Source organism: Arachis stenosperma, chromosome 9, assembly GCF_014773155.1.
Source record: "Arachis stenosperma cultivar V10309 chromosome 9, arast.V10309.gnm1.PFL2, whole genome shotgun sequence".
NCBI lineage: Eukaryota > Viridiplantae > Streptophyta > Magnoliopsida > Fabales > Fabaceae > Arachis > Arachis stenosperma.
Genome location: NC_080385.1, coordinates 152,921,359 through 152,973,352, shown reverse-complemented (window position 1 = coordinate 152,973,352; position 51,994 = coordinate 152,921,359). Strand labels below are relative to the sequence as shown.

Sequence of the window (51,994 nt, the reverse complement as noted above, 5' to 3'; positions counted from 1 at the left end):
ATACGTCAGTTATTTGTATATGCATGGCTTAGTTATAAACATTAAACAATTTTGGGCGCTATTATGTATTATCTTGATATAATAGAAAAATAAAAAAAAATTTAAAAAATTATAATTTATATCTTTTTTAAAAGATTTTTTTTTAAAAAATTATATATTAAATAAACAAAAAAATATTTTTATATTGTTATATCTAAACATAATTGATAAATAAAAAAAATTTTTTACATAAGATATCCAAACATAAAATTACTTTTATTTATCTATAAAATCTTTTAAAAAAAATACCTCGAAAAAAATTATTTTAAAAGCTCATCCAAACCAATCCTAAATGTTGTCTGATATTATACTTTTATATTTTAATTAATATTTTTTACATGATAGCACGTGGGTTTTTGTTTTAAAGTTATATAAATATAATAAACCGAAAATTGAAGTGGGGAAATAGAAGATGAAGAAGTTATCGATTACCGTTGACCTTCATTTTGGGGGGGGGGGGGGGGGGTTGTTACATAAAGGTAATGCTAACTCTCATATCACCACTCATCAGTCATCACTGTTTGCTTGTGTCATGCTTCTTTCTGATACTGCAACTACATCCTTTTCAAGCCGCTATTGGATTCCAACTGCCGTGGATAAATCGTCAGTTTCAATCCCATCTTTATATTCATTGTTTCTGGTGTCTTTCTGAACTCATCCTTATGTTCCTTTTAGACAGGTGAGTTTTCTGTCCTATGACGACTACTTAGAGAGAGGGGTTTATTGTTGTTTATGTATGCTGAGTTCGAAAAAACTCAATGCAGATTTATTTCCATCCCATAATTCGTGATGCACATGAAGGTGTACATAGTAATTTAGATCCCAAGGAACTAGGTGTTGCAAATTAAAAGAGGGCCAGAAGAAGGACTTTCCAAATGACATTGAGGAATGTGATTTTGACAGAGATATCACACATACAGCACATATCAACGTATTCTTCAATGATGCTGTTTATTTAGAGCTTCGAGGAACAAGAAGTTCTGGTGAAGCAGAGCAAGGAAAGATGAAGAAGATAGAGGAGCTCGATTCCTTAAATTAAAGGAGCGTCTACTGCTTCAGGAAACAGCTGGCCTTAATATATACCTTCAAAGTAGTCATGCTTCATTCATGCTTACTCTTTTATTTTATTTTCTTAGTATTTTTATAGCCTAACGTTTTGGTCGTTATACATCCTTCTTTTCCTTTGTTAAATTATTAGTGCAATTTTGGTAATCCTTTGTTACATATTTCTCTTATGTTGAAACTACTAATACTTTATGTGAAGCTAAGAAAATACAAATTTAACTTTGAGTATGTATAATAATATAGTTACAAATTGTTACTACTATAAAAAACCATATCAATAAGTAGATTATTAATCCTTATATTATATATACATATATGATTGATTTTATTTTTAATTATACACAATCTGAAGAAATAAATTCCATGTAGCCTTTTTAATCAAATTTTCTATATTTCTATTCTCCATCACTTTCTGTGGCATCATCCGTACTAGTGTAAAAAAAACCTAGGAGTACGGACACTTTAGCTCAGAAAGGTCAAAACGTCTAATACTATATAAACAATCTCTTTATTCCTAAAAATAGTTTCTAAATAAATAAATAATGAATGAATGAATGACTTGTATTTTTTGCCTCCTTAAATTAAATTGAATAACTCCACAAGGATACTTCGGCATCATCAAATTCCACGTCATCAACGCCATACTCACTCGCACAGTAATGCGTTGGAGACATCAACGCCATGGTCCTCCAAATCTCCGGCACCCCTTCTTCTTCTTCTTGCTCTTCCGCCGCCTCTGCCACCATGGTCGTCTCTGACGCGCCCTTTACCCCCACAGCACCCTCCCGCCTCACTTCACCAGTCTCCGATTCCGTCACGGGGCGGAATGCCTCCGCAGCTTCCGCTGCAGCTTTCTGGATGTCTCTTGCGTCTGTCGTCTCCGGCACCGGAAGGCGCCACGCCGAGTCTGCGAAGTTGAGGCAGGCAGACCTCCCCCTGAGAGCGATAGCGGCCACGTCGTGCGCACGCGCTGCCATCTCCGCAGTGGCGAACGTCCCGAGCCATATCCTCGTCTTCTTGTTTGGCTCCCTCACCTCGCAAACCCACTTGCCGGAGTTCCTCCGCCGCACGCCGCGGTAGACAGGGTGGCGCGTCTCCCTGAACTTTTTCCTCCCCGCTCTCTTCTTGGGGTGGCTAGCCGCCAGCACTACCTCCCCCTCCGACAACGGCGATGACAAGACAGTGTTCTCCGAGGAGCTACTCGCAAGCTGGTTATTGACAATATGATTGATGGGAAACATGCTAATGGATGTAAAGTTTATAACTTTGAAATTATTTGAGTGAATGGAATAGTTTGTTGAAAAGGGTGAGTTTATGGCTTTTGATGTCTTTGTTTCTGGTCTTGACTTGTTGTTGTGTGTGTTTTTGGGAGGGAAATAGAGAATTGAAATTGATGAGTTATATATAGTGTGTGCGGGAAGTGAGACTGTGTTTGAAAGGAAAGTGGCAACGCGGACTCTATGTAGAGGAGACAGCTAAGTAATTTAATGTTTCTAGTATTTAGGGCTTAGTTTATTTGAGGAATTTGATTGGGAGTTATGGGTTGCAGTTTGTCTTTGTCTTCCCACGGTATGGACTATGGTTAAGGAATTGTAAGAACTAATAAGAACTAGCAGAGTGGGCTTCGCCTTTGCATTTAACAAGTTGGAGTGTGGATTATGACACGTGTGACTTTGTCTCCCCACATCTAGTTTCTACTTTCTAGATTTTAAAACTGGATAAGGGGGGGCTTGACTGAAAGGGATAGGAGAAGGTGAAGAGAAAGGAGGGGGTGTGTGTCTCTTGAATTGTGATAAGCCATCCATCACCTGGAAAGAGAGATACAAGAATTCGTGAACTGAACTGGGTGTCCTTGTCATGGTCAAACGAATTGAATCTTTAACCTTATTATTAATATTTTATATTTTATTATCTTCTTTTAAGATTTAAAAATCTTATTTATATATTAAAATTAATTATTATATATTTATGTATAAAATATATAATTTAATTTAATATATTTTTAATATTTATTTTATATTTTAATGTGTATTTTATTTTAATATAATTTATTTTAATGTATATTTTATATGATTGTTTAAGATTAAAAATTCATTTTGTTCTTTTTTTTTGTATTTAATTCAACTAATTAAAGGGAGTTAGCGGTGTCCATGGATCGGATGGTATCCGTAGATCCGCGGTAAATATTCACATCCGATCCGAAAATTGCGGATACGATCCGATCCGTAAATTGATCGGATTGGATCGCGAATATCAGCTCTACATTCGCGTATCCGATCCGCGGATCCGCAGATTCGCACAATAATAATTAATAAATAAATATATATGTTTAGTATTATATTTACTTGTATGTTTTAGTTAGTAATTATTATTCATATATCATATTATTTTATTTTTATTATTTAAAAAGAGTTTGATTAAAAATATTTTAGCAATAAATAAGTTTAAAAGTATGAAAGAAATATTTTTATTAAATTTTTTACATTGAAATATGATTAAAAAGAGAAGATTTAATTATGCCGATAGAAATTATGTGGATCGGATCGAATTTTCGGCCATATCCGATCCTATCCGCAGACACCCCTAAAGGGAGCGATTGGGCTTAGATCCTTTGGATTTTGTGGGTGGGAGTTGCCTCCGGTCTTGGCTTCGTCAGTGTGACGAAAAGGTTAGAAAGCAAGAGGAGACAACGCACCGCACTTGACCCTTAGATTGAATTATTTAATAGTATAGTTAAGACTTAATTAAAGTGATTTCACAAAGCTGGATTTGCGTAGGGAAATGATACTGTGGACTTGGATCATGGACAGACAACTCACAAAACCAGGGTTCATACTTACATAACCACATGCCAAAAATATGTGTGCGTACTGCGTAGGCATAGCGTTATTTTTCTTCTCTTATTTGCTAGCTTTTTGTCCCAACTTGCCAATAAAATACCATTAACTTCAAGTTTAATGAGTGTACCAAATCAAAGAAGTTTGATCAATGTAAACAAAAAAATTAAAAGAATAAAAAGGAGGGGGTGGAGTGGTTTATCGGTAGACAATTATGTTTTCTATAACAAAATAGAATAAATTATTATGAATTTTGACAAATAGATGATGAGAGATTAAAAGAATTTGACAATTGACTCGCATATTCTTTTTAGTTTACCTTAATAAATTAATGAAATATTATTAACAATTTTTAGTGTTATGATTCTTTGTTTATTTATTTATTTGGTCATGCTCCATGGAAGTTTCTGAGTTTCCTATTTCTTTTTGTTATTAGAGTCCTTTTTTATTTATTTTGGTAATGTGGAAGGTTATTCCGAGTTTAATGGACTGGTTTGGGTTTGCTCTGAGCCCAATAAAAGCCCAACAAATGGAAGCTTCTTCCATTGGAGAAATAGGAACAGTAGTTGACCCAAAACAAACACGAGAATAGAAAAGGAGGGAAGGGTGACCCAAAGAAACAAGAAAAAATTAGAGCACGACAAAAAGATAAGAAGAAGGAAAAGGAGAAAATAGTTAAAAAGAAAAGAAGTAGGGCCAGTCTGAAATTTCTAGAGTGTGAGGCCTCAACCAATTACTAAACTCAACTGAGCACATAGTCAGAGATGCCTTTTCTGTGAGGTGACATCCATCACACTTTCCCAAACGCGGTTGACAGTTATTAACTGCCTTTTTCCATCCGTACTTTACTATTACTGTTGCCTTATCCCTTCATACCTAATATAGAGTAATCTAAAATCACAAATCTTAAGGGCTATCTTTCTTTCTATTTGACTTCAACTTTTGTTGTAAAATCTAGTAGATCATCCTAGATAGTGAATATTTTAAGAATAATTATAGGTAAATAATAAAAATATTAAACGAAGTAAATAATGAATATATTGAATGTTTAATTTATTAAGTGTATAGATAATTATTTTAATATTAAAATTTAAGTGAGTAATTTAGAATATAGTATTGTTTTATTTAAATTGGATCAATTTTAAAACTCGTTATTCATATTATTTAAAAAAAGTTATTGATTACTTAATATGATTCATGTTTTAAATGCTCTAGTTAATAAATATATTAACAAACACTTGTCAAATATATTATGAAATAAAAAATTTAAGTTTTTAGTTATTGTGAAAATAATTTTAATCTTATTTTTATATTTTTCATATATTGATAAATGAAGCCCATCGATATTGTACATCCAGAATATTTTACTGGTGAATTATAGTGACGGTGCGGGACCCAGGTTATTCAAATTGAATGACTGATGAAGAAAACGACGAAAAGGGTGCTATTTACTGAGATAACAAAAAGGTTGGTATTCCTTTGTTCATTTTACGCGGAACCGAGTAGAATACGTGGATTCCCACAATTATTTTGTACCGTTTTTTTTTTTTTCAATTTTCTATCTGAAGCAAACAATTAAATATATATGTTGTTACTATTTTGACCTTAGACTCTTTAGAGAGTTAATCAATGTTAGTATTCAATTTGTCAATGAACTTGTATATAGAATGCATGATTTTCTGGGGAAACAAACATAGGTCACATAATGTGATAGTGACTGGCTATAAGGTAGATTAAAGGGATGCAAAGTTTGGGCCCAGAGACACCATTTAATTTCGGCTTTTTCTTTCCATCCTTATGAAGGCAGTGCCTAAGTTCTTCTATTATTATTCATCCACAATCAAGACAAACCAACACACAGAGAAAAAAAGTGGGCCATTCTTTATGGAATGATCAGCTAGTAAAATCCATAGACTCAGTTACACACAAGGTAAAAAGATAAAGGGGCAACAGAATTAGATGTTTAAACGTGGTTCCAATAAATTAAGCATTTACAACAAGTTTTTTGTTATTTTTATATTTACAAGAAATTTTTACTGTACATCTCTGATTCTCCAGTGAAATTATATAGTCACAAGAAAGTTTTTCAAAGGGGTGAAATTATATAGTCACACAAAAGGGATTTTGAGTGACACAATTTGTGCATAAATCTAGCCTTCACCTTAAGAAGGGGCTTAAACATACGGTGTTACATGTTATGAATTATCTTTTATGAAAACTAAATTAGTTAGATAAAGATATATAAATAATTTTATATTTAATATATTTTTTCTTTTTGAATTTGAAATATGAAGAATTTTAAGTCTATTTCCTTTTTTTTTTTACAAAACAAAGATATATATGAACGAGTTAAATCAAATTAGTGGCACAAATGTTTCTTTTGACTATTAATTATCAGCCGTATCCTATTTTATTATCTTTAACTTGACATTTTACACTTTTTATTACAAGTTTTATTTTTTTTGAAAGAGAGAAGCTCAACACAACAAGTGGAGCGAAACAACATAAGAATCAGTGAATATCATAAAGCAATCTAGGTAACTCCTATCAACACTAATGCTTATCCCCTTGTCATCTCCGGCATTGCCATCAACAACAAAAAGGATCTACACCTAACCACTCCTTATAGTTCATGAAAGACATATGAATGATCTCGTCAACCCCTTTTCCTTTATTCTGAAAAATTCTTCGGTTCCTTTCTAGCCAGATGTTCCATGTAATCGCACAAAATCCCATCAACCACCTCTTGCGCTCCACCTTGCTAGCTGATATCCCAGTCCAACTTATGAAATGTTCTTTTAACGTTCCCGGGCAAGACCATAGCCTCCCAACAAATGATAACCAAGTACACCAAACCTGCCAAGAGAAATCACAACCAAGGAACAAGTGGTGACTATATTCAATGTTCTTGTTACAAAACACACATACAACATCTTCGTGGTGAATAACTCCCAACCGACTCAGTCTCTCCTTCGTATTGACCCTACCAGTCAACACAAACCAGACAAACAGTTCAACTCTTGGTGGAACTAAACCTTTCCAGATTGTCTTTGTAAAGTTGTAGCTTGTTATGTCCTCCGGAATGATGTCCTCCTGTAGTACCTGCAAAAAAGAGTTAGTAGAAAAGACCCCTTGTTTATCAAATTTCCATACAACTCTATCCTCACTGCCATAATCCAATTTGACCAGCCTTAATACATCATGCAATTGGTTCACTAGATTCAACTCCCATTGGAATAGCTCTCGCCTCCATTGGAAGTTCCATATCCACTCAGCCCCATCCCAAAACCCGCAATCCCCTATAACAGATCCTCTTTGGTTTGAAACTGAGAAAAGTCTCGGAAACTGATCTTTCAGAGCACCACCACGTAACCAAACATCCTCCCAGAATCGAGTCCCTCTTCCATCACCCACCTCCATAGCTAACCCAGTAATCATCTTTTGTCTTACTTGCTATTTCTTGAACTGTATCTGGCAGATATCCTTCCAAGGACCCCCCTTAATGGATAAAACCTGAGAGGACAACAGCACACTTGGGTCCAGGTTATTACACGAACAAACCACCTTTTTCCACAGCGGACAATCCTCCTTTGAAAAGCGCCACCACCACTTAAAAAGAAGGGATGTGTTTCGCAACATGGCATCCCCAACACCCAACCCACCAAGCTTTTTAGGCGCCTGCACCACCTCCCACTTTACCAGAGCCATACCATTCCTACCATCCTCCTTACTCCATAGAAATCTTCTCTGTAAGGAAATAAGTTTCTCTGCAACAGCCTTCGGCATCTTATACAGGCTTAAATAATATACAGGGAGGCTATTTAGTACAGATTTAATGAGCACCAACTTACCGGCTTTGTTAAGGACTTTGGCTTTCCAAAGGCTGAGTTTTTCCTCCACTTTGTCAATGATTGGCTTCCAAGTCTTCACCAACCTTGGATTAGCTCCTAACGAGATCCCCAAGTATTTTACTGGAAGGGAGGCTTCCTTGCAACCCAGCACGCAACACATATGCTGAACCCACTGAGCATCACAGTTAATAGGAATCAAGCTAGATTTATCAAAGTTGATGCTTAACCCCGACATCAGCTCAAAACATCGAAGAATCCTCCTGTAGTTCTTAATTGTCTCTTCCTCTGGAGGACAGAACAGAATGGTATCATCCGCGAACTGAAGATGCGACAGCTCAACCTGATCTCTACCTATCAGTAGTGGAGATATGCGTCTGTTTCTAACCGCCTCCCCAAGCATCCTATGTAACACATCAACGACAAGGACAAACAAAAAAGGAGACAGTGGGTCACCTTGTCGTAGACCTCTTTCCATCTTAAACGGCTTGGAAGGTGAACCGTTTATCAAGACTGACATAGAGCAAGTACTGACGCACTCCATAACCCACCCCCTCCACCTTCTTCCAAACCCCATTTTCTGTAAAACAAAATCCACGAAGCTCCACTTTACTCTATCGTATGCCTTCTGGAAGCCTAACTTTATTATCACCGCTTCCTTTCTTCTCAGTTTAAGCCATTGAACAATTTCGCAAGCAATAAGAGCCCCGTCATGAATTTTCCTGCCCTTAACAAAAGCACTCTGTGTCTCACCTACAAGCCGTGGCATTATTGTTCGCATTCTCCTAACCAGCATCTTAGAGATGACTTTGTATACACACCCGACCATACTGATAGGCCTAAGGTCCTTGATTTCCTTTGCTCCAGTAAACTTAGGAGCCAAAGCAACCCAAGTGAGATTAGTACCCGCCGGTAACCTGGAGGACTGGAAAAAGTCCAACACCGCTCCCGTGAACTCAGAACCAATTTCATCCCAACACTTCTTTATGAAGTTCATGTTATAGCCGTCACAACCAGGAGCCTTTGATGATTCACAATCCCACACTGCTTCTCTAACCTCCTCAGGGGTCAGCTATATCTCCAAAGCCAAAGCATCAGCCTCACTGATCTTCTCCACCAGACCGTCTCTAAACCCCACCAATGGTGACTTCTCCTGGTGGTACAAGTCTTTGTAGAAGTCCCTTATTGCAATCTTGATTCTAGCTTGATTCCTAATCAATCTTCCATTAATAACCAATGCATCAACCCTGTTGTTTCTCCTTCTCGCCGAAGCTATGTTGTGGAAGTACCTTGTGTTTTTATCTATGTCCCTGGCATGTCTTGAGCGCGACATCTGCTTCCAATGTAACTCTTTTCTAACATACCACTTCGAACAACATGTCACAAGCGCTTTCCTTCTTGCCTCCACCGTTTCATCATAAGCCCCATCACCCACCATGTCATCAATCTTCTTGATCTCTTCCTCCAACAGCAAAATTTTGTTGTCCATGTCTCCAAACTTGTCTTTATGCCATCTTCTCAAAGGACTTGCCAAAGCCTTCAGCTTATCCATGAATTGCATCTCTTGTAACCCTCTCCATTCCTCCTTTACCATTCTTAAGAAACCTTCATGTGTAAACCACGAGTCAAGGCTTCTGAATGGTCTAGGGCCATCTCTCAATCTCTTATCTTCCACTATAAGAGGACAATGGTCTGACAGTCCCCTTGGACCACCTCGTAATCGAGTCTCCGGGAACTTTTCTACCCACTCCAAACTAACCAAGGCCCTGTCAATACGGCTACAAGAACGTCCTCTGAACCAGGTGAACTTACGGTCAGTAATCGGCAAATCCACTAAACCCATGTCTTGTATCCAGTTCTTGAAATCCTCCGCCGACAAAGATAAGCTATCAGTACCTCTCCTTTCTTCAACATGTAAAATCTCATTAAAGTCCCCTATGAAACAACAGGGAACCTGGCATAGACCAGCTATGTAACTCAGCTCCTCCCACACAACAAGCTTCTCATCTCTAGCATGTGCACCATAAACTAATATAAAAGCACAATTAAAATTATTCTACAACAGAGTTCCTTCAACACACAACCATCTCTCACTTTTATAGCAATTTCTAACATCAAAAAAACCCTCATCCCATATTAGCAACAATCCGCCAGACGCACCAGTAGCCTCAACATATTCCCAACCAACACAACTATCCCCCCATATTCTTGAAATATCAAATCTAGTCACTGACGGTCTTTTAGTCTCTACCAAACCTAGCATGTTTAATCTATATTTTCTTTTTAGGTCCTTCACCATTCTCAGTTTTCCGTCACCCCTCAACCCCCTAACATTCCAAGAACTAATAATCATTTTAAATAAATACTGCACACCTTTTTTTGTGTTTTGGGCCTGCTTCGTCTAGCTTTTGCCTTCTGTTTTGTCAGTCTTTTCTTCCGAGCTATTTCTTCATTCTGTTGTTGAAGTACTGCCATAATATCCTCTTCTTCATCATATAGTTCAGCCCCTGACTCCTTTGCCGATTCCCAAACCCTTTTGTTTTCTATCAGCTGCTCCTTCAATTTTGAACTCTCACTGTCACTGACTTCATTGTCATTTGCAATCTTTCTGTCCTCCTTACTATCCTTATCATCACTGAGTTCATTTTGGTCCTGAAGCTCTGGTAAAGTTCGGTGGCAAGTCGCTTCAAATTCAGGCGCTTTACAGTCATTTCGTTGCACTCCGTCACTGTTCTCATAAGAAGCATCGTTACAGTGTCCATTATTCTGTCCCTCATCTCTATCGTTAGACCCTCGGGCCCGTTCAGGCACCCCAACAACTATTAGTTTACTGCATCCTACCTCCATTACCAGATCTCCTCTGCTCCTAAGCTTCCTTCGCCTATCATCAGAATCCAAGTCGGAGTCCCCAGCTGATTCACATGGTTCGGCTTCCATGGGGAGCGTCGGAATCGTCATCAGCCCATCACCGCCGCCTTCCATCCCGGTTCCTCGCCGCTGCATCGGACCTGCCCTACCTGCCGACACGTCGCAACCTCCAACTTCAGGGCATGGCCGTAGCCTGGGTTCCATGCCTCCCACAATACGGAGCACCTCGTGCGCGGCTGCAGCAGGGCACAACGCGTCTCCACGCTGCGAAGCAATTCCAACCTGACCCGTTCCCATGCAACCCGGCCCAGTAGCAGTTCCCGTGCCTCCATCATATTGCAATGAATTGAATTTTGGTTCGTGGCCCAACAAGGGCCTGCTGCTGATTGTATCTTCGCTGGGCCCATGGCTGGATTTTTGGCTAGAGGCCTTGTACATTCCTTTGCTAGCCCAATAGTCTTGCAGCAATAATTCCATGATACCGTTACTTCTGAATCCCCTTTTGTACTCTCCTCATATCCCAGTAAATCAGCTGAACCATGAATGCCAGAATTATGAGGATAATATGTTACTAATTTCATTTGATCGGGACTTAAATATTCATAATTCCATTCGTTCGAAATTTTTTCTGAAATTACCAATCTGTCCTTGTCTTCAACCTCCTCATGCTGTCTCTCCATTATCACTTCTGCAGCCTGATCTGTACAGTTCGTCGAATTTATTGAGTTTTCCGACCACCTAACTGCGTCACCACAAGCTCTTGCACATATATTCTCCTGTTGTTCACAACTGACTGCTTCGCCTTCCACAGTTCCTGCCTGACAATTCATCCCAAAAATTTCACGTCCCACTTCTTTTACCAACACGTCAAAGCCACTTATTACAAGTTTTATATCTTCTAAAATTACACACAATCTTCATAATACCTAATGTTTAACACGTTTCACACACAAAAGGGCATCCCAAATCCCCAATTCTTATGATAATTTGTTTTTGGATGTAGAAATTGATACCTTACAACTGATAAAGAGACAGTGAACCACGGAGTCCATGATAAGACCGTACAACAGGCTATGTGATTTTCACTTTTATGCCTATATATATTCAATTGCTAAGGACAAATCCCCGCTTAGCCCAAAATGGGATATCATAAACGACAAATCTTTTTCTTTTTTTATTCACATAAACAGTACACTACTGTATGTCAAATACAAAACTCTTTTTCTAAAACATCTTTATATTGAATCAGAAAAATTAAAATATAAATTAGGATTTATATTTTTTATTATGCCCTAAACACAGTCATATTAACTAATACTTACTAAATATATTTAATTATAATAAATGATTTCAACATTATAACTCAGTTAAACGATTAATTTTCAGTTTCTCTTTTGTAATTCATGTGGAATTTTAACATTTTTTCTTCTTTTATTCGGTAACTAACAATTCTTCTCAATGGCTAAATAAAATAGGTATAAAATAAAGAATAAGTACAAGGAATTTTTTTTTGAGATAACTATACTATATAAATTTTGTTTATCAGAATTAAGTGTCTGAATATTTTTTATAAGTACTACATTTATACCACTCGAAATATTTTTTATTTGAATAGAAAAGTTATGATGTAATCTCGTGTTCAACATATTTTACATAAAAAGAACAATCATATAGTTCCAAGACAGTAAATGGAAATTTAATTAAGATAATAAACTTTTTAGAAAGAAGGGTATAGGATTAGGGATAATGTGAGATCAGAGAAATTGTTTTGGTGCAACCGCTTTTGGAACAATAGTTTTGAAGAGCACAGTGGCATTTAATTTGTGGTAGTTTTCTTATCAATGGAAAGAACCATATGTGAGAAATGGAAATTTAGGTTTGATGAGGGTAAAGATATTTAGGGATTTAGTTATATTGATCGGTTTGGTTTGATTTGATTCATCTTTTTTCTATTAATTAAAACTGAAAATTAAAATGAACCAATAAAAAATTGCAAAAAATTATTTTTTTTAATTTTCGATTTATTTGGTTATCAATTTTTTTATTCAGTTGATCGATTTTGTTTGAGTTGAATCGATTTTAAATACTCCTAACTACTACTATCCAAAATTTTTATCTATTATACTACCACCTATTTTTCTCTTCTACTATCATTCATAACCAAAAATAATTAAATAATTCAAATAACAGAAAACTCTAATAGTTTCAATAACAAATTTAACTATTAATGGCAGCAAGAATTATATTTTAATAATTAATTCAACAATTATTATATTCAAAAAAAAAACTGAAACAAAGAGCAACATATTCTTCATGATGAATAAATCCATCAGACTCAAAATCTGGCTCAACCGGAGAAAATGGATATATTCTGACTCTCTAAGTATATTTATATATTATTAAGTCCATCAAAAATTTATATCTTACTATAATATTCATATATTTTGATAATTAATAGTTAAATTCATTTCTGAAAGGTCACTCATTTTTTAAATTAGTCCTTAAATGATTTTTTTAGTTATATTAGTCTTTGAAAGATAAAACGTAAGTCAAATTGGTCTTTCTATTAGTTAGATGATGACGTGTCACATTAAGTGCCATGTGTCACCAGATAATTGATTGACGTGTCAAGTCAGTTACACCTAGCATCCCACATATCACTTGACATGTAAAAAAGTTATTTATAATCAAAATAGTCTTTGAAAGTTTAAACAGTATGTCATTTTCATCTTTAAAATTTTAAAAATTAATCAAATTAGTCTTTATATAATTTTTTTTTCATAATATTAAATTTAAAATTTTTTTTATAGTACTAATTTTAATATTACTTTTAGACCTTAATAAACAAAATTCTCTTTACATAAAATAATAAAAATAATTAAATTATTATAAAATTATATTGTCATTTGTTTTTTAAAATTTTACCTTTTCTAATTGTAATTTTGTATAGTGACATTTTTTTATTTAAACGAATTTATTAAATTATTGTGAATTATATATTTAAAAATTTAATATTTTAAATTTCACTAATAATATAGTAGTTATTTTAAAATTTAAATCTTTAAAATTATAACTTTTATTATTTTTTAATTTATATGGTAGAACTTAATAATTAAAAAACTGATTTATCGAATCACTTGTTGAATCTTAATATTTTAATATAAATATTTATATGATAGAACTCAAATTATTGTTGAATCTTAATAACTAGTATATAACTAGTACATACTAAAAGTTTTAATATTTTGGATTTCACTAAATAATATAGTAGTTATTTTAAATATTTTAATCTTCTATTCGACAAGTGATCCCATAAATCGGTTTTTAAATTATTGAGTTCTATCATATAAATTAAACAATAATATAAATTATAATTTTAAAAAATTTAAAAGATTTAAATTTAAAAATAACTACAATATTATTTAGTGAGATTTAAAATATTAAATTTTTAAATATATAATCAACAATAATTTAATAAACTCATTTAAATAAAAAAATTTCACTATAGAAAAATCTTACAATTTAAAAATGAAAAACTTTAAAATATAAATGACAAAATAATTTTATAATAATTTAATTATTTTTATTATTTTATGTAAAGAGAATTTTGTTTATTAAAGTCTAAAAATAATATTAAAAGTAGTACTATAAAAAATTATTTTAAATTTAATATTATGAAAAAATAAAAAAATTTATATAAGGACTAATTTGATTAATTTTAAAAATTTTAGAGATGAAAATGATTTATTTTTAAATTTTTAGAGACTATTTTAATTATAAATAACTTTTTTACATATCAAATAATACGTTATCATGTTACGTAATATTTAACGTGTACGTAATACTTTATCATCTAATTAGCAAAAAAATCAATTTAATTTACGTTTTATTTTTTAAAAATTAATATGACTAAAAAATTATTTAATAATTAATTTAAGAGTAGTGCTAGGGAGCCAATGACCTAAACGTACAATGTGTACAATGGACTAAATCTTTGATTTATGAATAAAATGAACATCACCTATACTATTCCAAGGTTCAAACTCTTGACCTTTCGGATCTGGAACTCTAATACCATGTCCTGAAACCACTCATCTTAAAAGCGTAACCTGATAGGATAATGTAACACTAATAATCATATTTCTAATACTTTCTAAATCTTCATTGTACACATTGTACGCTTAGGTCATTGGCTCTCTATACTTTCTCTTTAATTTAAAAAATAAACTATCTTTTCAGAACAAATTTAATTATTAACCCATATTTTGGGTGAACATGGACACTATCCATACAGGATGTAACGGTAGGATTAAGGATAATATGAGAGAATTGTTTTGGTGCAGCCGCTTTTGGAACAGTAGTTTTGAGGAGCACAGTGGCATTTAATTTGTGGTAGTTTTGTTATGAATGCAAAGAGCCAAATGTGGGCATGGCCGATATAGGAGCAGCAGCCCCTGTCTACATCTTTTCTTGGGTTGTGCATCAAACAAGTCGGCCAACCCTCTCCAATTAATTAATTAATTAATTATATATGATTATATTTAATCATTCTCATTCACTCATTCATGTGAAGAATAATAATGTAGTCCCCATGTAACGATAATATTACCTGTGTGTAGTCTATTTTACACTTGTCGATCATCGTTAAAGTTGGGAGCTAGGATTCAAGAACCATCTGCCATCTGCCATCTGGTCTTGTCATGAATAAGAGGAATCTGAATTTTCAATCTAGGGACTTTATATGAAATGGAAACCCTTCATCACAATAACCCAATTGCAAGGCGACATCAACTACCCTACATCATTTAATTATCACATAAATATATTTAATAATATAAAATTCTTTAAAACTGAAATTTGTATATATATATGATTGCGATACGTGGACGTAAAAAGTTACTATGGATGTGTGGCAAAAGAAATTCATTGTGGGAGTGCAATTTCACAAGTACATATCTCATTTCATTATCATTTATTCTTCTTTAATTTACATTATTATTTTATTCTTTATTTATATATATAATGTGTAGTACCATCAATTTTAATCAAATACGAATAAAAATATAATGATATATAATGATTTTTTTTCATAAAAAAATAATCATATTATTGTGAAAATATTTAATTATGCTACTATAAAAAACTTAATTATTTTTATAGTTGTTCAGTTTGTTTAAAAAAGGTAAAATAATACATATATAAATATATGCTCACTAATTTAATAGTTAATATTTAAAATTTAATATTTATGAAACATTCCTGTGTTCCTTTTCTTTTTCTTTAGCTTATTGTTTGATGTTATATATTATTGACGTTTTTTTTGTAACTCTGTTATGTAAAGTTTTGAATCCTTTCAATGTTTAATGTGCTATTTCAATTAAGCTTGCCTGTAATATAAGCACATCTTTTGGAGTTTTAATTTGGTGATCGATCCTTTGTACTGTATCATTTAATAAAAAGAAGTAATAGGTTTGCTCATCCAATTTCTTATTCAGAATAGTCTGCTAACCACCACAGTCCATGCAGATTGACATTTAGCTATAATTTCATTTAGATTAGATCGTATTGCTCTCTTTTGCCGACTTCCTTTAGGTAATATTTATATAAGAAATTTATTATTTTCACTTTTTTCTTCCATTTCACCTCTTTAGATTATTATTATTATTATTATTATTATTATTGTTATTGTTATTATTATTATTATTGGAAGGAACGCTTTAAAATTAAGTTAAATGTTAGGAAGGTTTTTGTGTGCAAAAAAATTAAAATAAAAACGAAAAAATTTTCAACCTATATTTTAAGGATTAAAATCATATTAGTCACGTTAACAGAATATTAATAACGTAAATAGTCCGATGTTACACTAAATTCTGTTATTTTAGTTTCGACACTCAAATGACCCAAACACAATATTATTAGTATTTATTGAATTTTTTTTTACAAAATAAATGATACAACATTATTTTTAAATTATTTAAACACTAAAATTAAAATTACATTTTATAAATTACAACATAATATTTGACTATCTATATCGACGTTTTATTAATATTTGTACGACAAAATAAAATTAACCAAAAAATTAATGTAAATCATGTTTACAAAATTTAAAAATTAAACAAAAATGATTAAAATTTAAAAAATTAAATTAAATCGTTTATAAATCAAAAAATTAACTTAAATAATAACTCTAAATAATTATATTTCTAATACTTTACGGTATGTTCAGACTTGAGACAGAACGAAGAAGTTAATAGTGAATAGTCTTTAATTTGTTCTTTGGTGCAATATGTGGGCTATAAAAAGCACTATAAAATTGAAGAGACCATTGTTTGCATCCAATTACATCTGTGCTTCACCGCTATATATATGATGACAACCCCAGAGCCCTCTATATCTAAGGTGAGAGTTCTATGATCTTTTATATATTATTGATTTATTGTATATTGTATATATGATGCTTATCTTTATTTGTTGATATACAGATTGGGGTTTTAGGGTCTCACTCGGTTCTTTAGACCTTGATGATATTATTCAAGGAATTCGGAGAATGGTTTATCTTAAAATATAACAAAAAACAATGTAAGTAAATAATATTATCTTCGACTCTTTGAAAAAAAAAATATTAATACAATTCTCTTTCTAAAGTTACAATATCCAAAATAAGATTATTCGGGTAGTAGGGTCGGTGGAAAAGGGAAAAAAGGTTGGGGCCTATAAAAACAACAGAGTTGAATAATGGTTGAGTCTGATAGGGTGTTGATTTTTTTTTTAAATACTTTATTAAAGATATTCTTTTAAAGAATAGCTTTATAAAAACTTTTAGTTTTTATATTTAATAAATTAAAATAAAAATAATTTTTAATAAGTATAAATTACAAAGATTATATCTGATAAAATTATATTTAACATTTAAAATGACTTTAATAAATATAAATACAATAAAAAATACTTATTATTAACATATAAATTTATATTAAACTTTTGAATCTTCAAAAATAGTTTAAAATCACTTCATTTTTTTCAACTAAAAGCATAAGTACAATTTATCAAAACACAAACTCAAATACATAATTTTCAAAAAACACAAGTATTTTTTTCAAAACAGACTTACCTAAATGTACGGTATTACATACACTTATTAGCCTGAGCCAAATTAAAGTGGCAACACCATTATTGTTACGCTAGAATTAAAGTTGAAAAGTCTAAAGTGTGTGTAGACTGTAGAACGAATTAGTTACTGTTATATAGTTTAGGGTTCAAGTCATTGCTTTTAAGTAATAATTTCTTTTTCGGTCTGAATTGTAAATATCAAGGTTCTGAAAATCGGACCGGACCGGCCGGTTCGATCAAATTAACCGCGAACCGACACTATAAACGGTCCGGTCCTCATATGAAAACCATCTAAATAAAAACCGCTTAAGAATCAGCGAATCGGCCAAAAATTGGTCAGTTAGACTGAATTGGTGACCGGCCGGTTATATTAAACAACGTCGTTTTATAATTTTTAAAAAATAAAAAAATAAAAAACTGAACCTGACCCGACCCGCTCGTGGAGCACCCCACCCCCCTTTCTTCCCCTGACCCCATTCATTCATTCCCCCTTTCTGAATCATCTCCAATGGAGAACCCTAGCCGCCCTGAACCATAGCCCCCTGTCGCCATCCTTCGTCCCCTGGTGTCGCCATCCTCAGCCCCAGTAACCCTACAATCTCCATTGTCGCCTTCGCCTGGTTCCTGTCCAGTAGCCCTCCATCTCCATCCTCTGCTCATCTTCTCAACACCAGCACCGCAGCACGCAGTCAACACCGGTAGCCTTCCATCTCCATCGCGTGGTCCTCAACAGTCAACACTCAGCACCGGTAGCCCTCCATCGACCCCATGTGAGTGACTCGTCCTCTGCTCATCTTCTTTGTTTTTCGCCTCTGCTCATGTTCTTCCATCGACCCCGGTAGAAACCTTGCATGAAATTGATACTCTGTGAAGTGTGAACTTCCTCTGTGAAATGTGAACTGTGGCTGTGACTGGTCAATTTAATCTCTGTGGACTGTGAACTGTGGCTGTGAACTTATGTTGTTGAAATGATGTTGTTGAAATGGATTTGTTATGTTGCTGGCCTGCTGCTACCATTTTTTAATTTTTTAGTATGATGTTTCTGAATTTTTGTTGAAATAGTTATTGATTTGAAGGTTAGGGTGATTATTTGTTTTGGAACTGAGTCTGCTGTTTCACTGCCTGATGGAAAAGTAAGTTCTCCCCATCCTCCATTGAATTCGTCCTGCTTGTCGCCCTCTGCTCAAATTTGTTACTCTGTTTTGTAAATAAGCTGAAATTTGTTGCTCAATTTCTGTTTGTTCCTTTGCTAAATAAGCTTAAATTTGTTACTCTATTTTGTACTTTGTTAATGCTGGAAACTTACTTTGCTAAATAATTATTGACTGGCTGAATTGCTGTAGGCAGAATTGTTGTAGCCAGAATTGTTAATGTTCATTGTGTAGGCAGAATTGTTAATGTTCATTGTTGTGACTGTTTTTAATTTCATATATGTTTTATTAAGCAGTGCAAGCCTTCCAAGTAACACACTCTTTGATCTTTTTGTTGGGATCTTGAAATCTGACCAAGAAATTATGGATTCTGTGAAGGATGATCTCAAAGCAGTTAAGGAAAGAGACCCTACTTGCATAAGCCATGTGCATTGCTTCTTGAACTTCAAAGGCTTCTTAGCATGCCAATCTCATAGAGTTGCTCATAAGCTATGGCTTCAAGGAAGAAAAGTCTTGGCAGTTATGATCCAGAACCGAGTTTTCGAGATTTTTGCGGTTGGTATTCATCCCGGTGCTAAGATTGGAAGCGGGATTCTGCTTGATCATGTAACTAGATTAGTGGTTGGTGAAACTGCAATGATTGGTAACAATGTGTCAATTTTGCATAGTATGACTTTAGGTGGAACTGGTAAAGCTTCTGGTGATAGGCATCCAAAGATTGGTGATGGGGTTTTGATTGGTGCAGGGACTTGTATTTTGGAAAATATTAAGGTTGGTGAATGTGCTAAGATTCGTGCTGGTTCTGTGGTGAATGGTGATTAAGGATGTTCCTCCAAGGACTACTGTTGTGATTTTGTTATGCTGCTGTTTTGAATTAATTTAGGGGTGATTATTTGTTATGCTACTGTTTTGAATTAATTTAGGAGTGATTAATGATTATTTCTAGTTGTATTGTTGCTGTTTGCACCATTACTCTTTTTACTATTTAACTTTGTATTTTGATAAGATCATATAGATTTGGTTGACATTTCATATGTTTTAAATTTGGAAGATATTTAAGATTTATATTATACTATAATTATATTTTATGATGTTTATATATAATTTATTTATTATTTTATTCAGAAACAATTTTTTCGGTTAAACCGGTTGGACCAATGAACCAATAAACCAGTAACTAGAACGGTTTAATGATCGGTCCGGTTTTTCGAACCTTGGTAAATATCGTACAAATATATTTTATCTTATTTTTATACTTAAATTTTAATGCCAACAATTTTAATGCCATATATTAAATTGATCTTTCCTGTAAATACCTTTTCCTAACTTAAGAAGGTGAAGTGGGAGAGATGATTAAACCCAATATACGTACGGCCAATTGATTATACTAGCTTTGAAATGAAATTAAACTGAAATAAATATAGTGTATGTTACTGTTCTAAGTTTTCAAATCAGGGCAGGTTATGTATTATTACCCCAAGAATTGAAAAATAAAAGATTATTCTGAATTTATGTCTATAAATATATTACAAATGATTCTTGGTTAGACATTAGTAACGTCAAATAATTATATTCTCATAATATATGAAATTCTGTCATTAAGTGTATCAATCATCTTTAATAATTCATTCTAAAAGTGGCATTGGCAATAATTATTCGAAAATCCAGGCACATGGAGTTGGTAAAATTGTTCTAGCTAGCTTGGGAGAATACACCAAAAAGGTATCGAATTGATTTGAAGAGAATTGAAGCTGCAGGTCCCAGTTCGCGAATCAGATAGATCAGAGCAGGTACGGTCCACTGATGGCTTTCAGCATTAGTAATTAATAATAAGTAACAATGCATGCACTTGTTTTATTGTGGGCAAGTTCCCCGCATCTATAACCCTATAATTTCCCTCTTCATTCTTTAATTTCGCTATAATGACTACTTAAATCATTATAGTACTTATACTAATTAAAGAGATTGTCTAAAAAAATACTACATGTGGTTGGTTGGATCTTAGTAATAAATACCTTTTTTCATATTTTTAATTTAATACATTTTTAACATGTTAAATATATAAAAAATTAGGTTTACATAAGGTTTTGATTCTTATATATTTTGTTGCTTATATTAGGTTTAAATTTACATTTTTTATTTTTGTTCCTATAATTCTTATAAGTTCAATAAACTTTAATTTTTATTATTAATTTATTCTATTAAATACTGAAAATATTGACATGGCAAGACATAGTCATTGAAATGTCACTTTTAATTTTATTAAAAAATAAGTTGGTATAAAAAAAAAAATTCAGAGACTAAATTATGTATATTATCCACTCAACTACATGTAGTGTATACGTAGTAAGATTTTATTTAAGCAAAAATATCGCCTCCACTTTTTATCATGCCCACCAAGTGGTATCTTATGAATTGTGATCCATACATGTTATTATCAGTTTATGCTGTATCATAGTACGAAGAATATCAAAAGAGACAAATTGTGATGAGAAGATAAAGGAAAAAGAAGATAGATGATATTAAATTTTTTGTTATGTACTAGTATATCTGAACAATTTCAAAAAAAAGTATTAAAATTTAATTTGAATATATAATTATTGTTTTAAAAGTTATATGCATAATTATATATATGTAACATTGAATCAAAAAACGACTTTTCATCTACTAGATGAATAATTATAAAAATAAATAAATATAACTAAATGACTATAAATTATATTTTCAGTGTAAAAAATTTAGCTCCTTTATTAAATATTCATCATGCTTATAAAGTACGGTATGATGCAAATCATTTTCAAATTGAGAGTGAATTTTGTTTTTGTTATTACAAGTACCATAACTTGATGAAGAAAGCGCTAATAATGAATGATCTTCCAAGATAATTAAGGATGGATATTATACAGTAATAAGTGATGCAAACCATTGACCAAGACATAGTCATTGTCTCTTAGATAGAAAGAAAACATATATTTTCAAATATATGATGAGTGATGCAAATTAATTGCAATTAGCAAACTAAGCACTGTTGAAATAGGGGCGCCTAGAATGAACATCCTGGCATAACCGCCGGCACAAACTTTGCGTGATGTCGGCCAAGTTTGACATCCAAAGGCAAAATGTACTATCATTTACTTGTTTGTTCTATCCCTATCCATGTTCCAAATTCATCAAACACATATTCGAAATCTAGGGAACTCGGTATATTTATGTAGGACATATATACATTCACAACATATACGATAAAAGAGAGGAAAAGAAAACATGTTATTGTCATCTACTCACTCTTTAATTTCTTCCAATGTCATATATATCTTTTTTCTACTCATAATTGTCTGCCCATTTTGGTCAAGATCTTCTTTTCATTCAACAAAAATTAAGAACCGTCGCAACTTAATTCTTTTAATTTAATAGTTTAATAATATATTTTTAACTCGTACTTTTAAATACTAATTAATGGTCAAAAACAATAAATTTTGATAGTTCTCTACTATTTTTAAATTCAAATAAAATGTAGCTATAGATAGCATCTACCTTCTAAAGCAGAAACCTAGCTTTTTCACCTAACATGGATCAATATCAGGCTACTGGCCGACATGATGGACTAGCTACTTGCATTCATTCATATATATATTTACACTACGGGCTCAGAAATATTGTGCCAAGAGAAGAGTCTCCCTTGACATCGTTGAGTAGTGAATGTGAAATATCAGAGAGGACTCATCATCATTCTTGTAATCTGAGATAGATATTGTAAATAGATGCATGAAATAAATTATGTGATATATGTATGAGTTAAGGAATTCAATTCCAATTCCAATACATTATTATTGTTTCTCAGCTTTTTTATGTTTGTATATGCTGCAAGCAAGTCATATCAGTTTAATTCATCAATCACATTTATATATATACAGCATATATCATTCGTATAATTAATTATTATTTGAGATAGATCAGATAAGCATAAAATTAAGAGATGATGCATGCATTATAAGGTAATTTGTAGTCATCATCAATAAGTATTTCCCAGCTTTTTCAAAAAACCGCAGGTCTAATTTGATGAACTCTCAATCATGCATACAATATCATCTTAACTCTTGGAAATTATGAGTTATATAAAATATAATAATTTGCAGCAAATTAAACAATAGTTGCAGATAGAATAAAGTAAAGTTAACTGGGATGAATAGGTAGATAATAACAAGAGATTCATATATATAGCTAGTAGTCCTTGCATTGCAACATAGTGAATTAGTACAGATAGAGAACCATGTATATCTCTCAGATCAGCAGCAACAAATTCATGAACTAATTAATTACAGCCAGAGAGAAACGGATGGTATTATTGAATAGAAAAGCATTGGTAGTAGCTAGTGGCTGGCTAGAAAAAAAGAGACACATACATAGAATAATCTTCATCTTCTGACTGATCTAAATACATGTAGAAAGAAATCAAACTATCTAGAAAGGCCCCATGATCCAATATTCCAGTTACAAAGCCTAACCTCTTTGCATCGAACTAGACAGATCCACCAACACTACAAAATCCTGAATCAACATTCAATAAATATGGATAGATCTTTCTCCTACAAGCAGCATTGCAGTGTCCATGAAAGTGACCCCATAACTCATCATAACAATCCCTTTAATAATCTTCTATTTACAACAACAAGAAGAACAACAGCAAGAGCAGCAACAGCAAAAACAATCGAAATTGTCTAGGCTTTGTTTGTTGTAAGACCTAAAAACACAGACAGAAAGTAAAAAGCATAGATGCCCCCAACAACAGAGATAGATAGAGATCAATTTAAGTGGCTAATTGAGCATCAAAAACTCCAGAGGGTATCTAAATCGGAATTCCCAGGGGAATCATCGGAGGAGAAAGAGTGCATCCTTGGAGGGCTAACCTGCATTCCCCTGGCCATGTCTTCGATCACACTCGGCATGTTCAGAAGCTCATCCTCGTCAATGTACTCCGTCACCATCATTCCTCCTTGTTCTTCGGTACTCAAACTGGAACAAGACCCTTCAACAATAACGTTACCACCACCACCAGCACTACTACTACCTTCTAGAGGGTTCTGCGGTGGCTTCGGAAGCCTAGCCTGAGCGGCGGCGGCGGCGGCTGCGGCGCGAATATCAGGAGGAGACAATGAGGCAGGAATAGGGTAAGAGAGTACGGAATCGGGGAAGTTGAGAGGCGCATCGGGACCCTTCAAGGCAAGAGCAGCAACATCGTAGGCAGCAGCAGCCATCTCAGGTGTTGGGTATGTCCCCAGCCAAATGCGCGTCGTCTTGCGTGGCTCCCTTATCTCCGACACCCATTTGCCACTCCGGCAGCGTGTCCCCCGGTATCGCACGGCAGAAGAGGGGGAAGAGGAGGATGAGGTTGGGGCTGGAGTAGTGGGTGGTGGGATTTGTATCGGAGGAGGAAGAGGTGGTGGTAGAGGGTTGTTACCATCATCCATGTAGTAGCTAGTAATAGTAAAAGCATAGAACAAGGGTTAAGGGTTTTTAGGACTCGCAACTTAACACTTAAATCATCAAAACCTTACCGTGGCCAAGTCGCGGGGATTATTTTTGTTTCATCACAAACACACTTTTCTGCTAATAATCAATTATTATTTTCGTTCGCTTTTTATACCAAAAATTTATTTTAATTCTCTTCGTTGTGAAATTAATAGTTATTTTTGTCATCTAATAAATCTTAATTATTAACTTCCCATAAAATTAATTATCCTTAAATATTTATTTTTTTGTTAATGATAAGCGACCAAATATTCTAGTTATCAAGTTCGCAAGTCAGTTCAATGATCCAAGTGTTTCTTCTATTTTTTTACTTCATTAAGAAATAATGTATTTAGGCAAAAATTAAATTTTCAAAAAACTCAAGAAATAAAAGAAAGAAAAAATCTAGGTCAGTACTTTTATTAAAATTTGGCCAGCACTTAACTAGTAAAAAAAAGTGAATAATTTCAAATCATTGGATAAAATCTCACACCATTAAAAATATCAATAATAACTAATTAATAACTACCGAATCACAAAACTTATTGTCCCTACCACTCTTCTAAAAAAAAATACTTATTTTGAAACGAAAGAAGTATTACCTATTTTATTAACTAATTCTTAACAAATAATAAAAATAGAAAGAAAAGTAAATAGATTTCTTGGTTGAAATAGAATTGGTATAATATTATTATAATAAATTTAATTAGAGAATTAATTTTTTAAATTCAAAATTTGAAATTCTGGTCTCTAAATCTTAAATTCTAAAAATTAAATTCAAAATTCATAAAAAAATAAAAATTTAAAAATAATTTTATAGTAAAAAGTTTAACTAATTATAATTATTTAGTTGATTCAATATTTCTTATAACAATCATGCTATTGTATAAAAAAAATGAATTATTCATATAGAATACATATTAAAATATCTTTATAATTGATTGATAGTTCGTTGTTGGCATATGTCAAAGGTGAGGAGGCCACATTGCATACACAAAATGAACACGCATTAGTGGTAGTCTTAGCTGTTAATTTGCTGGTTCTGTGTTCAGAGGATGCGCTGCTACTGTATCTTATGGGGTCTCTTCTCTTTACTCATGAAAGTGACATCAAGCCTTCTATGCACTACTCTCTCTACGTACAAAAAATCACTAAGTGTTCATTTTTTATTTTTTATAAAAAAATTGACAAAGAAAAAGAACAAGTTGTACTATGAATTAAAGTCAACTATTGATACCCAAATTTTCTTATTGGAAGCCCACTTAATCGAATTTGACTCCAGAGATTTAGTTGTGAATAATGAACATTATGTTATGTGTATAGTGCATGTATATATAGTTTCAGGCTTTCAGCTCATAATGGCCGAAAGCTAGTCGATGACACTGATGGGTGATATTTTCTTAACTCACCAAAACTGTTATATCGTATAAGTGGATCATACTTTGCACGGAGATACGTCGATTACAACGGATAAATTACGAAAAAAATTAACATGAGATCCAAGCATGATAAAAGTTGAATATGGAGTATGATAATTAAAGAGGTTTAAAAAATATAAAACATGATGCCAATATAAGTTGAGTATATAAAAATGCTTAAATAGTCTAAGGCATTATTTTTTAACCAGGAGGAAAAAATAAAAAAAGTACGAAAACCCAAGATTGTAGGGAAATAAACAAGAAAGGAGGAGAAAGAAAAGTCAAATAGATCTGAGGTGATACGAAACGAAATTAATGATAAACAAAGAGATAGATAAGAATTAGAATTAAATAAAAAAATTGAATTTAAATAGAAATAGACTGAAATTATTCTATCTTCTATTTAATTTTCTAATACAATACGAGATATAATGAATTCATTAGACCTCACTTGTTTATATTATTGTTTCATCATGAAATCAAAAAATAATTTTTCATTCTTCTAATTTCTATCAATTACAATAATTTAAAAAATATTTATATATCTTATGTTATATTAAATATAAAAATTTTTAAATTCACTAACATAAATATTAATTTACTAATTAAATAAGTAGAATTAAAATAATATATAAAATTAAAATAAATATTTTAATATTTAAAATACAAATTAATAACTTTAAAATAATAATTACATTTTTAATGTTATGTTCTAAACATCTAAAATACGTATCATCAGGCCTTGGGAAGGTGAACTCTGATTGAAGGAGGTGAAAGTAAATGTCAAGAAAATATCAGACAAAAAATTCTTGCAAGGGTTTTAATAATAGGTGAGAATTAATGTGTATGTTCAAAGAAAAATGGGAAAAAATATTAGTTCAACGAAGATTTAAAAGGGGATATAATCCTGCTACATCATTTAAAATTTATACAAAAAAAAAGGGATAGTAGTGATGGGGAAAGCTAAAAAAATAAAGCTTAACAATGATAAGAAACGTGAGTAATATAAGTGATTACAATTAATTAATAATGTTTATAAAATTATAAGAAAAAGAACTAAAATTTGTGAAGTATCCGATCCACACATGATACTTACTTACCCTATATGGAATATGGAATATACGGTGATAATCAATTTGAAATATCCTATACTTTAGTGGGACCTTCTCGCCGGTAGCTACTTTTAGTTACTCTAAATCATATTGATATCCTAATTTAGCATTATTTATTAGATTAGGAATCATATTGATAACTATATTAATGTCCACACATGATACTTACCCAGGCGTATTCAGAAAACGGCATTGCCCGTCCCTTTTCTATTTCTTTTTCTTTTCTGCTGGCCCCAATGTAAGATATGAGAACTTAGTTATTAAATAACTTAAAAGATTAATTACACATGTCATTTAATAAACAGGACCTAACAACGCACACTGTATGTTCATTCAATCTTTCCACCTTATTATTTAGCAAACACTTTTAACACTCACACTGAATTTAAAAAACAAAATAATAATTAAAATATCCAATTTTTCACAAGGTTTAGAGTTCTTTCTGTCTATTAATGCCACAAGTCATAACATGCATGAAGGGATCGGAGTTGCTATCTACGAATGCAGCCGTTCATCTCCGATCCTTAATAATGGCAACCAGCAGGTAGAGTGACGAACTAAGCTCTAATTTTTTTACGGAGACAAAGATGGTGAGGATCAGACTTATCATCATTAATTAATTACATTCCCATCATTGTTAATTTGAAGGAGAAGGAGGAGCAATATCTTGGTCACTATAAACTTAATTGAGAGTTTGAATAAGAAATGAAATTGGTATTGAAATGATTGAAAGATAAATAATGGAATCTCCTTTATTTGATGGCCTTGCAAGTTGCAACTTGTAATGAACTAATGATGTTTTCCACGTCAAAGATACGCTCAATCTTTACACATTATTTAACATACAACAAACATACATGCACATACACAGAAAGGGACTACCGTTAGGTATGTAATTAGCATTGATAGAATGAAAAAAAGAAATTAGTTATGCTATGTGTATAATTATATATTAAAAATTAATATTAAATTAATTTTTAATGTAAAATATACATTCAAATAAAAAATTTAAAAATATGAAAAGAATACATATATATACATAAATATATAATAGTTATTTAATGATAAATTTTTAATGTATATATAATATTTTTAAAAAACAATAAAAAGTTAGTTGAAATAGTACTAATTTAAGTCGAAGGAAAAAATTTTAATTATATAACATTTATAATATTAAAATACACATTGAATCTCATTTTTACACAAATATCTTACCGTTTTTATTTAATATAGCAAATGTCAAATAAAATGTGCAAATTCTATGAGGTAAGTTTTAAAGTGGTTATTATACTTAAACCTAATAATTATCTAAATAATTATTTAAATATGTCATTTGAAGTTACATTCTAAAATTTGTAGTAGTTCCGAAAATATTTTTTGTTTATTATTTGCCGTAAAAAAGTTGAGCTAGACTGATTCCTGCATGTTGGCATTGTAATGATGTCAATTGATGTTTATAAAAAAAAAAATCTAACGGACTTTAAGGCTCTCTCCCCAACCTTACTCTTTTGCACTCGCAGCGCTTAACACACAGTAGAGGTAGAGTTCAAAGCGTCAATCTTTTTTATCATCACCTATCGCCGGCCTCCATCTCGTCACGCGCCGCTCGCCGGACAACGGCTCCTTTGCGTTATTGCGTCGTCTTGTTTCTTGTCTTCACTGCTCACTGCTGCCTTCCTCTTTACTCGTCGCACTCACTGCATGTCCATCACTCACTGCAGCCTCCTTCTCTACTTGTTACTGTCACTGCTCATTATTTGCACTCTTCTCTTGTTTACTCTCTGTCTCCCTCTTTTCTCTTCTGGCTAAGTTCTCTCTCTGTGTGTGATTAAGGTAATATTTTTTTAGTTATTCTATCATTTTTTGTTTAATATTATGAGTGATTGTTGTTACTAATTATTTTTTAATGTAGTTGTTGTTCTGAGGGTTACCTGAAACGTTGATTTGGGTCTGAACGTGAGATTTAGATCCCTTTAGATGGCAACATCCGACTTGTTTGATGCCGAGGTGCCGCCTATCCGAGTTCTTGCGAGAAGCTGGGGGTAGTACCTGCAAGAGACTCCGATACTTAAGTTGGCAAGGACTTCAGGCAGGTTTTTAGTAGATTAAAACGTGAATATACCTGAAGGATGTCAGCGTATTTATAGTAGAGTATGTTGATATAGGAATTAAATTAGTTTAATGATGACGATAACATTAATTTATTGGGTTAAACACCCAATTGTTTTTTTATAAGCTTTAGTTAGTGTTGCAGGCCAAAAATTAAAGAAGAAGCAGCCCAAGAAAATGGAACCAAGAAACAAAGGTGATTGGTGGGCTCTTTAAATCTCAAACAAAGCAAAAAAAAATGAAGCAAAGAAATCAATTGTGCTGAATAGAAAGTCAAGCCAATCCAAGTTGAAGTTGATTTATCCAAGTTGAAGTCTTCCAAAGACAACGTTCACATTGCTTGTTTCGGTCAAATTCTTGAAGAGAAAGAGAGAAAGAGAGTTTTTTCTTCCTAGTTCATTCACCAGAGAAAAAAGAAAGAGAAAGTTAAATCACAAAAGCAAATGTCTAATCGCCTTAATCAAAGCAAGCTAAGCTAAGTCAGAGGTTAAAGGTAAATAATTTTCATTTGCATGCAAGTTGATTTCTTCACTTGTTCTCCTACTATCTGCGACACCATTTCTGGAAAGAAGAAGAAAATGGTGATATATTATCTCTGCTCCAAATCAATGGCTCAAATTATTACTTGGAGTCAAAGCACATTTTTAATGGTTTGGATTTGGAATTACCACTGAATAAGCTTTTTTTTGCTGCTCTGAGGTCTCCGGTCAAGTTAAAAGGACCAGCTTTGATATCCCTAATTTAGGGATTGATTGAAGAAAGAAAAGGAAGGAACCATGCAAGATCAAGGTCCAAGGAGTTGACTTGAGAAAAAATCTAACTGTACCTCAGCACAAGGTATAAAAAGAAAATTATTTTCTCGTTGAAGTTGAAGGAGAGAGTACCCAAGAGAAAGAGAGTTGTGTGTGAAACCTCACTATTGTGTTTGAAGTTTTGGAAGCATTACACCTACACAAAATGGAGCAGTCCACCAAGATGAAGAATGAAGTTTTGAGTTCAGTTGATGGGTTCAGTTCATAGTGTTTAAGCTGATGTTATGCCTTAATCTCCTTCAAGATTTACTGTCTTGTATTTCAGTTTCAATGTATATCTTTCTATATTGTCTTTGAGAGGTAAAAAGCTGAAAGAGAGACATTGAGAAAAAGCCTAAGAGTGAAAAAAATTGAGTGAAACACTTGAGAGAAAAGTCAAGAGTGATTTCAGATTTTCTTCGGTTGTATTTTTCTGTCTTGTGTCAAGTATTTGTGAGGTGCCCGTTGCTAAGTTGGGTAAGCACTTAGTGTAAAGAGTTTAAGTATTAGCATAGTCAAGCCAAGTTTAAGAAGAAACTTGTATTTTCAGATAGGATTGGGTGAATTCTAGGAAATTGGTGTATGTAATACTTTTACTATAGTGAAAATTTCACCATAGTTGCGGTGGAGACCGGATGTAGGTTGCATTGAAGGCAACTGAACCAGGATACATGACTGTGTCAATTTTTTCCTTTCTTTTGCTGTTCTATTTTTCGAAGTTTATGAGACAAAATAAAATTGTCTCTTAAATTTTTGCTGCACTGTTTAAACAGAAATCAAGATTGAAGTTGGGTATTAAAGGCTTATTTCAATTAAAGTAAAAGAAAATCATAGATTCAACCCTCTTTTTCTAAGCCTTCTATAATCTTCAGAGTAGATAACCACCTTTTTTACTAGTTCCACCTTTGTTGGTGGATAATCATTTCTTTTATTTTTAGCGTTTGTTGAGATCTATCTTCTAGATGAGGTAGAGATAATAGGAGATATTTAAGGAGATAGTTACTTATTTTAAATAAGTAGCGCTGGACCCCCTTATCGTACCCGACTTCTTATGAGGTCGGACAAGTAGAAGAGGCCACCCTTTTTTGGGTGGGCCTTTATCCTTATTGGACTTGACTTTATATTTTTGGTTAGGGTATAAACAGTTGTAATGGTCATTTTTTTGCTATTTTTTATTTTATAATTATTGTTGATTTTTTTATTGTTGTTATTTTTTAGTGATTATTGCTGTTTAGGTTAATTGATATTTGTTATTTAGGTTGACTGATATTTTTTATCGTTGCTGATTTTTTTGTGATCTTTTGTGATTATAAGAAGAAGAAAGAGAATTTAGTAAAGATAATATGGGATTTAGGATTTTAAAAGAAAAAAAGAGACCAAATTACAATAATAAAATTTCATTTACCATATCAGCTAATCGTTACAGTGTTAATGTGGTAAGACTTAACTTTCCAATGACAAATAATGAATAAAAAGTGTTTTATGAATTATTATGAGTCTTAATGTATAATTTTAAAGATAAATTTAAGTAACTATTAATTTCAGAATCAATTTAAAATTCGAATGTAATTTTAAAAATCACCTTAAACTTAACTCTAAATTCTACTCATATAATTCCAATCTTTCAAATAAGTGTCATATATATGTGTCTTTCTTCTTTTACAATATTGTCGCTACTACAATTTTATTTAAATTTACTACTGAAATTTAAAATAAAGAATAATAATTGTCTAAAGGAGTCATTAGGATAAGACACGTAGGGGGTTTTAGAATCAAACCGAACTGGTATGGAGTTTAGTTTACCAATTCTCTAGTGGAATTGGGCAGTCCAGTTCAGTTTACCTTACATTAAACAGAAACTTAAAAGATGATAAAATAGTTCGTCGTGTAGTTATATTTATACAGGGTAGATGGTCCATGTTGATGGCACCATTGCCGGCCAATGTCCGTTGTCCAGCTATATTCACGTGGGAGATCAGATGGACGCACGCTCTTTTTGTTTTGTCAGAAATTATTTTCTCAGGTTCATCAGATTTGGATGCATGGCCAAAGCAAAACTGTATATGTAAAAAAGGAGCAAAAGTATGCAATATTATTGGCCAAGAGTAGGTCAAGGTCAAGCTACCCCCACAAATCTTAAAAAAGGTATTGGGTCATATCTGCCCTGCAATACTTTATTTACCTTTATTGTGCTCGCTGCTCACTGTACTACTCACTTTAATTAGGAGTTACTATATATATATTTTGAAAAAACAATTGTAAATTATAATATAGGAAACATTTTAAGTACACCAGAGAATATCGGTACACCAGTTGTTTTAACCGTTGATTTTAATTAATATATATTATATATATTTTTTATAATTCAGATCAATGGTTAAAACAATTGGTACACCGGTACTCCCGATATACTTAAAATGCTTCCTATAATATATATTATCGCTATACAGAGTTATAAACTTCTAATAAAAGCGTGCAATAATGTTGATGTATCATAAGTATAATGGTTTTATACGGTGATGATGGCATATAAGCTGGGGGCCGGGGGATGTATGATGATGTACAATATCTCAGTAAAATAGAGTACACAGCGACCCATAAATTTCAAAAACAAAAACAAAAATAGTTCAACCAGCGAAGAAAAAGCTTTGGATAACTTCTGAGTATCAAATTTTCAGTGTAAATTTATTGTGATTAGTATTATACACACAGAAAAAAAGCAACCGATCTTCGCTACAAGAAAAGAGAACTATTTTAACTGTTTTTTTTAATAGCTATAATTAAATATAAAAATTAATATATTTTTAACAAATATTGTAAATGTCAAATTTTTTATAGTTTTTTGATGAATAATTTGATTGTAGAAAATTACTTCTTAATTTTAATACTCATTTATTTTTAATTTACTCCACTGTTCCTTTTTTTTATTTCCGTCAATTTTGACATTACACTGTTCTCAGTTTTAGATCATACTATTTATTTTTTATCTTCAAAATCTCAGTTTATTCTTGATTTCAAAATCTCATCTCATTCTTTATTAAAAATTTTTTATGGTCAATAAGTATCAAAATAAATAGTATTTTTTATGGTTAATAAGTAACATAAAAAATATATTCTCAAATTTTTTTAACAAATTATTTTTTACAACTAATATTTATCAAAATAAAATTCAAATTTTTTTATAATTACTTATATGTTAAAGATATTATTTTTGATAAAATTTTTATTAACATATTTTTATAATTAAAATAATGTCAAAATTTGTTTTTTTTTAACAAATTTTAAATCTTTTTTTCGCATATATAACCCTAAAAAATAATTTATATTGTTATAATACTTAAAAATATTATGACTGAATTACATGTTACTGTTAGGTGTTAACCTTTCGCATCACGTTAGGATTCATAATTAATGAACAATTTTTTAAAACGGAGAGATATATTATTTCAACGAAAATGTGTGTGGATAAAGTTTAGGGTTTAAATAATTATAATTTACTTTTTCAATTAACTTTTTTTAGCATGTATTAGATTAATTATTTATATAAAATATATATTAAAAAATAAGTTACATATTAAAAATAAATTAATATATATTTAATAATTTATTAATTATTCTATACATAATATTTTAATTTATAAATATAATATAAAAATTAAAATATGAACATGATTATATAAATTTTTGCAAACACTTATTAAAAAATATATTTAATATTTATAAATATTATTTAATAAGACTTTAATTTGATAATTTTATTTTATCATTTGATAGAGTAAAAATAATTATTATATATATATATATATATATGATTCCGTCAAAATTAAACTATATATGCGTTGTGTCGTGTATATTAATATAAAACAAAATTAGTAGTACAGGAGTTTAAAAGTTTTATTAATAAGTATGAGATAATATTTAATTTAGTTTCTGAACTTACATGCGAGTCTCAATTTAGTTTATGAGGTTGTTTTAAAATTTATAAACGTGCTTCATATTAGTTCTTGAAAATATTTTTAGTATAAAAACGTTAATAGAGCGCTGACTATCACAAGTCACGTTAAAACTTGTAAAATGATGCAATTTTGGTTTTGACATTTAAATAACTCAAAAACGGCATCGTATTACTTATTTTGTTAGGTAAAATTTTAATAAACACCATTTAAGATGTTGTTTTGGGTTATTTGAGTACCAAACCAAAACGACATCATTTTACAAAGTTTAGTGTGGCATTCGGCTGTCACGATAGTGTTCTGTTAACGTTTGTACGTTGAAAATTGTTTCAATGACTAAAATGAGTTATGTTCATAACGTTTGGAGACCAAATAGAGGCAATTAAAACTTCAGAAACTAAATTGAGACTCGCATGTAAGTTCATGGACCAAATTGAGTATTATCTCAACAAGTATTTTAAAATACTCTTTGTTGATATTATACAAATAGATATTTTATAAATACAGAGAGTGCTTCCAAGTCCCAAGGCAATCCCTATTTATTGTATTATTTCAATTTTTTATGTTACAAAAATAATTATTTATATATTTTTATTTATTTAAAATAAGTAATTTTATGATAAGTATTCGAATCATCATGAAAAAATTCTACAAGTACATCAAAATTAACTTTTAAAATCAGTTATTAGTATATATTAGTGACTAATTTTAGTATATGAATAATAGTTTTAAAAAATTTTAAACTTAATTTTTATTATTAAAAATATATAAATTTAAAAATTATAAAAAAATCTTAAATAAAAAATATTAAAAATATAATTATTTAATTTACATTTTAGTGAGAAATGATTTTATATGTGATCTGAAGTATTAAAATTTGTTTGGTAAAATGTTCCTCTTCACTTTTGAGATCAACATTCCAAATAAACTAATTTTTCATCTCACCCAGGCCAGCACTGGATTTTGAATCCAAGTGGAGTGAGTAGCAGCGAGTGTACTTCTCCACAGTCCACATCCGCTATAGCCGAGCATTGAAGCTTTGATTTTGGTGAAGAGGAAAGCTCTGGATTGTACGGACACTCATAACCATTATCCATATAATAATGAGGTCCTTCTTCAGCTCTGTAGAAGCAGGCAAGTACTGCTTCTTTCTTTCTTTTCTCCTGCTTTCTCGCTCTACATTATTATCCCTTACGAAGAAAACAAAAATATTCAAAAAAAAAAAAAATTCATACAGAATATGCATTTGTTGTGTTGAACTTGAAAGGAAGAAAAGAACTTTGGGACAAATGTGTTTTGTTCCTAAATTAAAATGCCCTTATTTAAGTATGCAATTAGATCTAAAATTTTCTATTATCAGCATGTCATAAGGATTCTTAAAATAGAGATCCTGTTTTCTATTTATATCGTATTTGCAAATTAAAATTGCAAACTCAAATTTTTTTTGTGACTGCAAACTCAAATAATTTTAACTTAAATTTTGAGAATATTAACTTAAGATTATTTATGATTCATAACACAACTATAAGCCGATATTAATTTATGTCTCTTTTTAAAATCATCTTATAATTCTTAAACAGAGTATATAGACATGCCTCTTCTTTATATTATATTCGTAAAGAAAAAGTCTAGGCGCGAGCAGATTTTGTGGTTTTTAGCCATCAATTAGCCATCAATAATATTTTTAATGGTGTAGAATCATTCAATTTTCTATTGATAATTAAGTGCTGGCCAGAATTTAACAAAAATGCTGACCCCTAACACTCCTCATTTGTAAATTAAAAATTACAAACAAAAATGATTTTAACTCGAAAATTTGATAATATTAACTTAAGGTTATTTGTGATTTTTTAACTCAACTATGAGTTGACATCAGTTTATGTCTCCTTTTCAAACTGTTATAATAACTCTTAAACAGAACACATAGATATTGCTCTTTTTTATATCATATTTGTAAACTAAAAATTTCAAACTAACGTAATTTAACTTGAATACTAACTTAAGGTTATTATTTATGATTTTTAACTCAATTATAAGCTGATGTTAATTTATGTGTTTTTTTTTAACTTATGTTATAACTCCTAACCAGAGCATATAGAGTATAGACACTATACCTGCCCTTTGTATCATATTTATAAACTGAAATTTGCAAACTAAAATCATTTTACTTTGAAATTTTGATAATACTAACTTTGAAATTTTGATAATACTAAAATCATATAGAATATAGTACTTGTTTCAATTTCTTTATCTTATGAATCCTTAATGTATTTTCTTATCATTGTATTGACATGTTTTTATTATTGTAAAAAAAAATAGTTTATTTATAGAAAATAATGTCACTCTCTTATTTTGATAATGACATTCATTTTTTTATATATTCATACAAAATATGATGCAAAAAAAATAGTGTGATGACATTATAAAAAAACAGAATGAATTGATTATCTATTTTCTTTACATATAATTTTAAATGAGTGATAAATAAATAATAAATATGCTAACTGCAATAATTAATTAAAGTTATTTATAATTTTTAATTCAATTATAACAATGACCTTTATATATATTACGATCATTTAAAATTTAAAACGTAAATAAGACGTGTTTCTTCCTTTATATATATTATCTCTCATAAACTTTTTTTTAAGATTCGAATCCAGCTTGTTTAAAGTCCGACAAGTTTAAAAGCCTTTCAAAAAATTTGTTTCGTGAATTATAATACAAAATAATAAATTTAAAATTTTTAAATTGATATTAAATGCATTCTAACATTTATAATTCACCATTTGTAAAGTATAATTCATTTGTATATCAATTATTTGTCACATATTATAACCATACTTACAATTTATAAACTTTTTCTTTGAACAAAAAAACTACAATTTTAAGTGATCTTAAACATGCAATGAATTCTTTTTAGTTTTGTTTTAGGTTTAATATACGTGAATAGTTGAAAGCCTAAAATAAAAATAATTTATTTTTATAAAAAATTTATTTTACCAAGCCAACCAAACGAGTTTTGTAAGTGTACTTTTTTAAAATCTATACCCTGACTATTTTTTTTTTAACTAATAATCTTTACAAAAAATCTAAAATCTAGCCAGTTTAATAAAATAAATCTAACCGAATTGAGGCTAACACGAGCCGAGTCACAAACTCCGATTGGATAGCCTCAATGCCTCATCCTCTTCCACCCCTACTTATACCTCATAAAAGTTAAAACTTAACACAAAGGCGTTTCCTCTTTAGCTTATATCATATTCTTTTTTTTTTTTTTGGTGACTTAGCTTATATCATATTTACAAAGTGTAAATTGTAAACTTAAATAACTTTAATTTAAAATTTGGACAATAGCAACCTTAAGTTTTTATGATTTTCAGCTCAGGTATATTATATATATAAGCTATCACCAAGAGCGCTAATAGTGTTAGCGCGAATAGTGTTAGAGCTCACATGCTAAGTGCTGACATAACAATTAGGGCAAACATGTCTAGGATTAAGCATCAAATTAAACTAGCCCTAAAACATTATTATATTGTTGTCATGCTATAAATCGTTGAAATCATTATCGTTTGCCCATGAATTAAACTTAAATAGAGAAGGTATTTTATCACAATGTATTGGTGTAGTATCTGATTCCATATTTGAGTAATTTAGAGTATAATTTTTATTATTTTTTACATGTCACTTTATTTTTATACTGCCAATGATATTTTGTGTATTTGAATAAATTGTGTGCCTATAAACCGTGAATCATTTCAACTGCAATCTTTGGTGGGTTTTCTATGACATTTTATGTGTAACTAAGTGATGATTATTATGATGTCTTTGTAAAAAAGAATTCATGATTATCATATGGGATTAATACAGATCTAAAGTAAAGATATCTAGTTTAAATAATGGGAACCAGATATATAACCTTATGTGTAAACTAAAGTCATAGTTGTTAATATTATAATTGGAATTTTGTTAATGGGTAGATAAAAAAAATTACTTGTTAAGATTATTAAAGTGATTCTTGTTAAAGTTTTACAAAAGAAATATATCATTAAAGTATTTTATACAATAACAAATTAAATCCACATAGATGAGAGATAACCCTGATGATCCCCTGACTTCTAACATTTCTGGCGGTTGTTAAGTCACCCCCTTATAAGATCTCTTCCCTTAAATTGACCAGCATTTTTTTAAAAATAAAACCTAAAAATGTCTATTTTCGAACAGGTCGAATCTTGGTTTTGGTGCTGAAGAAGAGGTTTGGCCCTGTTCCTGGATGGAAGACTGAGGACTGAGTTCGTGGACCCTGAGCCAAGATAAGTGATTGTAGAAATCTTCAAAAGCAGGTAAGAACTGTTTCTTTCCTCTTAATGTCTTTTTAAGCTATGCATGCAGCATGCATTCAGTAAAATATATAGGAAATACTCAAAAAGACTACTTGGATTTTAGCAGGGTTATATATACAGAGGAATGCTAGAGGGTAGAGAGTTATCAAAATAATTTATTATTTTTGTCTATCAATTAACGGTTAATATATAAATGTTTTAATGTTAGAAAGAGAAAAAAATTAAAATTTATTTTATTTAATATTTATTAATTATTACAACAATTAATGCATGATAAATAAAATAAATTTTAATTATTTTTTATTAATTTATTTTTGTTATCAAATATTTTCGATTTAAAAATATAGAATAAAATATGTTGATAAATTATTAGATTAAAAAATTAAATTAATAGATAAATAATAATAAAAAATAATCAATTTTAATAATCTTCTAATATTTTATATATAATTATATATAATAGGAAAAGGCCTTTTTATTTTAGGAAGTCATGATGAGCCGATGAGGTATAGTCCTGGACTTTTGTATATGTCTTTTGTCATGTGAATTTGCATTGAAATCAAATATCATATATCTGCAAGAGCAAACGTGAGATGGCTTATGGCCAGAATAGTGAGTTACATGCAATTAGGACACCAGACTTCAGATGTTGATGATGTTTTATATTTATTGTGTGTTATTTTCTATTTATACAGTGTTGTGATTTCCTTAATTATGGTTAATATCTTTGATATTTTGCTGGTCATGCATGTGTCCTAGGGCTTTGTATCAATTCTTGTTAATTAATTAGCTTTGTTGATTTTGGAAAGAAGGAATCTCAACTCTCAAATCCTTGCGGTAGTGTGTTATATCTATGTTAAAAATATAAATAATATTATATGATCAATAAATATTATTATTTTTTATTAGTATTTAATTAATAATAATTTACATTTATTTTTATAAATGTTTTACATTAAAATATATAATTTATATTTATAAATTAATATAATTTATACTCACATTTTTCAAAATTTACATATATAAATTAGTAAAATCGTAATTTAGTATTTGTATTAATTAAATAATAACATAAAACACTAAAAATTACTGATTCTCAAGAATTTTTCTAAAAATATATCTCTTGGATCCTTGTTTTTTTCTTTTATGAGTTCAACTAGGTCACAAATAAAATTTTTCAGTAAATATTAGTCAATATTTTTAAAATTATACTTTTTTAATTTTAAATACTAAATTTGAATTAGGTGATTCAATTTATCATGTGTTATTTTACAAATAAATCGAATCGGCTTGATTAATTAGATTTATTTAAGGATCTAGCACATATTCCAAAAACAATGCTATATTTAGGATAGACGCATAGTCAATTTTCATTTAAAATATCTACATAAATTTAATGTTAAATTAATTTGTTAATGTAAATTATCCTATAGTTTATGAAACTAAAGAAATTACCATTATTTCTAATTTCTCATTGCTTAGTAATACTGCACATTACTTTATTTTTAAACTATAATATAATAGAAAAGTAAATTAATAAGCACATTTGTTCTATAGACAAAGATCTAACCATTAATAATTGATTAAAGAAGTATGAGCAACAAAAAAATACATGTAACTAATGCATGATTATTGATGATCAGATTTATCAAAATTAAACTTAAAACATTGTTAAAACAATCATTATTATTATTTTATTGTTGAGAATTCAGTTACGTTATTTCAAATTTTCATTAATTTATTTGGTAACCGTAACGATTTAAAATATATCAATACCTCTTATATTTTTTTAAATTTTTTTGGTTGACGTATTATCTTTGATATACTCTAACACTAGATAAACTTCTTAATAGTACATATTGCACGCACTGTGTCTTTGGATGTCCACCGCTTAAACTGAGAAATTAAAGCTATTATAAACTTATTAACAAGTCATCGCATGCATAATTGGGCACAGAGTTTCTAACATGGGGGACGAATATGATTTTCAATGGAAATAAACATAGGCCACATCCATTATCCATAATGCTCTAGTGGAGAGTCATCACCTGCCTTCGCTATATAAAGAATATCACATGAATATGTTTTAATAATTATATACAAAAAATATGAATAGGAAAAATGTTATATAATATTCATGGTGTACCTTTTTGTGAAAATTAATTATTTATGATTGTGATTTTTGTCTTTTCTTCTTTTGGTGTGGACCTACATTATTGGTCCAGTCTTGAGTTACCGAGTAGGTAGTAGTCTTAGATTTATTATTTATTTTATAGGTAAGATAAAAAAATATTTAAAAATAAGATATTATATTTTATTTTTTTAAATAAAATTTAAAATTTAGAGAATTTAAATTCGTTTTGTTGAGATCGGTAAAGGATCCTAACTAGATATGTACTAGTGAGATTTTCTTGCTTCTTGCAAAATTTCACTGCATTTGTAGTTATACCACAGCATTATGAAACAATTCGTTACCGTCATCATGCCAGATTGCCACTACTAAAATGTCAAATAGACAAACACTAAATAAGACTCTCTTTTGGAAGGCAGAATTAACAGCTTGAGTAATAAACCTACTTTCCAAATATGTAGTGACAAGGGAGAAGCAGGAAGAACTTTATGGAAAGAAAAACAAAAGGGATGAGCATTACTTTAATTTACTTGAGAAACATATATAGTAAACCTAGTATATTTTAAATTCGGTAAAACCTACTACTATAAATATACAGGAGCGTCTCGTTTCTCATCTAGTTATAGGTTGTAAGTAAGTGTGTAGCAACTTTAAGAACAGTTTTGGCCTTTGTGGTGGAGTTTCTTATCAGTGCAATAATGAACCGAATCTTTCCATAGCCGAAAAATGAGCAGTATCCCCTGTCAAGTCCTTATTACTTAGACAGATTCCTTTATTACACTTATTCCTTTCTTCAATTTTCATATTAAAATTACACGAATAAATTTCCAGTGGATTGAAGAATTATAAGTTATATTAATGAAATAAAGTTTAGGAAAATTTTCAAGTGTGCCGTCGTACCGATGTTTCAGTGATTTTTAACCGTTGATCTTAATTATATTTTTTATAATTAAGATCAACGGTTAAAAATCACTGATACCAGTACAACGATACACTTGAAAATTTTCCCTAAGTTTAGTTATACTCACTACTCACTAGCTGTAACATCACATTTTGTTTTGGCAGTTACTTGCTGTACTTCTCTTCTATACAACAAAGTGCATAGCAATAATGATCATCTTCCATTTTTCTTGGACTGGGAAAGAACCATAGATCATCTGAGGACATTCATCCTCTCTTTAAACAGAAAACAGACTGGTAGAACATAAGTCCCCAACATTTCATCCTTATCCTAATTGGGTTTATATATATATATATATGACTTTTACAATTAGCAAAAAGGGATAGCACGCGCCCCCTACGTTTGATCAACAATATCAGCATCTTGCCAATAACAACCGTGGCCACAAACTTTGCATCATGTCCATAGAGATTCTATATTGGCTTAATCCATGTTTCAATTTTATTCAACATAAAGCACCCCCAATAAATTACAAGTACTGGGTCTGTTTATATTAATTGAAAGGATTTTAATTCTTAACTCTTGTGAATAACATTTATTTTGGAATTTACAAAAAAAATATTAGTTATTATTGTCTGCTGCGAATGTTCTAAGAAATAAAAAGTAAAAATATTATATATACTAAGATTAGTACATATATATTTATGTATAAATAGGTGTATAATTTAATTTATTTTTAATATAAATTTTATTTTAATATACTTATTGGATAAAAATAAATCTAATAAATTACATATACACGAAAAAGAAAGGGATTGTGATTGTCAATTTGTCGTGTAGCTAGTCTATCTTGACGAATCATATATCATATTTTAATTCATAATTCTTTGGTCATTGGTCAAGGTTTTGTTGAATTCAAAACGTATCAACAGAGTAGAAACCTTTACTTTGTTTATAGGTGCTTATCCATATAAGTGCACTGTATCTATATCAGGCTATCGACATGAAATTCATCTCTCTCTCTCTCTCTCTCTATATATATATATAGGACTCGAGAATGTCTTGCAATAACAACAAACCTGAAATAATCTCAAGAAAACGAAGCATGTTTAATACCAAGAAAGTCTCACTTGAACTCGGGGGAAAAGAAGAAATTTATCATTTATTTTAAATCTGAGATAGCAGATGCATAAAACTAGATATCTAAGAGATTCTTTTTTTTTTTTGGTTCAACTTATATTATTTCACTGATTCCTTAATATTGGTGGTGTAGTTCTGAGATCGATATATAGTTGTACAAAGTGAAGAGATGATGATGTGCTATTTGTTTGAATTCATCATATTTTTTATGAATCTTCAATTTAATCGTACTCCTCTCATCATCATCAGAAGGAGCTTATCGTTCTTCTAATCGAGATATATGCATTAAATTATTAAATAATAAGAGATGCGTCAGTTAGTATGAATTCGTTATCATTTCACAGCTTTTCAATTAAATGCTGGAAATATGTGGTTTAACTTGTCATTTTTCTTATCTCACATAGATGCATAAAATCAAGATATAGATGCTTAGTTAGTTTGGTTTGAATCCATTATTTTTCTTCTCTTTAAATGCTTGCTTGGTGTTGCAGGTCAGATGTGAACAATGGAATTTAAACTCATCAAGACCATACTACCTCACACATATAATGCAAATCCTTCAATACTACTAAAGCAATCCAAGTGACTTTGTAGTACAAATTGATCACATATGCACATTATTGTTTACTTTGATGAATCTTCAATCATGCATATCATCTATTATAATTCTTCTAACAATCAAGATAGATGCATAAAATTAAGACATTAGACATGTATGTGTTATTGATCTGAATTCTTCTAAAGTTATAGCTATATATATGTGATGTCTGTGTGTGCGTCTAGATACTACTTAGCTTAGCTTGCAGGTGAATTTGATGAGTCTTGAATGAGAATTCATATCAAGATATATAAGGAAGCAAACATTAGTTTGTGTTTGGGTCCACAGCAGATCAGAGATACAAGAAAGGAAATACCAAAGGTGTAGTCATTCATATATAAATATTACACAAATTCACTATGGACTAATACCACTGGCAGAAGAGGTAGTTCCATGTGACATATTACTATATTATATTATAATATTAAATAGAAGCTTAGAGATGAGACAAGGGAGAAAGAAATTAAAAGGGCTGGTTCCGTGAGATATAATAATCTCTTCATGCCCAAGTCTGATCTTCAAATTATAAACTTCTTTGGATAGAAAGCAATCTTCAGCTGAGAAGGTGCACCGTGAAAGAGACCCCCCAAGACCTAGAAACACACACACTCTCACACTCTGCTAATAGGCACCATGTAGTTTATGCTGATGCCGATTTACAATTATTAGCATGCAACATAATATTCTGATAATAATTATTATAACCTCATCCGATCCTCTGGTGTGGTGTGGAGTTATTTTTACCAAAGGGTATACAGGTCCGAATAAATGTCATCGGAGGAATCATCGGAGTAGAAAGAAGGCATCCTTGGGGGGCTAATCTGCAGTCCTCTGGCCATGTCTTGGATCACACTCGGCATATTCAACAGCTCATCCTCATCAAAATAATCTCCTATAATCCCTTCTACTTGTCCGATACTACTGTTGTAGTAATAGGTATCAGCAGCAGCAGAAGTAGTAATCGCTGGTGGCGCCTCGGTGGTAGTCCTATACTGATCGACGAAGGAGGCGGCGACGGCAGCGGCAGCGCGAATATCAGCATCGGAGAATGAAGCAGGAATAGGGTAAGAGAGTATGAAATTGGGGAAGTTGAGATGGGCTTCGGGGCCCCTGAGTGCAAGAGTAGCAGCATCGTAAGCAGCAGCAGCCATCTCAGGCGTTGCGTATGTCCCCAGCCAAATGCGCTTGGTGGTACGTGGTAACCTTATCTCCGACACCCACTTCCCACTTCGGAGACGCGTGCCCCTGTAGCGCATGGTGCCGGAGTGGGAAGGGGATGATGACCAAGTTGGAGGCGTGGCTGCTGGTGGTGATGGTACATAGCCATAGCCATAGGGGAGTTGATTAGTGGGAGGGCAAGTTTGTGCGGGGTTCCTATGGCGGCTCATCGTGTATGTAGCAAGCAAGGTTAGTTTAATGGCATTTATTAGTGTGCTAAACTGCTAATTATATATTGATGATTTAGATAGCGTGCTAATCACTGCTGACTGGTGAGCATTTGGGAAGGGCTCTTTATATGAAAAGAAAGTGGGCAAGGGGAAGGCATGGAGTGGGGTGCCCCTGCTCATACAACACGACAAAATTCTAATAATTATAACTAGATTTAAACCCTAAAATCATTTCATTTTTAATGTTCCAAGGAATTTATGATAGGGAGGAAATGAAAAATCTTCCCCATGTGTATAATGAATTTTAAATTGAAAAATTGGAAAAGTATAAGTAACCAATGAAAATATTAAATAATGTGAATAATAAATATATTAGATATTCATTTTATTAGGTGTACGGATGATTATTTTAATATTAAGATTTATGTGGATAATTTAGATGTATAATGTGTTTTTATTTGATTGGTTATTCATATTGTTTAAGATAGTCATTGTTTACCTAACATTCTCCTTTTAAATTTGGTCTAATACAAGGAAAAAAAAATTCAAATAGTTATTTCAAAAAATTAAACATTCAAACCCTAATTTACCAATATAATTTATTCAAACACTCTCTCCTCCAATATAATTTATCCAAACACCATCTCCTTCAACGTTATGCTATCCCATCCTCATCAATCATCTCACCTTTTCGGCGTTAGAAGCTCTCTCACTGGCCATCAAACAATCATCCACGTAGTTATTAAAATAATCATCCGACCATCTAACATTTGTTAATTGTATATACTTAAAATGAATCAAACAAAATAATCATTCAATTAAAAATTAAAATAACCATCTACATACCTAGTGAATTTGAACATCCAACATCTAAATTCGTCCGTTGATATATATATCTTGAACATGTAAGGAAAGAAAAATCCAAGAAAGCTAAATTGACATCGCAAGAAAGGCCATTTTTAAAATAGACTACGTTTGTATGTACAAAAACGGGAACATCATAGATTAAACTAATTGCTTGCACAATTATTGTTGTGCTATCCTACGTTGATCTTGGACCTATACCTATACAGGGGGAGGTGACGTCGTTGAAGGCGGCGGCGGCCATGGTAGTCTTGGACTGCGCGACTGACGCAACATACGTCGCGAATGACGATGTTGAGAGGGAGAACCGCCGACGCAGGGGACGGGCTGCACTACTGGCGCGATGTAGGACTGCGGAAACGACGTAAACTGCGTAATTGTGCGTGCGCACGTCGACATGAGTTATAGAAGACGGCGGCTGGTGTCTGCAATGGTAGCGTAACACCGGTGAGAGAGGAGGAAATTGGGCGAGAAGACAGTCACATCAGTTGGGAAAAAGAATTCTATTTTTTGGATTTACATCATTGTTGTTAATCTTTATTTAATTATTAAAAATTAATTATTTATTTATCATTTAATGTTAATTTTAATTTTATTTCTATTGTACACATTATACACTAAATTCATTAACTCCTCATACCATTTATATATCTCAAATTTAACTGTTATACTGTAATAATGAATGTAATGTAAAGATAAATAAAATATTTTAATAATTAAAAGTGACATTATTGTTTTATGAATTATGGTATCATATATTGTTAATATTATTATTAAAACTCAATAATATTAAAAAATGATATATAAATAACAAAAATAATACATAATTGATAAACATAACTAGATAAAAGAAAAAAAATTTAAAATATTATAAGAACATTATACATTATAATATTTTAAGAATTTATCACCTAATATATAATAAGCAAATATTTAGCAAACTAACTAAAATAAAAATTGTGGTGATCGATCAAATTTTGTTAATATATAGTTTTTTAAAACATTAGTAAAAATAAAAGAAAAAGAGCGAGAGACATGAGATTTTATGATAACTAGGAGATAAAAAAATATGAAATAAATGTTGATTTGTATATAATAAACGTGAATAAAAATGAAAATAAAAAGAAAGAAAGAATGAATTAAATTTTATTAAATAATTGATGTTTATATATTAAGGAGAAATAATATTATGATTAAAGACATAGATATTCTACATAGAAATCAAGAGTATAAAAAGATTATTAAAAGGTAAGATTATAAATACTATATAAAAAGAATAAAAAAGTAATGTGATGATAGAAAAATTATAAAATAATAATTTCACTAAAATATTTATATAGCAATATTAAAAGTTATGTAATATGCCAAGAGTTTATTGTGTTATTATTTAATTTTCTTATACATTATAATAAATTAATAGATAGATAAATATACATAAATAACTTTTTATATAAAATAAGATATATTTCTCAAATAAGATAAGATATGTAATATTAGAATTTAGACCACTTATTAATTTTATACTATATTTTTTTAACTAAATAATTTAGTATGTGAAATTATGAGATTAATATTACATTAATTTTATATAGATGCTATTTTTTATAATAGTATAAATATAATCTTAAAATAGATATATTTTTTATATTATTACAATAAAAAGTATGACAATTTTATATAAATCATTTATTCACCTTAACACTACTTTAAACTCTTCTTTAATATATTATAATAGATAACAACTTTGTTAACGTTGATTTAACTATAAGATACATAATTATCCAGTATTTTTATTCGAAAATGCGTGAGGTCATAGTTTAGGAATCAAAGAGACATATAATTTACTTTTTTTAAAATATTTTTTATTTTAAGTTTTTAATTATATTATTGAAATAAATAGATAATTTAGATTTGATAAATATATAATTATAGAGGTTACATATGTAAAATTATGAATATTAAGTTAAATAGTAAACTTTATATTATTATTTTTCTAGTATTAGTACTTGTTAAATTTTCGTATGAGTATCATTTTGACTTACAACAATATAAAATATTTTACATATCTATTTTTTTAATAATTATCTACATAATTAATATAAATTTTTTATTAATATAACATTATGAATAGTATATTAAAATTAAATTTATTATTATTAGACATTTTTTAAAATTAAATATTATCGCTTCTCTTTACAAAATCATATATTTTTCACACATTAATTTATTTAGCTATGAGTTGATGAATGTTTAATAGGTAAATATATTATGATGTAATTATTTTTTTGGTTTCTATAATTTTATTAAATTTATAATTAGATTTTTATATTTTTATATTTTTTAGTTAAATTTTGATACTACTTTTAATTTGTAATTAGATATTTGTCATATTAAAAATATTAAAATTAATAGAATATTTCTCACAAAAAATATATGATCAAAGATTTAATTAAATTTTTAATTGTAATATTTTTAGTTTATAAAAAAATATTTAATTAATTTTAATATTTTTTACATTAAAAAAATATTATAAAATTAAAAGTAATATAAAAATTTAATTAAAAAATATAAATATTATATTATATTTATAAAATCATATATTATAAAAATTAATAGAATAATTAAATCATATATTATTTAATAGGTATATGTATTCTTATGTTATAGATCGATTTGAATAAATACATTTTAAATTTAAAAATGGTTGCTTTATATATGTATGTGTGCAGTGTGCGCGCGTAAGTGATGTTACTTGAATATATTTATACATACACATAGAAGTTAATTTAATAGTTAATATAATATAAAAATAAAATAAAGTAAAATAAAAGTTAATTACAGTGTTACGTTTAATTTTATTGGGATGCGATTTTCTTTGTTTGTTTACATGTATTTATACGAACTTTTGTAAAATGATATATATATATATATATATATATATATATATATATATATATATATATATATATAGTTTTAAGTCTTTTATAGAAGAAAATAAAAGTAGTAAAGATTTTTTAATTTTTAATTTATAAAAGATTTTAAATTGTAGAATCATTGTGGACAAAATAATCAAAACGCACTGTTGCGGAAGATGTCAAAAGCATTTTCCCAATGGCAGCATTATTATACTGTTGGTGTATGTCAAAGTGTGGTCGCATAACGAACACGTATTAGGCACAGTAACATTGCAGCAGTGAACAGTGGTTAGTCTAATTGAGGGATGAAATATTAGAGGAGAGTAAAAATATAATAAAATAAGATTAAAATAAAATTTTAAAAAAAATTAAATTGAAATTTATATCTAATTTATATGTAAAAAATTAAAATTAGAGGAGATGATTGTTCTTTTTTTTTATAGGTAGCTCCACCCCTGGTCTAATTAACAGTGAATTTGGATAAATTATTTAATTGAGTTCTTTTAAAAAAAATAGCTTAAACAATAAATAACTATATTAAAAGTAGTTTATAAATAATTTATTTTATATTTGATTTTTTAGTTTTAAAAGTACTTATTTTATAGAAATGTGATAAAAAATAGTAAAATTATAAGAGAAGTTATTTTTTTAACTTCTCTATAAACTCTTAAATAATTTTTTAGAAAACTGCCATTTAATTTTAAAAATTACACCAAACATTAATACTAGTATTTTACACGAGTCAAAAACTCAAAAATACTACTTTTAAAGTTTTCAAACTTACCCTAAATCTTAATTCCCCATCTTCATCTCTGAGTTGGGATATCTCTTTTTTTCTAGGACAGAATGTATGAGAGTATCTCTTATGCTTTTTAATTTTAATATGCAGGCAAAGGTTGGATTGGACACGGTTATGAAGAAAGGAAGTGCTTGACCTGTGTATGGTGTCAGAACACCACAAATTGGACCATTCAAGTTCTTCATAGTTTGTCGGACAGTCCGACTTATAGGTAAGAACACAAAATTCAAATTTTATGCTGTTAAATTCATATACATATACAAAATGCACTGTCCGATTTGTATGTTGTTAAACTCAAATTTCAGCTCCTACCAAATTGGACCCTCCGATTTGTTAAATAATTTTTGCCAACACAGAACTCGCACGGTCCGAGTTCTAGACCCTACCACTCATATAAAGCTGTCCCACAATTTGGTTTAGCACGCCCTATTTTCATATTCAGACACATTACATTCATGGATTCTATAACGAAAAAATTGAGCCTCTCTTTTAACTCGAAATAATTAATTGTCGAAAATTCAAATATAATTAATTTTGTATAAAGTTAATAGTTAAAAGTTAATAATTTAAATAAATTTATTAATTTTTTTATTAATATTAGTCAATAATTAATTAATATTTTATTTTATCCTATTAAAATTTTAAATTTAAATATTAGAATTTAAAATTTAAAATATTAATTTATTATTGACTAAAAATAATAAATTTTATTAATTATATAATATTATTCTCATAAAAATATTATTTACATTATTTTAATTTTATTTTTAATAGTTTATTTTATACTATTATTTTTTTAATAAAATATCTCTATATTTGCATCTCTAATAAGTGTCCAAATTAAAACCCAAAAAAGAACTAGCCTTTTTTTGTTCTTTTCTTTCTATTTTCCGTTTCTTATTATACACAATTAAATTAGGAAATATAAATAAATTTAAACATTGTAAATGAGACCAATAATTTTATATCCAACAAAAATATAAATAAGGCGCACACACATATATAATATAATATAATACAATATAATATAAAATCCCTCTGTCTAATTTTGTTTTCACTTTAAAATTTTGATAGTATCTAAATGCCTTATTTTTTGTTTGTCTTAATATGTAAATGCCTTCAGTATTTGAATTGAATGATCTATTAGAGAGAACTACTCATTATCCTACTGAATACTGAAGCTGGTAATGCAGGTCCACGGATACCTTTTGGCTTTGGCGATATATAATGCTAAAAAAGATCCTGTGTATTTTGCCCTTCAGTTTAATTTGCATGTCCGAGAAAGAAAACAAAACAGAGACAATCAATTCAAGACTCTCCGATGCATCTCATGCATGAGCACCATATAGTGACTATCCGCTTAGGTTAGCTATTCTAATCTGATCTATTTTAGAAGAGAAAATTAATTTTACTCATAAAAATTCTAAATGCTGACAAAATTTATTTATGAAATAATAAAATTAATGTTGTATTTGTTAAATATATTTATGATCAATTAAATTAATTAGTAATATTTATGTTAGAGTATAATTATAATCAATTAGATATATTAAATAATTCTAATGAAAGCTAATTGATCATAATTATACTTATACTCTAACAGTATTCATAAAAGATCAACTATGTATAACAAAATTATTCAAATTTTAAAAAACTATTAAAAAATCTCAAATTACCCTCTCCTCAAAGCATTGAAGTAAAAACTTTTTCCCTCTCCTTCCGTGGTTGATACAAATCCTCTTTACAAGCTAGACGACAGGATTATTAGTAACCTAGGTAGGCTCTATCCTCTACCACATCCTTTCCTTCCTCCCAACAAGTACTTCCGTCAGAACCTGTATCCTATCTCATAGGTGACGCCACCTTTGGAAAGATTTCCAGATCTTCAACGTCTCCTTCATCCATGATTTATGCGATGTGGTGGTGAAAGCCTAGAAAAATAATACAGTCAATTTTTGAACCTGACGAATGCAGTTCTAGTCTAGCGAAACTCGTTCCAAATTCAAAACTTGAGCATGGTTTATCGACTGTTTTACTTTGACTTCAATAAGAACATTATGCGCTAGTGAACCTCAACTTGCTTGGTGTGACTCTTGAGCTAACTCCAGAAATGCTGTCGTCGATTCACCTATCATCACTCAAGACCCTCAACTTATTTCTCGACTCTCCTGATAATGTGAATTCTATTCTTTCTGGTTGTCCTCTTCTGGAAACCATACACCTCACCATCCAGATATTCCAACATTGTGCCCCAACATAATCACCCTCAAGATCTCATACCTTCCTTGAAACGTTTAGAGTTTACAGATTCGGTGATTCTGAAATTGTGCTTTTTTAATTGGATACACCATTTCTTGAATATCTTGTTATTCGCCTATGGTATCTATTTTACTATCGCTTTTCAATCACCAAGACGCGTAATGGGGTTGACGATTGGCGGCGGTGGTGTTGGTAAAGATGGTGAAATCCAGAATAAAGAGAGGGTTGAAATTTAGGGAGGAAGGTTGAGATTAGGGTTAAGAGAAGGCCATTTAAAAATTTTAATTGAATTTTCAATGTTTGAATAATTTTGTCATACAAAATTGATTTTTTATGGTACAACTTTAATTTCTTTATTTCTTAAGTAAATTTGTCAACATTTAAAACTTTTGTAGGTAGAAATAATAATTTGCTTATTTTAGCGAGAAATATTGAGATAAATTCATTGTGGATAATAGTTAAAATAGTTACTCAAAGATTAAATATGTATTAATTTACTTTTTAAAAGTTAAGCATTTTAACTTAATTCTTGAAAGTATAGTAGTAAATTTTAAATTAATTTTTTGTTTATATGTTATTGCCTAACTAATAAAATAACTAATTTAATTAATTCATACTAATATCTTGTATCTTTTATTAATCGAAGGCTTTTGATATTTTCGAAGCTAAATTGATGAATATAATAAATAATTTTTTAAAAATTATTTTGATTATCAACCCAAAAATATGGATATAGATAGGGTTGATAATGGATAGAGTAGAATAGGGTTTGGACTCTACTTTAATCCTATATGCGAGTTAAATTTTTTTTTAAAATTCTACTCTATTCTATCTTCGAGTT

General features: G+C 30.2%; 4 protein-coding genes and 1 pseudogene across 4 annotated transcripts; 1 reads left to right on the top strand and 4 right to left on the bottom strand.

Annotated features, from left to right (window-relative positions):
* Positions 1-1,470: 1,470 nt before the first annotated feature.
* On the bottom strand, positions 1,471-2,488 carry LOC130948065 (dehydration-responsive element-binding protein 1D-like). Its single transcript, XM_057876769.1, has one exon. The coding sequence runs from the start codon at positions 2,343-2,345 to the stop codon at positions 1,686-1,688; it is 660 nt and encodes a 219-aa protein (XP_057732752.1). The 5' UTR covers positions 2,346-2,488; the 3' UTR covers positions 1,471-1,685.
* A 4,042-nt stretch (positions 2,489-6,530) lies between these two features.
* On the bottom strand, positions 6,531-7,361 carry LOC130950143 (uncharacterized). The gene has a single exon (XM_057878684.1). The coding sequence runs from the start codon at positions 7,359-7,361 to the stop codon at positions 6,531-6,533; it is 831 nt and encodes a 276-aa protein (XP_057734667.1).
* A 7,571-nt stretch (positions 7,362-14,932) lies between these two features.
* On the top strand, positions 14,933-19,971 carry LOC130950141 (serine acetyltransferase 1, chloroplastic-like; annotated as a pseudogene).
* A 3,496-nt stretch (positions 19,972-23,467) lies between these two features.
* Positions 23,468-24,518, bottom strand: LOC130951099 (ethylene-responsive transcription factor ERF027-like). The gene has a single exon (XM_057879713.1). It carries the CDS (start codon positions 24,387-24,389, stop codon positions 23,748-23,750), a length of 642 nt encoding a protein of 213 aa, XP_057735696.1. The 5' UTR covers positions 24,390-24,518; the 3' UTR covers positions 23,468-23,747.
* An 18,919-nt stretch (positions 24,519-43,437) lies between these two features.
* On the bottom strand, positions 43,438-44,316 carry LOC130950140 (ethylene-responsive transcription factor ERF027-like). The gene has a single exon (XM_057878683.1). It carries the CDS (start codon positions 44,314-44,316, stop codon positions 43,669-43,671), a length of 648 nt encoding a protein of 215 aa, XP_057734666.1. The 3' UTR covers positions 43,438-43,668.
* Between the last annotated feature and the right edge of the window lie 7,678 nt (positions 44,317-51,994).

Excerpts from the sequence above, each read along its gene's own strand:
- LOC130950140 (XM_057878683.1), bottom strand. The coding sequence starts at position 44,316 with ATGAGCCGCCATAGGAACCCCGCACAAACTTGCCCTCCCACTAATCAA.
- LOC130951099 (XM_057879713.1), bottom strand. The coding sequence starts at position 24,389 with ATGGATGATGGTAACAACCCTCTACCACCACCTCTTCCTCCTCCGATA.
- LOC130948065 (XM_057876769.1), bottom strand. The coding sequence starts at position 2,345 with ATGTTTCCCATCAATCATATTGTCAATAACCAGCTTGCGAGTAGCTCC.
- LOC130950143 (XM_057878684.1), bottom strand. The coding sequence starts at position 7,361 with ATGGAGGTGGGTGATGGAAGAGGGACTCGATTCTGGGAGGATGTTTGG.